The sequence below is a fragment of the Helianthus annuus genome, chromosome 4 (genome assembly GCF_002127325.2).
Source record: "Helianthus annuus cultivar XRQ/B chromosome 4, HanXRQr2.0-SUNRISE, whole genome shotgun sequence".
NCBI lineage: Eukaryota > Viridiplantae > Streptophyta > Magnoliopsida > Asterales > Asteraceae > Helianthus > Helianthus annuus.
The window spans coordinates 60,254,563-60,326,651 of NC_035436.2; the positions used below are offsets into that span (position 1 = coordinate 60,254,563).

Here is a 72,089-nt window from a genome sequence, read left to right on the forward strand (position 1 = left end):
AGTCCTAAATAGCCGGGTTATAGTATTAATAGTAGTTAACTTATGAGGGGATCAAAGAGTTTGGACCCCCGCCATCCAATACCTTTGGGTATTGAAGGAGGTCCTACTAAATTTGACCCAGGTCCCTTGCAGGACCTCTAAACGCTGAACAAGGGCAAGACCCTTACCAAGTCGTTCCCTTAACCCCCGACCAGGTAGCCAACATACCTCCATATAGACCGTGGAGATATGAATGGTGAAAATCTTTTATTTTATATAGACAGTAAAATAATGCCAAGACACCACGGACAAACGATAAGGAAGAATCACCTTCAACATAAGAAACTAGTTATTAAAGTCATTAATACAAAACCAATTAAGAAGTGCAAAAGATTAAAAATAAAAAGTATTATACTAAACACTTGTCTTCACCAAGTGATGTAAGAGACTTAGGCAAACATGGCCTTGATTGTCAAGCACTCTTACGATCAATCTTGGATCCCGAGATGACTCACACACTCTATGATGGACAATGGATGATGGTGTTGTGATGGTGGTGGGTGGTGGATGAAGTGTGAGAGATGTGGTGTGCCAAGGGATGAGTTGCAATAGATCCAAGCACTCCTATTTATAGGCTGAACAGAAGCCTGGGCACAGCCCCGTGTCCGCTGGGCACGACCCTGTTCCCGTCTGATACTATCTCTCTTCATTAATTGTAATTCGCAATTACAATTAATGCGCCTGCAGTACTTTGGCCACGCCCCCGTGTTCACTGGGCACGGCCCCGTGGTGAGCAATAGAAGCTTCTACAGGTTTGTCTTTTATGCTGCTTCTTGGGCACGGCCCCGTGCTCGCTGAGCACGAGGCGTATTCAGCCTTCAGTCTTCTTTGCTTTGCTTGGGAGGATGCTGTCGAGGGGTCGGGCAATCTACTTTTGTTCCTTTTCTTGTATTTATGTTAGATTTAGCCGTCTTTTTGCTTCTTTTGTTAATTTTGAGCTCATTTAATCCTGAAAATACAAAAGGAAGACAAAAATACACTTTTTCCAACATTAGTACTTAAAAAGGGTTAGTTTTATGCCTCATTTGATGTAATTTATATGTTGCATTTTACACACATCAGTGTGGCAACAACCCATTATAGAAAGTGGATACTTGTTGCCATACAGTGAGACCATGATGAGGACATTTCCTCAATAGCTCCTTGAATCTTTCCCAAGTTTCATATAACGATTCCCCGTCCTCTTGTGAGTATGTATTGATTTCAGTCATTAATTTAGCGGTTTTAGAAGGCGGGAAATACTTATATAGAAACTTTTGGGCAAGTTAATCCCAAGTGTTTACCGAACCACTTAGGAGGGCGTTAAGCCAAGCCTTGGCTCGGTCTTTTCGTGAGAATGGGAACATTTGGAGGCGGATGGCGTCGTTTGATGCTCTGTTGATCTGGAAAGTATCACATATTTCCAAAAAGTTGGTAATATGTAGATGTGGATCTTCGTCAGCTAGGCCATGGAAGGTTGCAGAATTTTGGAGCATTTGAATCAAGTGCGGCCGAAATTCGAAGTTGTTGGAATCGACATTCGGTGGATTGATAGCGGCCCCGAGATTACCTACCGTGGGTCGTAGGTAATCCATAAGGGTACGTTGATCCGCCATTGGAAGCTGGTCCCCTGAGGCTTTCTCTTGGCTTTTAGCTTTTAGTTTTTTTCTTATAAAGCACTCGGGTTCGTCTAGAGGTTCTTTTATGTCTTTATTAGAACTGGAGCTCATGCACTGCGTAGAAAGTTCAGGTGTTACGCCTGGGTTCCAAGTACTGTGATAAAACAAAAAGAATGTCGGTCAGAAGTCTCACCACGACCCCGTGGTCGCTGACCATGGCCCGTGGTCGCTGACCATGGCCCGTGGTCGTTGTTGCAGTGATTGTTTTCTGGATCCTAGTTACTGGGGAGTTCAGCATGTCCCCGTGGTCACTTTTCTGAAACTCAGAAAACAAAAATTGCTAGTAAGGTTGATGGGCACGGCCCCGTGTCTGACCAGGCATGGCCTGTGCTGAAGTCTGCAGAAGCTGAAAAATTTAGAAAAAATCCTAAAAAAATAGAAAAATAAGAAAAATGATTAGGTCGTTGATTCCTAACTTTCTTAAAATCCTTGTGTCCCCGGCAACGGCGCGAAAAACTTGGTGTGCGTTAGGTGTGTTATGATTTTATTGATATTTTAAGCCCATTTTACGCATTAGACAAGTTTTAAATTTATAAAACACGATATTATACTAACAGTAAACATACACTTGGGCAAGTGCACCCATCGTGAGCGTAGTATAGTGTTGGTAAGATACCGAGGTCGTCTAAGGACACAAGAGTTTTTAGTACCGGTTTATCCTCAACGTCTAATCAATCTAATTTTTTTGAGGAAAGGGTTTAAACATGAAAAATTAAAACTAAAAATGCAGAAATAAAAATAATATAAAAACAGAGAGACAAGATGAATCACTTGGATCCGACTCGCCTTTAATGTATCCTTTGATGAATTTCGCACTTTTGCACTTTTTAAGAGATTATCTTAGTTATAGTAGTAGGCTCATCTTTTGAAGGTGACGTTACCCTCAACCCATTATAAAAAGTGGATACTTGTTGCCATACTGCGAGACCATGATGAGGACAATTTCTCAATAGCTCCTTGAATCTTTCCCAAGTTTCATATAAGGATTCCCCGTCCTCTTGTGAGTATGTATTGATTTCAGTCATTAAGTTAGCGGTTTTAGAAGGCAGGAAATACTTATTTAGAAACTTTTGGGCAAGTTTATCCCAAGTGTTTACCGAACCACTTGGGAGAGTGTTAAGCCAAGCCTTGGCTCGGTCTTTTAGTGAGAATGGGAACATTCGGAGGCGGATGGCGTCGTTTGATGCTCCGTTGATCCGGAAAGTATCACATATTTCCAAAAAGTTGGTAATATGTAGATGTGGATCTTCATCAGCTAGGCCATGGAAGGTTGCGGAATTTTGGAGCATTTGAATCAAGTGCGGCCGAAGTTCGAAGTTGTTGGCATCGACATTCGGTGCATTGATAGTGGCTCCGAGATTACCTACCGTGGGTCGCAGATAATCCATAAGGGTACGTTGATCCGGCATTGGAAGTTGGTCCCCCGAGGCTTTCTCTTGGCTTTTAGCTTTTAGTCTTTTTCTTAGAAAGCGCTCGGGTTCGTCTAGAGTTTCTTTTATGTCTTTATTGGAACTGGAGCTCATGCACTGCGTAGAAAGTTCAGGTGTTGCGCCTAGGTTCCAAGTACTGCGATAAAACAAAAAGAACGTCAATCAGAAGTCTCACCACGGCCACGTGGTCGCTGACCATGGCCCGCGGTCGTAGTTGCAGCGATTGTTTTCTGGACCCCGGTTACTGGGGAGTTCAGCACGGCCCCGTGGTCACTCTTCTGAAACTCAGAAAACAAAAATTGCCAGTAAGGTTGCTGGGCACGGCCCCGTGTCCGACCAGGCACGGCCTGTGCTGAAGTCTGCAAAAGCTTAAAAATTTAGAAAAAAACCTAAAAAAAATAGAAAACTAAGAAAAATGATTAGGCCGTTGATTCCTAACTTTCTTAAAATCCTTGTGTCCCCGGCAACGACCCCAAAAACTTGGTGTGCGTTAGGTGTGTTATGATTTTATTAATATTTTAAGCCCATTTTACGCATTAGTGAAGTTTTAAATTTATAAAACACGATATTATACTATCAACATATATAATCTATATCTATATCTATACTATATAATAAAATAAACTTATGGGAGACACGTATCATTTAGTGAAGTTTAATGCGTCTGCGGCACACGACTTTAATGAATTCATTGATACCACTAATTTACACGAGTACACTTCGAGAGGGAGGAAGTTCACGTTTGCTGCCCGGAACAAGTTAAGTCGTATCGATCGTATATTTGTTAATTGGAATTATTTTATGGAGTGGCCTGCCACGGAGTATAGAGCGTTGTCGCGGGAGCAATCCGACCATTGTCCGTTGAGCTTGAAGTCTGTTTCCAGGAATTATGGGCCCAAACCTTTTCGTTTTTTTAATTCTTGGTTGGACCGGAAAGATTTTGAAGGTGTGGTTTCGGAGATATTGAATGAGGTCGATCTTGCGGGTGCTCCTGATGTGAGATTGATGGACAAATTCAGGTTGTTGAGGCAAGGAATTGTTAAATGGAAAGATGAATGTTTGGGTAAAGAATATGAGGAGGAGAAAATATTGGACCAAGAGTTAATTCAATTGGATTTGGATATGGAGGTTCGTGACTTAACAGAGGTGGAGATGTGGGTCTTGCAAGAAACCAAGTGTAGACTTCGCGAGTTGGAAAGTTTAAGATAAAAGGATATTCGGCAAAAATCGACGTGTAAGTGGGCGATGGATGGGGACGACAATACTCGGTTTTTTCATGGGGTGATTAATAAAAGAAGGGTTGTGGTGTGCGTTAGGTGTGTTATGATTTTATTGATATTTTAAGCCCATTTTACGCATTAGTCAAGTTTTAAATTTATAAAACACGAGAGCTTTTAGTACCGGTTTATCCTCAACGTCTAATCAATTTAATTTTTTTGAGGAAAGGGTTTAAACATGAAAAATTAAAACTAAAAATGCAGAAATAAAAATAATATAAAAACAGAGAGACAAGATGAATCACTTGGATCTGACTCGCCTTTAATGTATCCTTTGATGAATTTCGCACTTTTGCACTTTTTAAGAGATTATCTTAGTTATAGTAGTAGGCTCCTCTTTTGAAGGTGACGTTACCCTCAACCCAGTGGTTTGAGTCAGCAAGGATACAATCCCAAAAGGGTCGGAATATTGAAAGATAATTAATTAAGTTATTAATGCGAAAAGTGGTAGGCCCCTCTTTTGAAGGTGACGTTACCCTCGGCTAAGTGGTTTGAGTCAGGAGGGATACAATCCCAAGTAGCCGGTTTAATGTATTAATAGTAGTTTACATATAAGGGGATCAAGCCATTCGCACCCCCGCCATCAATACCAGTGGGTATTGAAGGAGGTCCTAGTAAGCTTGACCCAGGTCCTTGCAGGATCTATACACTGAACAAGGCAAGAACCTTACTAAACCATTCCTTTAACCCCTGACCAGGTAGCCAACATATCTCTATATAGACCGTAGAGATATGAATTGTGTAAATCTTTTACTTTATATAGACACTAAAGTAATGCCAAGACACCAAGGACAAATGATAAAGAAGTTTCACCTTCAACATAAGAAACTTGTTATTAAAGTCATTAATACAAAACCAATTAAAAAGTGCGTAAAGATTAAAAATTAAAAGTAATACATTAAGGACTTGTCTTCACCAAGTGATGTAAGAGACTTAGCCAAACATGGCCTTTGATTGACAAGAATTCTTACTATCAATCTTGGATCCCGAGACTACTACACACTCTAAAGGTGGATGATGGATGATGGTGGTGGGTGTTGGTGGTGTAGTGGTGGTGGAGTGGATGACCTTTTCGTCCTTTATGTTTGTATCGGATTACAATGGATGACCTTTAACTGTAATAATTACAATCACAGTCCTTTTTTGTAAAACTCATTACGCCCTATATCCTTTAGCACTAACTAGGTTATATTTTTTTGTTAAGTCTATTCACTTAAGGGTAATTTTGTAATTTTCCCTATTTACTTAAAAAATATATTTAGAAAAAGGAAAAATCAAGAAAATATATTTATATTTATATTTATACATCAACCAGTCACACATTCAGACACTCTCAACTCTCTCTCTCTCTCTCTCTCTAAACCCCTGCAAGTCTGCAACTTAATCTCCTCACCAGTCACCACCACCACCACCCCTGCAATTTACTTTTGAAAAGATGATTTTCAAGACTACCCATTTGCATATATTCATATACCAGAAGAAATTCTCTGTCTTCTTAGCAATATCCCACAAGTTTAACAAGATTTGGATGGCTGAATTTTCCCAAAAAATTCACTTCTACCTGCATACAGAACAATTCATGTTTAACAAAAACATTTAGTAGCTTTTAAATTTCTTGAACTAATTAATTTGTAAAATATAAATAAGTGGATATATATTATTTTATTAGGGAACTGTACATGTTTTTCCAAAGGTCAAATATATAGAACAAACTCTTTTGACCCCAAAAATAAAATTAGATGGGTAAGCATAGTCCAATGGCCGGCGGAATTAATCTCATAAAACATAAATTCTAAGAGATGTCAAATACAACCAGCAAAACATAAATTAATCTGGTCAAGCCAAATTAATTTCATAAACCCTTAATATTCAGATCTTAATCAAGCCAAATTAATCTCATAAACCCATAAATCAAAAATCTACCAAACAGTCACAATTTGTATCCTCCGCCCACTATCAACAGGGAGAGAGAGGTTTTAAGCTTTGTTATGATGACAGAGCAGGCTCCGGCTAGGCAACCGCTGTCGCCGACGATGTCAGATCTGAAGCAGGCTCCGCTCCTTTACAATCAAAATCAGACAACGACGGAGGGTGGTGGTTGTCGTCGTTGTCATATCTGAAGCAGGCTCCGGCTACGGCAGGCAACCGTTGTTGCCATGATGCTTGTGGTTGCCGGAGGTTGGGTGGTGATGGTAGGCGGTAGGAGTGGTGGTGGTCGTGGTGAGGAGATTAAGTTGCAACTTGCAGGGGTTTAGAGAGAGAGTTGAGAGTGTGTGAATGTGTGACTCGTTGATGTATAAATATAAATATATTTTCATGATTTTTCCTTTTTCTAAAGATATTTTTTAAGTAATAGAGAAAATTACAAAATTACCCTTAAGTGAAAAGAATTAATAAAAAATATAACCTAGCTAGTGCTAAAGAACGTAAGGCGTAATGAGTTTTACAAAAAAAACAAAAAAGAAGGACTGTTATTGTAATTATTAAAGTTAAAGGTCATCCATTGTAATCCAATACAAACATAAAGGATGAAAAGTATAATTTACCCAAAAACTTGCTAGAATATCAATCAACCCAAATTAAAGTGACTATCACACTATATGAGCACAATTCTTAAATCAAACCCCACATTAATGAAATTAAAAGGGTCAATGTTAATACTTTTGAATTCTACTAGTGGGGTGCCTGAGCGTTGCAGCGGGGACTGCAACAGTTCGGTTGGTGATTTTAATGGTGTGCACAATGTGGCGGGAACACAACACTTAGGTTAGTGATTTTAGGGGTGTGCATTAGGCGCCTCGGTTAAGTGTGAGTTCAGTTTTGACGCATAGCCATAACAAAACCAAGTTAGTTATAAAACATGACATTCTAATGTACCTAGTTGTATAAAAAATTACTCTTATCTTAGACCTACTAATTGAACAGGTTTCATCTTCTTATTATGGTAGTTCAGCCCCTTTATCCAAACTAATTATTTTGGCTAAGTCGGAAATAATAAATTCGTCAAAAGGTATATTTACTTACTGGTAGAGGATCCTGTACATTAATCTAATATTGTGAGAAGGGTGAGAAATAATGTGGTGATGACAAGTGTCATATATCTAAATTAATTCAAAAGGGTGAATTAGTAATTTTCTATTTCTTTCAATTAATTGATTAAAAGATAACTGTCCTAAATAACCTTCACCCTTTATTATAGGAATTCGAATTTAAGAATTAATCTACGAATTTGTGTCATCTCGTTCACTGGTTATTAATTCTGTAGTGTTATATAATTCTGTAGTGCAACCACCATTCAGAACTGTATAGTGTTATATATTTTTATATAGTGTTATATATGTTACATGGTGTTATATGGTGTTATATAATGGTTTTTAGTGTTATATAATTCTGTAGTGTTATAAAATTATGTAGTGCAACCACCAAAAAACACTATATAACACCATCAATTATTAATTCTGTAGTGCAACCACCATTCAGAACTGTGTAGTGTTATATATTTTTATATAGTGTTATATAGTGTTACATTATATTATATGGTGTTATATAGTGTTCTTTGGTTTATATAGTGTTATATGATGGATGCACAATGTTATATAGTATTATATTTTTCTGGTAGCATGTCTATGATGGATGTATAGTGTTATATAGTGTTATATGATGGATGTATAGTGCTATACATTTCTTGTAGCAGTTACATATTTCTGTATTTTAAGAATTTGGGATTGATAGAATTTAGCAGTTAAATTTGAATCGCTAGAATTTAGGAGTGAATCACTAGAATTTAGGAGAGGTTACCTAATTTGAAACATATACAAAGACACTATTACCCCTACAATTTTCAAATCAGTCCATATAATTAAAACACAATTTATAATTTGGTCCCTATTGATCTCAACCATTAGATCAAAGATCTAATGGTTTAATACACTTCTTACATTTCTCACACTTTAGACACTTTGTACACTATCCCTACCCTTTACTTACTATGTGAATAGTTATGAAATAATCAAAATTATCTTGAACTCGGACTCGACTTATAAAAAAACGTACATAAAGGAAATTTTCAGTTGTGTATTGATAGAAAATTTGTGATAAGAAATATATTATTGAAATATAAAAAGTAGTTAAAGTAATAAGAATATGAATTGATGAAGTATCATAAGAAAACAAAGCGTAAAATAGTAGTCATGTTCTTTCAATAATATAATCCTACAATAGAAATAAATAATACATACATCTATACTGAAGATAATATCAGAAGATGGAGATGTATAAACGAATTAAAAGATGAGTAGAAGTTCATTTACACTCAAGATATTCTGTTGTTGTACGTTACTACTCGGTCTCGGTCCTCAAAGTGTAAATCGGCTAACCGAAAGCGGGGCCAAAAAAAGCCCAACGACACATTTTACGGCCGGTCGGGAAAGTTGTCTATTCTGCTGTTACTACTCGGTCTCAGTTCTCAAAGTGTAAATCGGCTAACCGAAAGTGGGGCCGACAAAAGCCCAACTACACATTTTAGGGCCAGTCGGGAAAGTGATCTATGACACCGTCTTCTAGTATCTCGGGCAACAACGGTGGTAATTTCTGTAACTACGACAACGAACTTATTTAGAAAGAAGACAGCAAAGGTGGTGTACGATGGTGATTAACATCGAACAGAATGGCAATGGGGAAGCCATGAAATTGAGATGTGATATATATACTTAAGAGTTGTTCATCATGGCTATTCAATGCTAACACAAGGATGTTTAATTTTCATATAATTGTCATAGATCTGACTGGTTATTAGACTTATCAGTTCCTTCCATATTTTGAATCTTGAGATGCCATAAATGCTAATTAGAACAATGAAAAGGTGGTAATTGGTTAACGAATCAAAGCATTCAAAAGCTTATTATTTAATTAATTTTCATATTAAATTTACGTATTAAGTTATCATTTAATTAATTTTTGCATGTAGAAAGACTTACTGTCTTAATTGTTAAACCTAGTGATTTATGTTCATTAAGTTGGGTAACGATTCATTAATTTATCATGGTGCATAAAGACAAATTTACCCCTCAAACCTAATTAATATATGCATTTTGTGTTGTATGCTAAACATTTCGACTTGTACCTATTAATTTTTAAGAAGTCTTTGTGGTAAAAAGACAAAGTTACCCCCCAAATATAAATATAATTAATACATGCATTGTGTGTTGTATCCTAAGTATTTCTACTCGTACCTCTTAAATTTTAAGAAGTCTTTAAAGAAATGCAATATATAGTATAGATAGATAAATGAATTATGGATGGCCTTAAATATGTTGGTCCCTTTGGTATTGGAAGTGGGTTCCAAAAAGAAACAACCATCATCTCTTTTAACCCCGTCACCTTTCACTTTCTTTCTTCCTCTAGCATCCTTTCTGTCTCTAAAATGAAGAAAGTGGAAGTGTATCCATCATCAAATAAAGAGATCTCTTTCAAAACATCATTAAAATCTCATGTACACCCATGCAATGACTTCAACTCCCATTTATGACAATGACTTGCAAAATCCGCATTGTTTAACACCTAGTTCACCACTAATTGTGGCACAATAGAATCCATTCATGTTATTTGTTCCCCACTTAGTTAATGAATTTTCCTATCTTAGGGTTTTTTTTACATTATTATAAATAAATTAGTATTAAACCATTGCATGCGCTAAATGGTTAAAAAAAGTAGCTTCCTTGAATTTTTTAGAAATAAAATCAAAATCTTTGTGTAAACCCATCCCATGCGTCATCAGCTTCTGAACCGTGGAGAAAATTGATTTTGAAGATGTATACCACTTTAACGAAGTGAACATAAGTGTTTAGATGACTTTTAAATTATCAGGCGCAACTCGGTTTTGAATGAAACTTACATCAAAACGTAGATAAAAATAAGTAAGTCGCAATAACACATTCGAAATTATAGATTGACGTCGAATATGTTATAATTGTAACAATGTGTGCATAAGTGCTTTATATGATTTGTACATTATCACGTGTAACTTTTTTTTAAACAAAACAACAAAACATAGATAAAAATACGCACGTTATAACGGTATATTTAGAACTCTATAAATCATCATATTTTGAAAGTTATAAAAGTTACAAATGAAAAAAAATGAAAGCTTATGAGTAGGACATGTGTGAACGTATAGTTAAAAAATTAGGAAAAAATAGCATTTGAAAAAGTATAGAGTTTAAAGTGGAGGAGGATGTATTATAAGTTCTTAAGGGGCAATTATGTGGTTACTTAGTATGCTTAAAAACTTGTACATTCACATTGTGTGTATATGCGCGCACGTGTATATATACATAGTGTGAGTTAATGTACAATAGGCTCATAACCTACAAAGGACACAAAGGCACTGAGACATATCATGTGTTATGGGGCATGAGGTAAGTTCTCTTGCGTTATAAGTATATGCGCAAATATTACATAGCTACACAAAAAGTTACGTCTACTAAAAATCATTACACAACTATTTATCACCAGTTATGCACACATATTTATAATTACACGACCAATGTATGTATATAACTATTTGTATGTATATGATTGGCTATTCCAGTTTTATTTAAGTGGACATTGTTGACATGGCAACATTTCAAAATCTCAAGATTGAAATTCTTGATCAGTGACATATAACCCTTTGTACCACAAAAAAACTCTTTTTACTGTATCCTTCACGCACAGAAACACATACATCTATATGTGTGTTTATTATAGAATTTAGTGTAACTTTTACGCACAGAAACACATACATGTATATGTGTGTTTATTATAGAATACTAAGTTACTTGTTACATACAAATGTCTATATAATGTACATAAAAATCATTATATACTAGATTCTTTATATGTTTTTTTAGTTATTTAACGTTTACTTACACATGTATAAGTTATGTAAACTATGTGTAGGAAATATACTACACATGACACATATGTAGGCTTTGTAAATAATTAAATGAGTTTTGTTTATATATTTTCTTATAATGTGAAAAGAGATGAAGAAATATTGAATTGCATTTCAATCATTTTCTTGTTTTTTTTTACAAAATGAGAAATAGAATTATTTACTTTTTTTTTCTCTTCTCATAGACTATACACACACGATACTTATAACTTTAAATTTTGTATGATGGTCTTCTTTAAACCGGTAAAACAATCATTACAATGATTGGTCCAATTATTACACGTTTATCTGATAAAAGATCCCTAAATTCTTTTGTCACACCCCGACCGCGTAAAACAACAATTCGCGGCGGAATCGTCGGGGAGTGTTGTAACAGAATCATTGTTTCATAACACATAGAAATTGAAGTTTTTGTTTTATTAAGTTACAAGAGGTTACAGTGTTTTAAAAACAATGAAACATAACATAATTAACTAGTCTTGCATCTTTTAATGTCACTAAGGCCCTCTTCCAATCCTATGTTTGCATCATAATCATCTAACAACAGCACCTGAAACACATGTGAAAATAGGTACGTCAGCATAAAAATGCCTGTGAGATACATAGATTTTATTGATTTAGAATTCATGACTTGTAAGTTTAAAGAAAATGTTTATCAAAAGTTAGTCGTGCACCTTGTAAAATGTTTTCTTTTATAAATCATACAAATAATGATAAGAAATCAGATGATATAAAAGAAGGATGCGCAGATAAATAAATGACCAAGTAAAATGAGTTTATATAAAATATGTTTTTGTAAAACAATGTTTCATGAAGACGTGATACAAGTGTAAAATGTATTATGTCTATCTTATAATGGTTTAAGTAACGCTACGATATGTAATACCATAAAAGCACTTATATATATAGGAAGTACCAGCGGCGTATCCACCATGCTTTTATCATATTACACACGCCTCGTTACTTAAATCACTTACCCATACAAACCACCAAAAATGTCTTGTTTAAACCAATTGTCAAATGTTTATGTATAAACCATGTCTATTGTCAAATGTAAATCATGTAATGTGAACACAAATGTCACGTACGGTAAGTAAAAAGTGACTACTTAAACCATATGTAAAATGCACAAAACAATGCGTCTGAGTAAATCAAAAGTTATGTCTTGTAAAATAAATGCATGCTATACTGATACAAACATTTATGCGGTATTGTGAAAATGCATGCATTCAAGCCTTGAGACTGTGGCGACAAACCCTTAAACGAAGTTAAAGGTTTATCTAAATTATGTGTATCGAATTCGGTCATTCCTTCCATCCAAACAAACCTAGGATTTCAGGAACGGGAGTTGTCAATTCCTATGATACCACTACCTACTAACGAACGGCGTGATCAATGTTAATTAATGTATTTTTGTCCCATTTAAACAAAACAAATGTCATACCAAAATGTAAGCATGTTTTATGAAAATAATGTACTAAGTATGCAACAAATGAACATACATAGCATGAAATGTAATATAAAACAATGCACTAAGTATGCCCTAAATGGACATACATAGCGTGAAATGTAATGTAAAACAATGTAATAAGTATGCACTAAATGGACATACATAGCATAAAATGTAATGTAAAACAATGCACTAAGTATGCACTAAATGGACATACATAGCGTGAAATGTAAGGTAAAATCATGTACTACGTATACTAATGAAGATAACAAGCATATAATATAAAAACATGAAAACACGAAAGTAACAAGTAGGCACATGTGTTTCACCCCAAAATGTTTGAAAAACAGTAAAAGAAGGGACTATGTACTCACTTGAGGGTGCTTAGAAGTCTTGAATAACAACCAAGCAAAGCTAGAGGGATCACGGAATCAAACGGCTCCTAATATAGGTAACTATGTTAATAAACCGGACCTAAATCGGGGGATCGGATAAAATGAGGTTTCGTAAACCAAACGAGTGTAGGGACTCATGCAGTATGGTTTAACAAAGCCTACATTCTAAAACGAAACGAAACCTAACCTAAGTGCTTACGACTCATTACGACTCGTTAAGGTAGCTTACGCCACTTTAACGCGTCGTTCGCGTAAAACGCGTTCGGACCGCCTAACTAGTCCTATGACAAGTAATATAATTTACCTATCATACAACTACTTAAACGAAGTGACCATAAGGTATAACCTTGGAAGGTTATTCCCTATACAACTATGGTCACAATACATGTTTGGTCGGATCCTAATGATCGACCAAACGGGTCGGGTTCGAAAGTCTAAGCGGTTGTTTAGACCGCTTACCTTACGACCCTATATAAGCACTAAATCTAAAGTGACGAGCTAAACATGTTAAAACATGTTTAATGAAGTTTGAAAACAAGTTTGGTATCAAAACAAGGGGTCTTGATACCCAAGAATAGTTGGTTGCAAAATACGCATAAACGCGTATTTTGACCGAAACTATGACTCGTCACTATGCCTAAATAAACTGGTGATCAGTAGGTATAGTCACAAGGGACTATAACCTTGGAATGGTACTATATAATCCAAGGGTCTTAACTATTACGTAGAAGCCCATTAAGGATTTAAGGTAGTACCTTTGGATATCCTACTGTGAATCCCTCATATGAGGATATGGAAGATTCTACGAGGATTTGGATAACAAAAATAAAAACACAAAAGAAACACATAACACATAATCACATAACCACAAAATTGTTCAACTTGACTTTCAATTTGTTATGATTTTGTTAATTTGTTTTGTTAACTGTGCACATGCATTTAAAGCACACCAGGTATCCAATTCGTGGATTTCATTTGGTACTTTAAACATTATCAAGAATCTAACTATAAGGATAGGAAGATCTTAAAAAGAAAATTCAATTTCGATTACAAGGAATCGTAATATTCGAATTAAGGTACGCAAGGAACCCAATTAAGGATTCCGATTTGAGCAAATAAATATTCACAAGGATCTAATTGTGAAGATAAGAAGATCCCATATGGATTTTGGGATTTGAAAAGCGGGAGGGTTTCAAAACCTTGCACTAGACGTGCTTAAGTCGATACATGAGGTAAAATGCTTATGAAGTTGAGGTGCTAGATATGCCAAGGTGACATATGAAGCAGAATTTGAAGGTTAAATCAATGTATGACAAAAATGTTTTTGTGTAAACTATGCATGGGGTTCTTTTAGAAATGTGTTTAATGTTTTTGAAACCTTACATAATACTTTTGAAATCTTAGATAGGTGTATTAGATAAGTATATTTATAAAATGTTTTGAAATCATGCGAGATGGATTTTGAAATTATCTATAAGGTTTTTGAAAACATGAATGATGCTTTTGAAATCATGCACTTGATATATTAGTAAATATACTATGTTAAAAATGTTTTCAAGCTATATGGAATATTTTGAAATCATGAAGGTTGTTTTGAAAACTTATATTGTGTATGTTGTTATGAAAACCAGAATGTAATGGGTATGAGATCGAAAAATTACCCTTAGCTATCTAACCAAGGATTTAAAGTGATTATTCAAAATGTCACTTTGTACTTCATTTCTTAGAATGAAACGAGTACTTAAAATTTTCGAGGAAATCATGAGCGATCACTTGAAAGAAAGAATCACAAGAGTAGTTTGTAAAGAACATAGTTCCTTGAGGTAGGTATTATAAGGAAATGCCATACACATATGTAACTACACTTGTATCTCAGAATTGTGAACAACAATTTATTTATAAACAAAACAGATTGTTTCATGGTTCAACAAGAGACACAAAAGCAACAGATACAAACTATTCAAAGTAGCAACATCTTCAAATCAGGCAACTGCTCATTCGTGGGTCAGATTTGTAAACAGCTAGCTCTGGGCATTCCTTCGGAAATGGCCCATCTCGCCACAGTTGTGGCAAGACCCCGGTGAAAAACGAGCTTGAGCAGGATTGTCGCCAGCTTGATTTGGTGCAGCTGCAGCTGGGCAAACTCTTGCTGTATGACCTATAAGTCTACAAATTTGGCATTTGCGGCACTTCACACTAGCATGATGATGAAGGCTACATTGGTTGCACAAGGGTGCAGTTCCGTTGTAAGGCTTCTTGGCTGGTGGTGCTGCCACGTGACTAGGTCCTGCTTGTTTTGGCGCAACCGTTGCGGGATTCTTTGAAGCTTTACGTTTCTTCAGTTTTGGTGAAGGCTTGGCTTCTGTTTCCTTCAGTGGCTCATGAGTGGCTTCCTCCTAGAGACGATACATGGCAGTAGCTAATTTAACAGTCTTCAGGACTACTTTACCTATTCGTTGGGCAAATTTGGCAGTCTGCTCGGATATCTGGGCGTCGTCGCGATGAAGAGACATTCTAGAAGAAATGAAAGGCATAGGAAGAAACAAGTGAAATGTTATCGGATAATTAAAACAGAATGACAACGCATAAAAATTGCGATCATTTGTGTGTTACCTAAGGCAAACAAATGAAACGACGACTAATCAAAGTAATCGGGTCATATTAATGTATCGCGAAGACATGTTTTAGCCTATAAGTGGACACTCACCCCAAGAGTTCCCAGGTAAGAGTGACTGGTCCGATTATGTGGATTTGTACGAACACTCTAGCCTTAGACAGAAAACTCAGAGTACAGGCATCCACCCTTCCGGATTGCATGTGTTCACATTATAAGACCCAACCTTGACGTGATTTTGAAAACTTAGAGGGTTCAAAACCTTATAATAAATCATCCAAGAACAGACGATTAGTTTTCGAAGCGGATTCGAAATTTGTGTTCTGGTTATAGTTGTCACCTAAGGATAAGTGACGGTATTGTTTTAAGATCTAAACACAAAGATCTTGTGTTAGTGTCCTAGGAAGGTTATAGACTAGGTCAAAGTATTACTAATAACCTAATTCCCTATAACCATGAGCTCTGATACCAACTTTTCTGTCACACCCTGACCGCGTAAAACAACAAATCGCGGCGGAATCGTCGGGGAGTGTTGTAATAGAATCATTGTTTCATAACATTTTTATTAACTAGTCTTGCATCTTTTAATGTCACTAAGACCCTCTTCCAATCCTATGTTTGCATCATAATCATCTAACAACAGCACCTGAAACACATGTGAAAATAGGTACGTCAGCATAAAAATGCCTGTGAGATACATAGGTTTTATTGGTTTAGGATTCATGACTTGTAAGTTTAAAGAAAATGTTTATCAAAAGTTAGTCATGAAACTTGTAAAATGTTTTCTTTTATAAATCATACAAATAGTGATAAGAAATCAGATGATATAAAAGAAAGATGCGCAGATAAATAAATGACCAAGTAAAATGAGTTTCTATAAAATATGTTGTTTGTAAAACAATGTTTCATGAAGATATGATTCCTTCCATCCAAACAAACCTAGGACTTCAGGAACGGGAGTTGTCAATTCCTATGGTACCACTACCTACTAACGAACGACGTGATCAATATTAATTAATGTATTTTTGTCCCATTTAAACAAACCAAATGTCATACCAAAATGTAAGCATGTTTTATGAAAATAATGTACTAAGTATGCAACAAATGAACATACATAGCATGAAATGTTGTAATATCCGAAATTTTATCATAATAATAATAGTAATAAGTTGATCGGTCATAACTGATATGTTTTATATAAGTAAATGAATGAATAGTCGGATGAAACAAAATTTTCTTAAATTTGATATGTGTGTATGTACGTATATCTTATATGTTTTATTTACATTAAGTTAATATATATATATGATCCGTATAGATTAATTGTAGTGTATATATGGATATACATATATTCATGTGTCATTATAAGAAGTTTGTGACTTGCGTTGGAGACATAAAAATTAGACATGTTATTAAAGTTTAAAATTGTATAGTTATTCATAATATTAACAATAAAACATGATTAAATTAATAGATTGACCTGGATATCTTGGTATAAGGATTTATAAAATTGAAACGTGCCTTTTATAGTTAAATTTTATGGATAAAAAGTAAGAATACAAGGTCTAATTATCGTGTAATATCTACTTTCATTAACTTGTGAAACTTTTTGAATATACATTGATAGATGGTATGCTTTTAGATCAATTTGGTATACTCTTCGAATCAATAGTCCATGGAAGTTAAGGAAAGATGGATCCATATTAATAGCTAATTGCGTATAATTTAGCAAGTGTATATTTGTACTCATTTCTCTCTTTAGAAATAAATAAAAGGGTCTGATTGTTTTTCATATTGGTAAATTTAAGCATGTATATATACAGAAAGCAAGACTGAAATGGGTGGAGTTAGGTGACGAAAATACCGGTTATTTCCACTCTTTAGTGAATAGTCATATCGCAAGGAATAAGATATGTGGGCTCTGGATTGATGGGGAATGGGTGTCGGATCCAAAAGTAATCAAAAATCAATTTTTGATGGCTTTTCAATCAAAATTCAAAGAACCAGTGGACGTGAGACCGAGAATAGGGGCTGGTGATTTTAAAGTGCTAAGCCTGGCGCAGGCCGAGGGACTCATTGCGCCGTTTACAACAGAGGAAGTCCAGAATGCAGTCTGGAATTGTGGCAGTAACAAGTCACCGGGGCCAGATGGGATCACATTCAAGCTAATTAAAACATATTGGGAAGAGCTGAAAGGTTTAATCATGGAAGTTATGAACCAGTTTTTCATTCATGGCTCGATACATCATACCTGCAGTGCATCGTTTATAGCCCTCATTCCTAAGGTAATTGATCCTATAACTCTTTCTGATTTCAGACCAATTTCACTAGTCGGTGTGGTTAATAAAATAATTTCCAAAGTGTTGGCAAATAGAATGAAAGGTGTGATTAAGAGTGTGGTTTCAAATGTTCAATCAGCCTTTATGTCGGAGAGAAATATAGTTGATGGGCCATTGATAATAAATGAAGTAATCGGTTGGGCAAAAAGAACGGGTAGGAGTTTGTTTGTCCTTAAGGCAGATATAGAAAAAGCCTACGATACACTAAATTGGAAATTCTTAATTACCGTCCTAACACATATGGGTTTTCCGCCGAGATGGAGGACCTGGGTAATGGGTATATTGTTTGCTGGAAGGGGATCGATATTGGTGAACGGTTCGCCAACGGGCGAATTCCAATATAAAAGAGGCTTAAGACAAGGGGATCCACTATCTCCCTTTCTTTTCATTACGGCTATGGAAGCATTGCACGTAATGATGGAGAGGGCTAAACGAAATAATATTTTTACGGGTGTAAAGCTTCCGAAGGATGGCCCTTGTTTAACACACATGTTATATGCAGACGATTCAATTTTTATTGGAGAATGGGTTGAGGAAAATATAAAGAATCTTAAAAGAATTTTACGAATATTCTATCTAATATCGGGGCTGAAGGTAAACCCACGAAAGAGTCAGTTATTCGGGGTGGGTATGACAGAAGGGGATGTGGAAAATATGGCTTCAATTTTTAACTGTAAGGTGGGAAAATTCCCCTTTGTATACCTTGGGTTAAAGGTAGGAGCAAATATGAACAGGCTAGTGAATTGGAAGGAGGTAATTGATATGTTTAACAAAAGACTCACAAATTGGAAGGCGAAAACATTGTCATTTGCTGGGAGGGTAATTCTGGTGAAATCTGTATTTGGTAGTTTACCGAATTATTACCTCTCACTTTATAAGTGCCCATGTGGAGTTATAAAGGTATTAGAAGGTATTCGAAGAAAGTTTCTATGGGGTGGGAGCAACAACATCAACAAAATCAGATGGGTTAATTGGGAACGAGTGGTAGCTTCCAAGGATTTTGGTGGCCTCGGGATCGGGAACATTAGAGATATGAACCTAGCTTTGTTAGCAAAATGGTGGTGGAGATTTAAAATGGAGCCGGATAATCTATGGGTTAAAGTCATCACGTCAATTCATGCGAGCAACAGAAAAGTGGTATCGTTTCCGTTCAAGAAGTCTATGACGGGAGTATGGAAAAATATCGGCGAGATCACAAAGGACTTCTCGAAAAATAGTATTAATATTAATACAAATTTGAGAAGTAAAGTGGGTTTGGGTGACAAAACACTTTTTTGGGTTGATACTTGGTTAGGTAATGACTCACTGAAAGTGCAGTTCCCAAATATATACAAGCTTGCGGAAAAGAAAAAAGTAAAGGTGCAGGAAAATTATAGGATACTGAATGGGGGAAGAATATGGGATTGGGGGTGGTCAAGAGCTCCAACAAATGATGTAGAAAAGCAAGAAATGGAAAATCTTAAAGGGCGACTGCAAAATCAGCTCCCAGCATACGAAAGTGATATCTGGTATTGGAGGAATAACGATCAATATGAATTCAGTGTAAAGGATGTGAAAGCCTCTCTTGGTCAGCGACTGGATCTGAACTCAGCAGCATATGAATTTTACTGGAATAACTGGGTTACTGGCAAGTGTTTGACTTTTGTTTGGCGAGCAATAGAGGAAAAAATAGCGACAGCGGTGGCACTCAGGAATAGGGGTATGAATCTGCCCAATGTAGTCTGCAAAACTTGTGGTGCGGCTGAAGAATCTGCAGTCCACATCTTGCTCAGATGTAATTTTGCAAAAAGAACCTGGGAGATGGTATCAAATTGGATGAAAATTCCGATGGTGAACATGGATGGAACTTTGAAGGATCTACTGAAGGAGATAAGTGAAGTCCGGCGGACAAAGGGGGTGCGAAAAGCGATGAATGCAGTAGCGATACAGACAATGTGGACTTTGTGGAAAATAAGGAATGATAAGGTTTTTAATGGAAGGCAAGGAAAGGTACAGACGGTTTTGGAAGAGATAAAAGAGGCATCTTATCAAGGCGTGAAGTTAAGATCAAAAAATGGTTCGATAACAAAACGGGAATGGTGGGATTTCAATATAAATTTATAATTTTGTTTTTAAGTTGTTTCTTTTTGTTCTGTTTGTAGTCCAGCATCTGGCTGGGTCTATGTTTGTACTGTGGTATTGAGTTTTGAATGAAGTTTCGTTTTGCTTTTCAAAAAAAAAAAATATATATATATTAAATTGAATTTTACTAATCAAATGGATTAGTTGACTTTTTTTTACCCAAATCAATAAACAAAATAAAAAAAGTGATATAAATAATAAATAATATTAGTATATGAAGCTAAATGGATTAACGAGGCTACCCAAATTCCTTATAGAAAACCTAAGAAGTTTACGAAATTTAAGCGAACAAACTTACGAAGTTTGCGGAACTGATTACTCAATATTGACGGCGACCTATGAGTTCTTTCTTTTACCTTTGACCCGCTTCCGCATTCTCTGATTATGATACACCGCCGCGCTGCGGTGACCACCTTGTTACATCTACTCGTCACCGCTGTTCGGGTAATGGAACGACCCCTGTCACCACCACACTCCAGCCATACACCACGGTAACCACCGCCATGCCTTGATTATACTCGTCGCAGCCGTGAAGCGTCACTACCTCTGTGAATATGGTCGTCGTACAACAGTCGTCACCGCCGCAACTATTGTATTAAACTCACCGTTTACCCGCGCACCTCAGCTATCTCGCTCTCCGGCATGTGCTAATAATCAGGTAAGGACACGATACCTGTTCTTGTATTCTTAGTTTTTTTTTAAATTCCCATTGAAAGGAGGCCAAAGTTTTATGTTGTTCTATAAGCTAATATGAAGAAGAAATAATTATAAGTCTGTTCCTTTTTAAATAAGTCTTATCTTCGATTCAATGTTTTTATTCACTATCACATATTTTAATGAATGATTTTTTTTTCTACGTTGACTTACAAACCGACGGTCAAAAAAATCGGATTATTGAGACTATTTTTATCACTTCCTTAAAGGCCAGCAATGTATTGGCTTCAAATTATAAATCATGAACTTATTTTATAATAGTTGCTCTAGTAAATAAATTGTGTTTTATTTGCGAACTTTGGAATAATTATTTTCTTAGGTATTGTTGTTAAGACTCGGATCTTGGTCTTCGGGAATTTATTTTAACGAACGAATCAGTTAAAGTAAATAAGTTTTCATAAAAATTGATTCGGATACAACGGAATTATAGGTCTTTAGTTATTCGAGGACGACTTGATTTTTGTTTGCCTGCTTGCTAAATTAAGGTACGGATTCTGTTTTCTTTTCATCGTAGTATATTTCTGGGTATGCATTCTTTGGTCTTCTCATCATAGTGTTCATCTTTATCGTATCCGTTACTTTGTAGTGTGGATCTTTGTCTCTGTCTCAAAGTTTGATTTTCATGATTAGATACTAGTATTCGTTTGATATGTGATACATTATATGAGTCAGTTTGTACATGTTTGTTTACTGGTGAGTTGTAGCATGCCATACCTCAGACTTGTACTCGTGGTCGCATGTTCATGTCATTATTATTTTCAGTTGCATGTAAGTTATTTACAAGACCTTAGTATATGTACTCTGTCACCGAAGCATCTCTGGCTTGTCGTTTGGGCGTCAACGGCATGGCACTTATCGTGACGGTGCGTAATAAAAGTTCACGGCGTCTCTAGCTTGTGCTTGTGTAGCACCTTGGCCACTGGAGGCATATAGATCGATCTTAGCTCTGAGTTTGAGTTTGTTTGTCTGGAGATGGAATAATGGGTGCACGCCACACTCACCATCTCATAGGTGCATGGACTAGCTAGCTGTGTACCAATCTGTTTGTTTGTAGCTCTGGGTGCTTCTGTGTTACACGATTTGTTCCGTTGATATACATATATCGTGTAAGTTAGTATATGTCTCTTTATGTGAATATGTACAGTATTTGTTCTGATTTGTCTAATATGTCTTGTACGCGTCTGATTATACTTCCGATTATGTATCGGGTTATGCTTTCGATTATGTTCGGTATCTGTTCTGATATGTCTGATATGTGTTGTACGCATCTGGTCATGTTTCCAATCATGTATCGAGTTAATCATGCTTCTGATTATGTTCAATATCCGATTATGTTCTGTATTAGTTATGTGTGTTTTGACTCAGTGTCTCTGTATCAGTTTCGTCTCAGTATCAGTCTCAATTTGGATTTCGATTCCGTGTTATACATATAGTTTGTATCCGTCAGTACCTTTATTAAGTATTTGATTCAATCTTTGTTCTATACTTATCGTTGAATCTGTCTTTGTTTCGTGTCGACTCCCTCTATCGGTTTAATAACTTTCGTAAGAATTAAATTATTCTAGTTTTAAAATATGGTAATGCATATTATTTCGGTTGTTAAATGTAAATCTCCAAAGCTATAAAATAATTATTTTGATTAAATAATAACTTATGGAGTATGATCAATTGATATATTGATCTTCATCCAAACATTTATTTAAAGATAATAACTTCAACAATTCTTTTCTTTTAAAGGTTAGGGGATTTTTAATTGGTATTTATGATGTTTCGGCTTACGTTTTTGCTTTGTTTCTGTATCAGTTTCCCATGTCAGTTTACGAAATTGTCATAAGTACTTCGTTCTGAAATCCAAGTTGAATTATTCTACTTCTTATATATAACTTTTCATCTTTAGAAAATTAGTTATTTTTTTAATTATTCTATTTCTTAAATATAACTTTTCATCTTTAGAAAATTTGTTATTGTTATCAAATAATGGTTTGCTATTAAATATGATAAATTATTTTATTTTGATAAGATTCAGACATTAATTATAAGAAAATAGTTTTGCCAAGTATCTTGTTTTAAAAACAATAGCATTATTAGACGTTGTTCAAAATATCTGATATTATTAGTTTTTGATTTGTTCGAACGTTCCATTGACAAGTGATTGGTCAGAAAATTTTCTTGTTATATAAATACTAGATTATTTAAACGTTGTTTTAAAATAAGTCCGTTTATACAGGATAAAATGCTTTAGTCATCATGGTCAACGACGTATCAGTCTCTACATTGGTTTTTGTGTTAGGTTCGGTATTCGCTATATAATTGAATGACTTTCCGTATTGGATTCCCTTACACTTTCAGATCGGTTATTGTATCTGTGTTTGCGTTTGTTCTTAGTACCCGTATCCGTTATCATTTCAGTTCAGTCTCGGTTTTGTTATGTTATGTTTGGTTTTCCGCTGATATGACTTTACTTGTACTGTTGATTTCTCCGTTACTAAGCAATTTTTGGCTCAGCCGTATTTTTCTTTTTGTGTTTGTCTTTTTGTTTTACAGGTAATCTGGGATAATATGGGATTTCAGTGAGGAGCGTTAGGAAGTTGCTGTCCAAGATTCTTTATTTCAATAATGCACTAAAATATAATTAGGATCTTTTATTTAATGTTATGGATTGGTTTTTAGTTTTGATATCTGTAAGAGTGACACGTCAGCCCTATTCGGGTCGGGGTGTTACAGTTATATTGTAATATCCGAAATTTTATCATAATAATAATAGTAATAAGCTGATCGGTCATAACTGATATGTTTTAAATAAATAAATGAATGAATAGTTGGATGAAACAAAATTTTCTTAAATTTGATATGTGTGTATGTACGTATATCTTATATGTTTTATTTACCTTAAGTTAATATATATATGATCCGTATAGATTAATTGTAGTGTATATATGGATATACATATATTCATGTGTCATTATAAGAAGTTTGTGACTTGCGTTGGAGACATAAAAATTAGACATTTTATTTAAAGTTTAAAATTGTATAGTTATTCGTAATATTAACAATAAAACATGATTAAATTAATAGATTGACCTAGATATCTTGGTATAAGGATTTGTAAAATTGAAACGTGCCTTTTATAGTTAAATTTTATGGATAAAAAGTAAGAATACAAGGTCTAATTATCGTGTAATATCTACTTTCATTAACTTGTGGAACTTTTTGAATATACATTGATAGATGGTATGCTTTTAGATCAATTTGGTATACTCTTCGAATCAATAGTCCATGGAAGTTAAGGAAAGATGGATCCATATTAATAGTTAATTGCGTAATTTAGCAAGTGTATATTTGTACTCATTTCTCTCCTTAGAAATAAATAAAAGGGTCTGATTGTTTTTCATATTGGTAAATTTAAGCATGTATATATATTTCTTTTCGTTATTCCGGGCTCCTTTGCAAGTGATTGAAAGCCTTGAGAGGATTCGCCGGAAGTTTTTTTGGGGAGGATCGGATGAGGTGGATAAGTTAAGTTGGTTGGCGTGGGAAAAAGTGGTGTCTCCGATAAAATACGGTGGGGTCGGATTGGGTTCCCTTAGAGACGCAAATTTGAGCCTTTTAACTAAATGGTGGTGGCGATTCAAAATTAATCAAAATGATCTTTGGCGAAAGGTTATTTGGTCTATTCATGGTAATGGTAGGGGGTGGAATTTTTTACCGATTAAATTATCGATGACTGGGACGTGGAAACAAATAGCTAGCATTCCGAGTTTGCTGGGTACATTAAATCTGGATCCTTATAAGATGATAAAAGGAAACCTTCGTGATGGAACGGGTATTCATTTTTCGCTTGATTGGTGGATATCGGATGATGTTCTGCAGCGAAAGTTCCCTCTGCTGTTTGATTTGGAGAAGAATAAGGCGTGTTTTGTTTCAGCCAGGTTACATTCTGGGCAGCTGATAATCGGGTTTAATTGGGGTTGGCATCGGGCTATATCTGCAGTCAATGAACAGCAGCAGTTTGCTGAACTGCTGATTTTACTCTCGGGGTCAGCAATAACAGCCGGTGCAGACCTATGGGCTACACAGATTGGTGGGTCGGGATTTTTCTCAGTCGGCTCAGTTAAGAAGTGTATTGTTGAGGCGACATGTGCAGTGCCGGAGGAGGTTTATGACTGGTGTAATTGGGTCCCACGCAAGGTGTCCATAGTGGCTTGGCTAGCTTTTCTAGATCGGCTTCCAACCGTTGAGGCGTTGGCTCGGAGGAATATTTTTGTTGATACACCCTTTTGTCGCTTGTGTGATAATAACGTGGAGTCGGTTGAACATTTGTTTACGGGTTGTCCCATTGCAATGGAAGTTTGGCAGGCGGTTTTTTCGTGGTGTCAAGTTCCTAATGTGTTTATTTTCCATGTTTGGAATTTGTTAAGATATCACAAGATTGCGAAAACAAGCGCTCGTGCAAAGAAAGCTTTTTATGCGGTGGTGGTAACGACTTTTTGGAGCCTATGGAAAGCAAGGAATGATCTCATTCATAATCAAACGGCGGTGGTGGTCCGGAATATTTTCGAAGAGGTCAAGATTATGTGCTACTTGTGGATTACAAACCGCGGGAAGATGTTAAATATGAAGTGCGTGGGGAAGATTCGATACGCATAAGATGGGGTAGTTTTGGGGTTTGTTTTGTTTTTTGTTGGGTTCCAATTGTATGTCGGGTTGTGTTTTTTGTTTTTCTGGTTGTTTTTTCGGACAGTTTTGCTAGCATCTTGTTAGCGCTTTGAATAAAAGTTTTGTTGGCCGTTCAAAAAAAAACATGTATATATATTAAATGGAATATTACTAATCAAATGGATTGGTTGACTTTTGTTTACCCAAATCAATAAACAAAATAAAAAAAGTGATATAAATAATAAATAATATTAGTATATGAAGCTAAATGGATTTGAGCCATGATAACGAGGCAACCTAAATTCCTTATAGAAAACCTAAGAAGTTTACGAAATTTAAGCGAACAAACTTACGAAGTTTGCGGAACTGATTACTCAATATTGACGGCGACCTATGAGTTCTTTCTTTTACGTTTGACCCCGCTTCCGCATTCGATCGTTTTCTGATTATGATACACCGCCGCGCTGCGGTGACCACCTTGTTACATCGACTCGTCACCGCTGTTCGGGTAATGGAACGACCCCTGTCACCACCGCACTCCATCCATACACCACGGTAACCACCGCCATGCCTTGATTATACTCGTCGCAGCTGTGAAGTGTCACTACCTCTGTGAATATGGTCGTCATACAACAGTCGTCACCGCCGCAATTATTGTATTAAGCTCACCGTTTACCCGTGCACCTCAGCTATCTCGCTCTCCGGCATGTGCTAATAATCAGGTAAGGACACGATACCTGTTCTTGTATTCTTAGTTTTTTTTTTTTAATTCCCATTGAAAGGAGGCCAAAGTTTTATGTTGTTCTATAAGATAATATGAAGAAGAAATAATTATAAGTCTGTTCCTTTTTAAATAAGTCTTATCTTCGATTCAATGTTTTTATTCACTATCATATATTTTAATGAATGATTTTTTTTCTATGTTGACTTACAAACCGACGGTCAAAAAAATCGGATTGTTGAGACTATTTTTATCACTTACTTAAAGGCCAGCAATGTATTGGCTTCAAATTATAAATCATGAACTTATTTTATAATAGTTGCTCTAGTAAATAAATTGTGTTTTATCTGCGAACTTTGGAATAATTATTTTCTTAGGTATTGTTGTTAAGACTCGGATCTTGGTCTTCGGGAATTTATTTTAACGAACAAATCAGTTAAAGTAAATAAGTTTTCATAAAAATTGATTTGGATACAACGGAATTATAGGTCTTTAGTTATTCGAGGACGACTTGATTTTTGTTTGCCTGCTTGCTAAATTAAGGTACGGATTCTGTTTTCTTTTCATCGTAGTATAATTCTGGGTATGGATTCTTTGGTCTTCTCATTATAGTGTTCATCTTTATCGTATCCGTTACTTTGTAGTGTGGATCTTTGTCTCTGTCTCAAAGTTTGATTTTCATGATTTGATACTAGTACTCGTTTGATATGTGATACATTATATGAGTCAGTTTGTATATGTTTGTTTACTGGTGAGTTGTAGCATGCCATACCTCAGACTTGTACTCGTGGTCGCATGTTCATGTCATTATTATTTTCAGTTGCGTGTAAGTTATTTACAAGACCTTAGTATATGTACTCTGTCACCCAAGCATGTCTGGCTTGTCGTTTGGGCGTCAACGGCATGGCACTTATCGTGACGGTGCGTAATAAAAGTTCACGGCGCCTCTAGCTTGTGTTTGTGTAGCACCTTGGCCACTGGAGGCGTATAGATCGATCTTAGCTCTGAGTTTGAGTTTGTTTGTCTGGAGATGGAATAATGGGTGCACGCCACACTCACCATCTCATAGGTGCATGGACTAGCTGGCTGTGTACCAGTCTGTTTGTTTGTAGCTCTGGGTGCTTCTGAGTTACACGATTTGTTCTGTATATATACATATGTCGTGTAAGTTAGTATATGTCTCTTTATGTGAATATGTTCAGTATTTATTCTTATATGTCTTGTACGCGTCTGATTATACTTCCGATTATGTATCGGGTTATGCTTTCGATTATGTTCGGTATCTGTTCTAATATGTATTGTACGCATCTGGTCATGTTTCCGATCATGTATCGAGTTAATCATGCTTCTGATTATGTTCAATATCCGATTATGTTCTGTATTAGTTATGTGTGTTTTGACTCAGTGTCTCTGTATCAGTTTCGTCTCAGTATCAGTCTCAATTTGGATTTCGATTCCATGTTATACATATAGTTTGTATCCGTCAGTACCTTTATTTAGTATTTGATTCAATCTTTGTTCTATACTTATCGTTGAATCTGTCTTTGTTTCGTGTCGACTCCCTCTATCGGTTTAATAAGTTTCGTAAGGATTAAATTATTCTAGTTTTAAAATATGGTAATGCATATTATTTCGGTTGTTAAATGTAAATCTCCAAAGCTATAAAATAATTATTTTGATTAAATAATAACTTATGGAGTATGATCAGTTGTTATATTGATCTTCATCCAAACATTTATTTAAAGATAATAACTTCAACAATTCTTTTATTTTAAAGGTTAGGGGATTTTTAAATGGTATTTATGATGTTTCGGCTTACGTTTTTGCTTTGTTTCTGTATCAGTTTCCCATGTCAGTTTACGAATTTGTCATAAGTACTTCGTTCTGAAATCCAAGTTGAATTATTCTACTTCTTATATATAACTTTTCATCTTTAGAAAATTAGTTATTTTTTTAATTATTCTATTTCTTAAATATAACTTTTCATCTTTAGAAAATCAGTTACTTTATCAAATAATGGTTTGCTATTAAATATGATAAATTATATTATTTTGATAAGATTCAAACATTAGTTATAAGAAAATAGTTTTGCCAAGTATCTTGTTTTAAAAACAATAGCATTATTAGACGTTGTTCAAAATATCCGATATTATTAGTTTTTGATTTGTTCGAACGTTCCAATGACAAATGATTGGGTCAGAAAATTTTCTTGTTATATGAATACTAGATTATTTAAACGTTGTTTTAAAATAAGTCCGTTTATACATGATAAAATGTTTTAGTCATCATGGTCAACGACGTATCAGTCACTACATTGGTTTTTGTGTTAGGTTCGGTATTCGCTATATAATTGAATGACTTTTCGTATCGGATTCCCTTACACTTTCAGATCGGTTATCGTATCTGTGTTTGCGTTTGTTCTTAGTACCCGTATCCGTTATCATTTCATTTCAGTCTCGGTTTTGTTATGTTATGTTTGGTTTTCCGCTGATATGACTTTTCTTGTACTGTTGATTTCTCCGTTACTGAGCAATTTTTGGCTCAGCCGTATTTTTCTTTTTGTGTTTGTCATTTTGTTTTACAGGTAATCTGGGATAATATGGGATTTCAGTGAGGAGCGTTAGGAAGTTGCTGTCCAAGATTCTTTATTTCAATAATGCACTAAAATATAATTAGGATCTTTTATTTAATGTTATGGATTGGTTTTTAGTTTTGATATCTGTAAGAGTGACACGTCAGCCCTATTCAGGTCGGGGTGTTACAAATGTAATGTAAAACAATGCACTAAGTATGTCCTAAATGGACATATATAGCGTGAAATGTAATGTAAAACAATGTACTAAGTATGCACTAAATGGACATACATAGCATAAAATGTAATGTAAAACAATGCACTAAGTATGCACTAAATGGACATACATAGCGTGAAATGTAATGTAAAATCATGTACTAAGTATACTAATGAACATAACAAGCATATGATATAAAAACATGAAAACACGAAAGTAACAAGTAGGCACATGTGTTTCACCCCAAAATGTTTGAAAAACAGTAAAAGAGGGGACTATGTACTCACTTGAGGGTGCTTAGAAGTCTTAAATATCAACCAAGCAAAGCTAGAGGGATCACGGAATCAAACGGCTCCTAATACAGGTAACTATGTTAAAAAACCGGACCTAAATCGGAGGATCGGATAAAATGAGGTTTCGTAAATCAAACGAGTGTAGGGACTCATGCAATATGGTTTAACAAAGCCTACATTCTAAAATGAAACCTAACCTAAGTGCTTACGATCCATTACGACTCGTTAAGGTAGCTTACGCCATTTTAACGCGTCGTTCGCGTAAAACGCGTTCAGACCGCCTAACTAGTCCTATGACAAGTAATATATGCCATAACATGCCTAATAATGTTGCCTAATCAGTTTAGATGTAAAAATTTAGGTTGCGTATGCTTAAAATGAATTTATGCGTAAAAAGGGCATTTTGGTCATTTTCCTAAGGCATATAATTTACCTATCATACAACTACTTAAACGAAGTGACCATAAGGTATAACCTTGGAAGGTTATTCCCTATACAACTATGGTCACAATACATGTTTGGTCGGATCCTAATGATCGACCAAACGGGTTGGGTTTGAAAGTCTAAGTGGTTGTTTAGACCGCTTACCATACGACCCTATATAAGCACTAAATCTAAAGTGACGAGCTAAACATGTTAAAACATGTTTAACGAAGTTTGAAAACAAGTTTGGTATCAAAACAAATGGTCTTGATACCCAAGAATAGTTTGGTTGCAAAATACGCATAAACGCGTATTTTGACCGAAACTATGACTCGTCACTATGCCTAAATAACGTGGTAATCAGTAGGTATAGTCACAAGGGACTATAACCATCGTGGTTACGCTCACGTTGCAAAACGAACTTCGTGTTGACCATAAACTGGTCAAAGTTGAAAGTCAAACTCAGTTTGACTTTCGTGCTTTAAACGCGTAGAAGAACGAAAGAATACTTACAAAAGGTCCAAGAATGGAGGTTTGATCTGAATATTTCTCAGGTATGAAGTGTATACACCTCAACTTAGAGAAAATTAGATCAAAGTGTGAGTTGGAAGTGAAATGGGAAGGGGTATTTATAGCTTTTGGGTCACTGTTAGGATCGTTCATCGAAAACCGAGCTTCAGTCTTGACCTTACATGTGTGCCCATGGTTTTAGAATACCATGGGTGCCCCAAAATAGCCCCTAGGATGTTCAAAAACCGTTTGCAGGTGTCGGAAACAGCTGGATCAAGCTGGAAATCATTTTTGCAGATCTGGGGATTTTTACGCGGGCCGCGTAAGATTCATACAAGGCTTACGCGCCCCGTGTAAGCTAAGTTTGGCAGAAATGTCAAAACAGGCCCCTGCATGTGAAAAACTTGATTTTGATGCATTTTTGACACGTTTAAGCCCCGTTAGCCCCATTTCAAAGCTCTAAAATGAAGTTAAAGTATAGAGAACATGAAACATGCTCAAAAATATGTCGGATGTCGGTTCGTTTGGCCGTACGATCACGTTATTCGGTTAATAACGACGAAACACGAACGGACGCGAAAAACGATCCAAATTACACGACGAATGGAATTTTATCATGCCAATCACTAAAATAAAATATTTTAATGATTACATAAATTTTTGTATGTCCGGATATATTCAGAATTGTTGATGCATTTTGTTGATGCATTTATTGTCTATCGCCTTCGTCAATCTGAGCCGTAGCGAGATATCGAAGAAATCAAGTCTTTATAAATGTCATATCTAGTTAAAAGGCAAGGTGGCAAACTTGTAATTAATGAGAAATCTCATTAAAATGCCTTGACCTATAAATAGGAGTTTATGTCATGACTTAGTTAGACTTTTTAGTGAAGTGAAGAAAACTCTTGGAAGACTTTCCTCCACATTTGTACTTTTGGAGATCCAAGTTTAGAGAGAGAAAGTCTAGAGAGAGAAAGTCGTTGTAATCGTGATTCGTGTACCGGAATTGTCATATTTCTCAATGGAATCACGTTAGTAGTACGTTATTGTGTGTTCGGTCACGCACGTTCACGGATTCCGCACGTGAAACGTTCGTTTCGCAATCGAACGACGTCAAAACCGGTCCTACAAGTGGTATCAGAGCAAGGAGCTCGATTGCTTGATCAAACACATCGTTTTCGTACCAGATTTCAGCGATTTCAGAGCCAAATCAGATCCGATTTCATCGATTTCTTCATCTTCTACTCATTTCTTACGTTTTTTACTGAAAGACGTCAAATTGAACGGGTTTTCACGGTCCAAATCGTCTGATTTTTGTATATGTTGTGCGTATAGACCTGTTCTACAACCCTACCAAGTTTCAGATCGAAACTCCAAGTCGTTTAGGAGAAATCGCGGTTTTTCGGTCCGAATTTGCGTCACACTATACATATCCGCTCGTTTGGTATTGTTGTGGTCCGCTTATTTGGTTAGAAGTTTGGTTCGCTTATTTGGAATTGATTTGGTTCGCTCATGTGGCATTAGTTCAGGTTCGCTCAAAGGTCTGTGCTTATTGGTCCGCTTATTTGACTTTTTGGTTCGCTTATTTGACATTTGGGTCCGCTCCAAATGTTTGATATTGGTTCGCTGTTTTGTCATCTTCTTCACGAGTTTGTCTGATGATTACAGGTTATCAGTTGTTGTTATGGCTTGCACGTGAAACATTAAACATCGGCCTAATCCCAATTTGTTATTTTGCACCGTCCCACTAATAGATTCATTAAACATAGGCCAATCACAGCCCATGTGTTCATAATTGCACCGCCCATTGTCGGCTGTTTTATAATAGTCTGCTGTTGTTGTTATTAAAGGCCAATCACAGCCCATGTGCAACCCATATATGATGTTCATGTTGCCGCCATTAAAAGTGTGAGGCCCTATCACCAAGTTGTGAGTTAATTGCAATCTTTTAAAATCACCGCCCACTATCTCATGTGCCCAACATTACTGACTCATTGACTTAGTGGCCCAATCTTTGATTAAAAATCCTTTGTTTCGCCGCCCCATTAAACATTGGCCCAATCACGGTTAGCCCATGTGTTGTTGTCATTGCCTGCATGTGATGTGTAATAGTTGTTGTTGACTATTAATGTGCCGCCTAAATTAAACAACATCAGCCAAAACTTTGATTGTACATCATCATTAAAAACTTGGCCCAATCCCAGTTAAATCTTTTGTCACCGCCCCATATTAAAGAATTAGGTTGTTTGTTACTGGGTGATTGTAGGCCCTTTGCACCGCTCCACTATATACCTTTGGCCCAATCACGTGTAAAGGCCCACTAAAAGATTTGTTGTTATTTGTCATTGTTAAATAAGTGTTGTCAGCCGATCGTACAACAAGTTGATTTTTTGTGTGACTCACTCGATCGAATAGCGTTTTTGTCCGATCGCTCAGCATACTATCCGTTCGATCAACTTTCTGTCCGATTCAGTTGATTGATATTTTTACTGATCGTTTATTTGTGTGTTTGCAGGTAATTCAAAGTGATTTGTTGTCACCGGATTTTCATCAATCGGATATTCATCAGATTTTTTGTTTGTGTGAAATTTTTTTTAATTGATTGAAAATCTCTTGCTGTGTATTTCTCATTACCAAGACATGGATTATGAAATTTATATTGCACTGAACAAGTTCAATAATTTTTCAGGTATCAATGGAGAATCAACTGATGAATTGATCCAAAGGTATGTCAAGTTGTATTGGGAGATGGTGAGATTGAAGATAACCAAGACCAATGAGGAATGGGTTAACAAGTTAGCAAATGTTTTACCGGGTGATAGTTGGAGAACGTTTTTGTCAGATTTGAAGAAGATATACTTTAATTTGAATTTGAGCGTGTTTATCGAGAAGATTAAAGAGCGAGAACTTGAACTTCAAAAGAATAGTAATGCAGAAACTGATGAAGCAAAATGCAAATCTGAGGAAATCGTTCGAGAGGTAGAGGAGCAGGTCAAAGAAATTTCAGCTATCAAGGTCGAGACGAAAGCTGAAGCTGTAAAAACGGTCGAGAAGTGCTCAAACTGTGAAAATCTAAAATCTGAAAATGCCAAACTCTTGAGGGATTTAGAGAGTTTGACATCAGAAAACGAAAATCTTAAAAATTCAGAAAATGTTTTGAAAAATCAAATAAAAAATTTAGAAAATGAAAAGGTAAAAATTGAAAAAGATTTTCAAAGTCAAATAAAAATTCTTGAAGATGGGAGGGATGTGTTTAGTAAAAATAACATCGAAAAGCAAAAAATGATCAATTCTCATCTTGAAAAGGTTATTCGACTTGAAAAGGAAAGTGAGCAAGCTCGAAAGAAAATCAGTGAGCTTGAAACAAAATTGAAAGGTTTTGTGACTTCTTCAGAGTATGTGAAAATTCTATGTCCAAAACCGATCAATTCTTTTCCAATAAGTGACTGTGTCACAAACTTTGACAATGTCAAAGTTGAAGATTGTGATGAGAAATCTGATGATGAAATTAATAAAATTGAAAAACAAAAATTGTTTTTAGAATTAAAAGAAAAATTCAAAAATACTGTTTTGCAATCTACTGAAATAGGTGAATGTTCAAAGCAGAAACCTGTTAAGAAGATTGTTGAACAAAAACAAATTGTTAAAAAGTCAAAAAATGTTCAAATCAAAAATAAAAGCTCATCAGATCAATCATCCAATCACAATCAAAAATCACAAAAATTGAAAAATCAAAACTCAAAAATTGTTGGTAATAAGTGGTGCAGGTTTGACCACAGTGCTCAAAAGCCAAATCCAACAATCAAGAAGAGGAAAGAGTATCACCAAGCCAAACAGTGCTTTGATCTGAGCGTTTGGTATGAAGATGGTGATTGGTACGATAACAGAGTGTGCTACAAATGTGGTTATCAAGGACACATTGCTGTTAACTGCCAGAGACAAAGATTTGAGACGAGGAGATGCTATAATTGTCAAATCAAAGGTCACATTGCCAGAGATTGCCCAAGGAGATCAAATGAAAGATTGAGGGTTAATTCTCAGAAATTGGCAAAGAAACCAGTCACTGTCAAGCCCAAGGAATTGAGAGTTTCAGACCAGAAAGTCAAAGAACAGAAGGTTCAAGAACCTAAAGTTCAAGAAAAGAAAGTGAAGCTTTCTCAAGGGCAAAAAGACAAACTGCGAAAGAAGAGGAAGAAGGCCAGAGAATATCTGGAGAAGATTTTGTCCTCGGGTTCACCCGACAGATCGAATAAGAGTGCTGACGATTCAACTCCATCGTCTACAAAGCCAAGCAAGATGAATTCATCAGATGCAAATCTGAGGACAAAAGAGGAGATAAAGAAGAAGGTAACATTTGGTGGCGATGAATCTGTTTCTTCAGAAACAAAGGAGCCACATGTCGGCGATGAATCTGGCTCATCAAAGTCAGACAAGCCACATTCAGGCAATGATTCTGGTTCGTCAAAACCAGAAGAGCTAGTTATTGAGGTAAAAACTGAGAATTCAGGTTTAACAATGGATGATACGAACTTTCCTCCATTGATAAACAAGAATTCAAAATCACCCAAGGACAGTCAGGCTTGGGTGAAACTTTTCAAATGAAAAATCTGACTTGCCGGAGTTCCCAGGTTGGTAAGTGTGGAACATGAATCGGCATATTTCTTGAGAAATTTCACTTTGGTGATTTTTCATCTTTCAAAAGATAAATCAGGGACATTAAGTTGTACTTGATTCATCTTTCCTACAAGTGGTAATTTGAAAAACAAAGTGATGAAAACCCGAGTTTATGAATGACACACAAAACTAATTTTCCGGAAAAACCATTTTGATTAAAACAAACTTAAGTGTTTTGAAATCATAATGGGAAAATAGTTTGTTGTGAGGGGGAGTTCTGATTGTTTACGCCAAGTGGATGGAGAATTGAAGTGATTCTCATCAAGTTGTCAAGTTTGTACAGTTTGTTTCAAATTTTCCCAGAAAATCAAAATTGAAACATATTTTGATTTTAGGGGGAGAAAAATTTAAAAAAAAATTAGAAAATTTGAAAATGTCAAAAAACATTAAAAATTTAAAATGAATTTTGTTGTGAAAAAGAGGAAATGATTGTAAATCAGTGGACTATCACATCACGCTAAAGAAATGTAATGTCAAATGTAATAAACGGTCTCACTGATGATGTGACGATAGGTTTTTGTACATTTAGTAGATTTATTCGGGATATAAACCTAAAATTTCAAACTTGTGAAATTCGTGGGGAACACTACTTGGATATATAGGTAACCCCTGAAATCTCGTTTGAAAGGTCTCGTATTCTGATATACTAGGTGTTTATACTCTATGATGTCTGGTGTATTATTCCGGGACTTCTGCTGAACGGTAGTTCTGACCTAGTCCTTGGCTAATACTTTCCGCAAAATGCTTGAAACATAGCATAAAGCCCTCAGCTGATTAGACAATAAAATTGATAATCATCTGTTGTAGCTGAAAAGATCCTCTAAAGGGGACACACTGCTAAGTCGAAGCTGATATCTCTCTGCTGAACGGAAGTTCTGACCTGAGATCCCTCAGTTCTCGCATTTAACCCCTAATTTATGTACATATATCATTGTAGTATTCTTGCCTGTAAGACTGAATATTGGGATTCTGGATACGGGAGTATATTCAAGAGGTGGGACACATGAATCGAACTAAGTTCATAAAACACTTAAATAGTATCCTGAATAGATTGAAAATTGTATGAAAATTTAAGAGGACAACTATATCGTCAATCAACGTGAATCGTTTAGAACTTAAAATGTCTAAAAGCTTAACGGTGCGTGTGATGTGTCTAAAAAAACTGATATGATCCTCTTACACAAACTCACAAAAATATGTTTGTACATATTTCATTTCTGCATTTAATTTCTGTGTTTGCATTTATGTTTCTTATTTTGAAAAATTCAAAAAGATTTTCGACAACTGATGTTGAAGAGCTGATTTTCAAAATCTCAAAGGCTAAACTTGATGAACAGACAGGTTGGTTAATTGATTTGAAATGTTTAAGATGATACATTAATTTGAATCAGAAATTGGAATGTTTCAAATGTGTGATCAAATGTAAATTTGTTAATGAATCTCAAATGTTTAGTTGATTCATTAAGTTGAATCACAACTTTATTGGTTTGTAATAGAGAGGTTGAGATGTGCAGGATTCTGATATGTTGCTACGGAAAGCCAGGCGTCGATCCCAAAAGCACGGAAGCTTGATGAAAGGGGGAGCCTGAAGAGACTGAAGAAAGAGAGCAACGGAAGCTGAAGACAGAACCACCGGGATTCTGTTCAAGCAAGAAGAATCAAGAGAGAGAGAAAGACAAGTCGCTACGAGTTTCACTACGGATTGACTGCGGCAATATCCAAGGGGGAGATTGTTGATGCATTTATTGTCTATCGCCTTCGTCAATCCGAGCCGTAGCGAGATATCGAAGAAATCAAGTCTTTATAAATGTCATATCTAGTTAAAAGGCAAGGTGGCAAACTTGTAATTAATGAGAAATCTCATTAAAATGCCTTGACCTATAAATAGGAGTTTATGTCATGAGTTAGTTAGACTTTTTAGTGAAGTGAAGAAAACTCTTGGAAGACTTTCCTCCACATTTGTACTTTTGGAGATCCAAGTTTAGAGAGAGAAAGTCTAGAGAGAGAAAGTCGTTGTAATCGTGATTCGTTTACCGGAATTGTCATATTTCTCAATGGAATCACGTTAGTAGTACGTTATTGTGTGTTCGGTCACGCACGTTCACGGATTCCGCACGTGAAACGTTCGTTTCGCAATCGAACGGCGTCAAAACCGGTCCTACAAGAATGTAAGATATGCGCGAAAATGCAAACTTATGCACTTTTTGACGCTTTTAGTCCTTGAATGGCCAAAAAGTTTATTTTAGCATACCGAACACCTCAAAGCCTATTTCTAAGCTATGTAAAGGATATTTATGGTATGTTTAACTTATGATCATGTTCCAAAATGTCCGTTACAGTACAATTCGGCATACTTTTGCAGTTTGTCAAAATTAGTCCCTATAAGCGAATAAACTTGATTTTGCCATACCAAAGCCTTCAAAACTTATTTCTAAGTTATGTAAAGGTTATTTAAGGTATGTTAAGCCCATGTCACTTTTCCGGAGTGTTTGTTGCGTTAAACTGATTACGTTTATGCATGAGTTCGCGTATAACTTCCCAGAAAGCGATTTGGAGCTCGAAATCGAACAGGTATTGATATGTGCAAATGATACACATATTTATACAAATCCCAAGTATGAAATACAATATTTCATTGATTTGGTATTTGTTTGATGGCCATGGAGGCACAGATGTCACATCTTTCATCATTTATTTGTTATTATTTTCGAGTAAACTGCGAATATCGTCCTTGCGGTGTTTTTTCGCATGACCGTAGTTATGGTTTCTGAAACTTATCATTTTCATCCATTTCATTAACCCATTCATATTTTAGCGTCAAATAAGGAGAATTTATGTATTTTTAACACATTCTATTATTTTATTCATTTTTACACCCTTATTTATAAACCTCCTCTAATTTAAAAAATATATATTAAAATTTAAGGGGCCCATCATTCCACCACCACCATCTCCTTCATACTTCAACCAAACACCACCACCACCCATCACCTAAAACCCCCGCTACTATCACTATAGTTTGGCACCACCAAGCATTGGGAAGACCCTATTGGCTCGATTCGTGACCGCTGAAGCCGGTGTACCACCACCGTCGACCAACATCTTGAAACAATCCCAAATATCGAGGTGGAGTTCTGACTTGGGTTTGATTAACTTTGACACACCTCCCACCGCGACCACCATTTAGCACGTTTTACCCATCCAAAGGCTTGGGTCTGAACCATCCCACCGCACCATTTGTCCGACGTTCCAAAGTTTTCAGATTTGAGAACAAGAAACACCCACTACGTTTTGCCTATTTCAGCCATCTTAACTTGAAACCAACCTTCATTCCTTATTCTTATTTCCTGCGAGATGTGGTTCAGTTTTAGATTCGGCAACAGGATTTCTGACCACCTAAGCTCATTTTTTTGACCTAATCAAGCGGCAACTCTACGTGGTGGTCTTGGGTGTAAGTGCAGGCACTAAGTGGTGGTCATGAGTGTTAGTCTTCGTCGATTTCACACACACACACACATAGTGTAAGTATTGGAAGAAAACACATAGTTATTGAGAAAACTTAAAAAACTCTAATCTTCCAACATTTTTTGATATTGAAAAAAAAAAATCACACATATAATATATATGTTTTTAAAAGTTTTGAGAAAAAAAAACAAAAAAAAGCCGAGTGGGAATATATATATATATATAATATATATATATATATATATATATATATATATATAGGGTAGGGATATGGTAAAAAGTGTCTAAAATGTAAGAAGGGTAAAAAGTGTTTTAAACCATTGGATATCTGATCTAATGGTTGAGACCAATAGGTCATAAAAATGTAAATTGTGTTTTAATTAGAGGGACCTTATGTAAAATTGAAGGGCAATAATGTCTTTTTCAATGTTTCAAATATGGTAACCGTATCCTACACAACCAAAAACACCTATATTCACTCATTTTTCCTTAAAAATCGGAATTAATAATCAATATCTAAATCGGAAGCCTCTGTGTTTTATATAAGATTCAAGGCGTGGTGTTTTACGTTTAGAAGAACTGTAATCAGATTCATGGCGTGGTGTTTTAAAACATCTGGATAAATTGACTATGATTCAAGTCATGGTGTTTTAAAACACCATGACCAGATGTTTAAAACACCACGCCATGAACAATGTGATGTTTAAAACACCACGCCATGAACAATGTTTCCAGATAAAACACCATGACTTGAATCATAGTCAATGTCTCCAGATGTTTAAAGCACCACGCCATGAACAATGTCTCCAGATGTTTAAAACACCACGCCATGAACAATGTCTCCAGATAAAACACCATGACTTGAATCATAGTCAATGTCTCCAGATTTTTAAAACACCACGCCATGAACAATATATGATTAAAAGATGTTGCGATTAAAAGATGATGAAGAATATAAAACAATCAGATGTATAATGTTTCCTAAAATTTCTCCTAATTCAAAATTCGATTCAAACCCTAAAAAAACTCATCGCCAGTTTGTTTTTTTTTTTTTGGCAGTTATTCTTGGAAATCAATTAAATGATAAAAATGTCAAATTACTAATATACCCTTTTGAATTAATTAGGAAAAAGGACACTTGTCATTCCCAAATTATTTTTCACACTTCTCACAAAAGTCCCACTTTTTACAGGATTCTCTACCTATATATATATATATATATATATATATATAGGGAGAAGATCATGCGAGAACCACCTCTTATTGCGAGAACCGCGAGAACCAATGTGAACACAACCAAAAATGCCTAAAAATAGCTAAAAATCACACAATTTTTTTTAATATTTTTTATATAAAAATCGCTACTTTTCGAAGCCAAAAAAAATTTAAAAAAAAAATTAAAAAAAAAATTGGCCACTAAAAGTAGCGATTTGAGCATAAAAATATTAAAAAAAATTAGATTTTTTTTATTTTTTTAGATTTTTTTTTAGATTTTTTTAGGTTTTTTGGGAGTTTAGTTTTTAGCATTTTAGCTTGGGGGGGGGTTGGGTTTTTTTAGGTTTTTTTTAGGTTTTTTTAGCTATTTTAGGTTGTGTTCACATTGGTTCTCGCGGTTCTCGCAATAAATGGAGTTCTCGCATGAGCCCCTCCCTATATATATATATATATATATATATATATATATATATATATATATATATATATAGGGGAAGGTTCAAATGAAAACCACTAGTTATTGTGAAAACTCGAAAACTAATTAAAAAAAGCCAAAAAAACATACAAAAAATTTTTTTTTTTAATTTTTTTTTGCAATCAAAATTTCGCAGGTTTTTTAATATAAAAAAAATTTTCAAAAAAAAAAAAAAAAATTTGTGTAGTGCACATGTGTAATACTGCACATATGTATGTGTACTACACATGTGTATTATTACACATGTGCACTACACAAAAATTTTTTTTTTTTCTGAAAAAAAGTTTTTTATATATATAAAAACTAGCGATTTTTATAAAAAAAAAATTGAAAAAAAAAATTTTGTGTGTTTTTAGGCTTTTTTTAGTTAGTTTTCGAGTTTTCACAATAAAAGTGGTTTTTATTTGAACCATCCCATATATATATATATATATATATATATATATATATATATATATATATATATATATATGTATATGTATGTATGCTCACCATGGATGAATTAAAAGGGGATGGTCTACCACGCTAATCATGTCACACACCCAAACCAATATCCTCACACCCCACAGCCTAACTAATTGAAAAAACAAAAAAAAAACTTCGATAAACTAGACCACTTTTGTGATTTATTGATGTTGATATATGTGGAAAGAAAATCTTGTTCGGAACATAATGGATTGCCTAATCGGTGGAATAGGAAAAGGAGATGACTAATATTCTTTGAACACTTCATATGTTTGCCCTTATATGGAACTAAAATTTTCTACGAAAGAGAAAAGGAAAGTGAGAGGAAGAGAAAAGAGAAAACAATCTAAAACTCATTTAATAATAATAATAATAATAATAATAATAATAATAATAATAATAATAATAATAATAATAATAATAATAACAATAATAAGAGTAAATTACAATTTTGACCCATGTAGTTATATCACTTTTACCATTTTAGCCCAAAAAGTAATTTTTTAACATCTGAACCCTCAACGTCTTTTTTTCTAACACTTTTAACCCCTAAAAGCAAATGGATGGGGTTAGTGTTAGGGACCAAAAAGGTTAGAAAAAAAAACGTTGAGGGCTCAGATGTTAAAAAATTCCTTTTTAGGCTAAAAAGGTAAAAGTGATATAGCCAAAGGGGCGAAAATTGGAATTTACTCTAATAATATTATATATATATATATATATAGGTAAAGAGTATGGTACAAATCTCACTATCGTACATTATGTACGCTACAACAGCAGCCATACACGTGTCCTGATTCAATTTTAATAAATAAGGGTATATCAGACATTCTATTCTAACATTTAAGACTGCTAATCATTGAATCCCGTCAATTATGGAGTTCGTTTCCTAACCGTTCCATTTAAGTATTCTTCGTTTTCAATTCGATTGTAGGGTTTTTGATTGATTCCACACAGAACGGCCATTTCAGAAAATGCTTGATTCGTCATTTATTTGAGTTTTGTGTTTTTTTTTTTATTTGAAGTTTTTTTTTTATTATTAGATTTGTAATCAGGGTAGAAGATAAGTGTTTATTGGAATTAATTGTTGTGTTACTATATCGCATGTGTCTTTTTATATATCGCATGTGATGTGTTAAAATAATCCAACTAGTAAAAGAATGGATCTGTTGTATAATTTCGCATGTTAAATATAGTCATTTCGCACACAATGAAGTTTGATATATAATTTCGCAAGATTAATTCGAGACTTCGCAAACCTTAAAGATTTTATCAATTGTAGCTTTTGATTTCGCAATCTTTATGAGTAATTATTTTTATTTTTGCACAGTGTGTTTCAATTATTGAAATCAAATAATTCAGTTCAATAATTGATTTCAATAATTCATATCAATAATTTTTTTTATTATATATTCTATGTTTTCATCACTATTGCAAACATCCAATTAAAAATGGCAGATCTACCAACATCCTCTTCTTCTTCTTCTGAACCAAGTATCAAGCAGGTTTTGAGGAAAAGGATTCAACAACAGATTCAAGAGGATCAAACTTGTCAAGAGATGTTGGAGGCCAACATTTCTTGTGTAACGGAAAACATGAAGAGAAGACAAGAAATTCTGAACTTGTTATCCCAGATGCAAGTGAGTAGTCTTAAAGAAATTGCAGTTATGTTTATGGTGGATTTGGGTGAGAGGGATGAGAAACAGTTGAAAGAGTTGGCCGGTGCAATAACTGTATTAAGATGCTCAATGAATATGAAAATAGAGTTTCTTTCATCTTTTGAATGAACTGTTTTGTTTTTTTTTTTTTTTTTTTTTTTTGGTGTATGTTCCAATAGATTTGCATGTTTTTTTTATGTAATGGACTTGTATTTCGCAAATTTTAAGAATTCAATGTGAAACATGCGATTTTCAAACAAAACACATGCGAAATAAAAACACAATTGCCAATTAAGAAACACCAATATATGCGAAATTAATAAGAGAACTAAAGCAGTTGAAACAGTTGAAACAGTTAAAATATGTAACATAAATACATCATCAAATGAAGTTTAGTTTTCCCTGTCAAAATATGTACTCATCCTTTCTGGGATTATCTTATCCAGATCTTTCATATACCTCTCTTTGTCTGGCCTTTTGTCGAAAGCATTGGCCATTTTAATGCATGTTGTGTTCTGATAGAATGATTTTACTGAGATATCTTGTCCTTGGGAGATGAAGTTGTGCTTTCTGTCTGTTGTTTACTTCATCTTCATTCACAAATCCTGTCACCCATGGTTTTTGGTCTCCTTTGTACGTTTCCATGTGACGCATTGTAAACACTCCACAGTCTACGCCGTTATTCTTCGTCCTCCAATCCATCTCTTTTCTTTCTATCACTGAGGTTGCAAGTTCTTCTATAGCCGGTGTTGGTTTTAAAGCATTTTGTAGGTATAAAACCAATACCCTTCTCTGTAACATTGTAACATTGTGTTAGTAGCTTTTACATAAAATATAACATGTATATGTATAGGTTTTTGTATTACCAGTGTGTCCGGAAGCCCCTTGTATCTTTCCTTAAACTCTTGTTTTGCAGCTGAATTGCCAATCAGCTCAATTTTGCCGGTTTTTAAGTTGAAGCACAAGACATAGAAGTGGTCACCTTGAAGTACCGGAATAAACACCAGGTCAACCGATTCAAGTTTTTTTTACCTCATATCTATTTAACATGTCTTCAAAATTCGAAGCAAATATTTTTAGTCGTTGGTTGTCTGTGTATTTCTCCTCGTCGTAACAGATATTCGGCTGTATGTTATGTAACCAGAGTCAAATCCATGCAAACAATGGTTTTTTTTCACATGCGAATAGTGTATGTACCAAATGCGAAATTACAACAGTAGGAGAAATGCAAACATTTGATTATTTTCACATGCGAATAGTATATACAACACATGCGAAAATACAACAGTATGAAAATGTTTCAAAAGCAAAAATTCTGCCATAATACATGCGATTTAGATATAACTAGTTTGCGAAATCATTTAATATGCATTTACTTTTTAGAATTTCAAATGACAAAATGTATATGAAAACATACCATCATTGTGGAATACAAGAAGAGTCTGTGTGGTGGTGATTTTCTATCCCTTTTCTTCTCTTCAAGGTTTAGAATATCTACAAATGTATCTATTCCGTTCGATGCTACGTATTGTTCCCTGTAGAAGCTTTCAAACACAGCTTTGAATGTTGCAACCTCAGTTTTTGATCGGTAAAACTCTTCTCTGCCAGTCATAAAATAAATAGTTAGTTTTTGTTTTATGTATATTTTTATTAGATGTTTGTTTGTTGATATATGTTTTTCTACTTACTGCAAGCCTGCAAAGGTAGCAAATGTGAAGCGGATCACACTCAATTCTTGGGTCAAGAGTGCTTCATGCATGTTTACCACTCTATTGCAGTAAGGGGAACAAAATTTGTCTCCAAGCTCTGCACATCTTTTCTCACCTCTTATTTTTGCTTGTTCTATTGTCTTATAAAGCAGTTCGTTTAACCCTTTTGGTATAACTTGTTTTGGAACTTGCTTTGGCTTTGTGGTTTTTCTCCCCTTAGTTTGTTTTTTTCCTTTATCTTCTTCCAATGTTGGTCCTATGCTCAAAACCAACTCAACTGAATGCAATTCTTCAGCAGTTACCTGAGGGCATTCAAGTTCCATTTCCTTTTCAACTTCAACGTCCGTATCGAGTTGTTGAGGGTCTTTTTCTGGCACTTCTTCATGGACTTTTTGTGTAGATTCTGCCAAGTTCACTGTCTCTTCGACAACAGTTTCATTTTCACCAGTTTCTGCATGCCAGAGTAATTTAAAATATTCAATAATTTATGATGTTTAATTTTTCTCCTAAAGTAAAGGGTTTTATTACCATTGCCAGTTGTTTGGTAAGCATATACACCCGGTTCCACAGTTTGAATGTTTGCGATAAGGGTGTCTGTGACTCCTCCATCATCTGGTTGCAGTATACCTATAGATACAAAATATTTAACTTAGTACAGTAGAATCAAAATCGCAGGGTTATACATGACATATTTGTGCGAAATCAAACTTTGAAGTTTTTTAACAAATCCCATGTGTTTTTGTAGGGTTTCACATGTGCATAAATGTAGTGAATTTTTACATTATATCGCATGTGTTAATATTGAGTTCGCATGTTTTACCTTCTGATGCCATTTGTACCAAAACTGTTGATATTACTTTTTGAGCTTCTTCATCCTCTCTACCTTCTTCGTGTGTAGTAACTTCATGATGAACTTCACAAGCTGGGTTTTCAGGTTCTTGATGAACAGGAGAGGCTGCAGTTTCATGCTCTTGAACTGGATCAGGTGGCACACAAATGGGATTATTCTGAAGCGTCTGATCCCACTCCTTACAAGCCTTCATAACCTCCGGATCCCAAAAACACTTAGTTTTTGCTTCTGACACTAAGTTGTTCATCTCTTAAACATCTTTAACCATTTTAAGGTATTTTTTGACATTTGCTTTCATCTTTTTCAACAGATTCTGTAATATTTTTCAAGTTAAGATACTATCAATCTAGAAGTTAAATATAATTGATTAAGTTAAATAAGTTAAATTAACATTTTTTTACGCTTACCTTTTTGTTTGCTCTCGAAGCCTCTAGTTGTTGTTCGTGGGCTGTGTCGTAGAATACCGATGGTGAAAGTTGAGCAGGAGTGTTGCAATAATCCATCATTTTCTGTGTCTGCGTTCCAACTTCAAAGTCAATGTTCATCTGAGACATTTCATGAATTTCAAAACTGAAATCCATGAAATCATCAATGATCTCGTCATCTTTTGGCTCGGCCCCGGGTTCTTCGTTTTGTACTGCGCGTGCAGTCCTTCTTTTGTAACTTATCATTGTGTCAACCGGTGGTCGTAGTGTATAATCATCCTCCGGAGGACCCTCTTCTTCTTCATTTTTTTTCTTCATTTTCTTCTTCATTTTCTTCTTCTTCACTCTCACTTGATATCCATAGAGGTCCGTTATCCGAAATATGATCTTCGACTTTATCAATCTCCGAAGATGTTATATAACGAATAACCGGCATCTCCACGGCTTTCTCAAACAAGTTAAGCTTTTTGTTGTACTCATGCGTGTATAGAAGCTGTATAAATCGCAAGATCATTTAATTATATAAAAGAACAAACTAGTATTTTAAATATGTTATTAAATGTAGTAATGTATACCGTAAGAAAGGCAACAGGTCCCACGAACTGTATCTTATAGTTCTTCCAGCCCGCTCGTGTCCGGCGCAATGTTTCGAGTCGATATGAGCACCAATCTAGATTTTTTATTTCCTCAACATCTTCTACACCGAGCAAACATCTATCATTTGCAAGTGTTGCCTTTGTAATTTCTGCAAAGAAGGTCATCCAGTATACAAGGAAATTTAATTTAAGCAGACTCCCTCCGTCTCTTTGATTTTCCATTGTATTTGCAATTAAGCCATGGGTAATTCTCGCGTTTTGCCCCCACTGGCGGATGAATGTATCCCGGATTTCAATTTTCTCTTGCTTTTTGACTTTTCTCTTATCGGCTATTATTTCAACTTTCTTTGGACCTTTTGGTATTCCAAATACCTCGTAAACTGTGTCCGATGTTATTTTTATTTGGTGTTTTCCAACGTTTAGCTTATCAAACTTCTCATCAAAGTTTCTCGCTAGCCAATATGCCAATCTTGTCGAAATATGGTTGATGTTGATATCCAGAATAGCTCCAAACCCCATATCCCTCACATCATCAATCTGTTTTTTTGAAAATCTTCTAACAGTATCCATATATGAGTTAGGTTGGCATCTCAGCAGTATTGCTTCATTGCTGTATTTGAAGAACTCTCTATGTTCTGTTTTAGGTTGTTGCACCTTTTTTGAATGTTTTTTTGTGTGTATCTTTGATTGCCTCTTATCTTCTTTCTTCTCATGTTTTTTTCTTTTTTGGGGTGGCTTAACAAAGTCATCATCTTCTGAACTTTCTTCAATCACCAATCTCTTTCTATTCTTGTTAATTTTTATCAGAGTTGATATTGGTCCTTCAAAGTCATCATCAGATTCTATTTCTACAAAATCGCATGCTATAGTTAAAAACACTTACAAAATCGCATTTATCAGTTAATCATGTACAACAAGTCATCAATTCGCATGTGTTATTTAACAATTCGCATATATGAGTTATGATTTCGCATTTGTTACATAAGCATTACCTAAACTATCAATCATTATAAATCATAAACAATAACAACTAACTTATGATATAAAATCGCAAGTGCATTTATATCAATTCGCAAGTTTAATCTAACCTAAAACAAATAACCTTCGACATACTATTTTTTTATCGTATGAAATCGCAAATGTCATAAAAACCACCACAAAACCCTATATGATATCGCACATCTATCAGTATCATTAAGAAAAACTGCATAAAAAATGCAAAACCTAATAAATAAACATACCAGTAATAAACCCTAGCAAAATTGAAGTTGTTATCAATATGTAATGTTATAAAACTATATGTTTCAGTTAAAACGTTAATAAACAAACAAAATCGCATTTGATTTTAAAGCTCTTGTATATTCCACTATTAAATCGCAAATGTAAATACATACCTGGATTCATCTTCTTCGCTTGTGGTCTGTCGTTGTTTGCTTTGCTTCTTTTCTCAATATTCATGGAATTGTAGTTGAAATCGCAATGGAGAGTAGCAGGGAACGTTTTGGAGAAGGAGAATGCAATGTTTTGATTTTGGGTTTACGGTATGATTTTGAGTTATTGTGTGCTGATTATCAGGGGTTTTGTTCTTGCTATAGACGATTTTAACCTTGGCGGTTTCTTTTATTAATTTTAATTTGATTAATTTAATTGTTAAACACGCGCTTTTAATGAGATGATCGGACGGTTGTTCTTGTAGCGTACATAATGTACGATTAGTGTATTTGTATGTTAACCGGCCTCTATATATATATATACATATATATACATATATATATATATAGAGAGAGAGAGAGAAAAAGTATATCGTACATTACGGCTTAACGTACTTCACGTACAACAACGTGCGTGATTTGTTCTATAACATGCGTGATTAATGTTTTCAATATGCGTGATTTTGGATTTTTGAGTTATAACGTGCGTGATTTTAAAATGAACTTGCGTAATTACCTGTCGTGCGTGATGTACGATAAGCCGTAATGTACGTTAACCTTCCTCTCTCTCTCTCTCTCTCTCTCTCTCTCTCTCTATATATATATATATATAGGGGACCGCTAAAATGAAAACCACCTCCAGTTGTAAGAACCGAGAGAACCACTTTCTAGCCACTAGATCTACAAAATGGATGGATGAGATTAAAAGTAGTTAAAATTAATATTAAATGTTTTTTTTATTTTATTATGTTTTTAATATTTTAATGCAAAAGGGCAATCTAGTAAATTACTCTTTTTTGTCTTTTTGTCTTTATTATTTTTTATTACTTTTTATTACTTTTTTTGTATTATTATAATAATTGTTTTTTTAAACAATTTTTTTTATTAAAACTCATTTTAAATTCAGATTTTTTAACAAAAATAATTTTTTTTTCGCGCCGTTTTTTTTGGCGCGCCGTTTTTGCACGCCGTTTTTCGCCCCGTTTACGCCCAATTTTTTTACGCCCCTTTTTTTACGCGCCGTTTTTTACGTTCCGTATTTTACGACCTTTTTTTTCAAAAAAAAATTACGGTTTACGGGATAAAATTCTTTACCTCAAATTTTTACGTTTTACGTTTTTACGTTTTACGTTGACCCGAAACCAAGCCGAGCCTTACGTTTTTACGTTTTTACGTTTTACGTTTTACGTTTTTACGTTTTACGTTTTACGTTTCACGTTTTACGTTTTACGTTTTAAGTTTTACGTTTTACGTTTTAAGTTTTACGTTTTTACGTTTTACGTTTTACGTTTTTACGTTTTTACGTTTTACGTTATACGTTGACCCCAAACCAAGCCGAGCCTTCCGTTGACTAGCGTTGACCCGAAACCAAGCCGAGTCTTCTGTTGACTAGCGTTGATCTGAAGCCTGCAACAGTTTCTCTTTCTCTTTCGTACTGAAGTTATTCCTGAATAGTTTATCTTGGATGTCAAACTGAATAATAGTGGCACCATAACTCAACTTGAGTTTCATGATTTCAATTAACTTTGGTCCTAGACTCACTGCATATCACAAAAATAACAGTAGTATAAGATACATAAGTAAAATAAACATTTTATCTTGGCTGCCAAACTGAATAATAGTGGCACCCGAACCGACCGTGCCGCGAACTTGAATTTGAACTTAAAGGAGTAAACCGAGCCAAAACAGATTCCCTACGGCCACCGCCGTCCGTTACGACATCGTCATCATCATAATCATCGAAAAAACGGGCATCACCATCGGTCTCCATCAACACTACCAGTTAAGGTCTATATAAAAACACGAGTTCGCCTAAAAAGAACACTCACCGGAGATTTTTGAAGACGTGAAAACAGCAACCGTTGTTCACCGGCCGAGTACCACCGTCTCCGAGCTGCCGAAAAACACCTCCACTCAGCCCCGATTCCGGCCGAGCACCACCGTCTCCGAGCTGCCGAAAAACACCGTTGTTCGCATCCTCTGATCTCTCTCTCTCCTTTTCTGCTCAATCTCTCTCGATCTCCCTCGATATCTGCGCTTAAGCCGCCGTATGCCACCACCATCTTCCAAAAGATGGTGGTGGCCGGCCGATAATAGAGGAGGAGGAGGGGTTGTGATGTTTGTCGGTGAAGGGGTGTGGGTGTGTCTGCTACAATTGAGGAGGGGTTGTGATGTTTGGTGGTGGCCGGCTAATAATAGAGGAGGAGGGGTTGTGTGTCTGCAGGTAATAGAGGAGGAGGAAGGGGTTCATTGGGGAAGATGATTGTAGAGGAAAAAGAGTAGGAGGTAAAGTGAGATGAGAGATGAGAGAAGTGAGAGGTCTGCTACAATAAATGGAGAGAGAGAAAAGATTAGACATTTGAAGCAAATGACCAAATTGCCCTTTATTTTGATTGGTTGAGTGTGGTTCTCGCGGTTCTTACAACTGAGGATGGTTTTTATTTTAGCGGCTCGCTATATATATATGTTTTAACATATGTTTACTACCATATTTTTTTATGAATAAAATATATAATAATAAAACCATGAAAATTTTCTTCATTTTTTTCTAGCAAAGAACATAAAAGCATCTTATACTTATTTTTTCATTTCTTTTTAATAAGTTAATAAAGTACTTTTTTCTCCTTTTTTCTGCTTTTAGTATTTTTTTTTTTTAATTTAAAACCCAAAGAAAACAAGTCAAACAAAGTTATTTTGGATTTAAATAATCTCGATTTTCACCAATTAGCTAATAACACTCCTAACTTTCGATTTGCATCACACAACTCCTAACTTTCAATTTATTTTCCTCTGACAATCTCAAACTAACTGAACACTAACCCAGTTAGTTTTATGCTGATATTGCACCTTGTTTAGTGACGTGGCACCTGACGTGACATCTGATGTGGCACTTAACTAGTGACATGGCAGTTGGTGTGGCATTTCTGATGACCTGACATCTGATGTGGCACTTGTGTAGTGAAGTTACATTTAACGTCAACTAACTGGGTTAGGATTTAGTTAGTTTAGGAGTGTCAGGGGAAAATAAGTTGAAAATTGGGAGTGGTGTGATATAAATCAAAAGTTGAGAGTTTTATCGCCAATAGATGAAATTTGAGTTATATAAATTCAAAATCCCTATATAGAATAGAGGGAAAGGATCAAATAGAAAGTTCATTTTGGCTAGGAAGGTTAGGAAGTGTTGGTGCATATTTGTGACAACAGCTTGGATTTGGTCTTTGGATATCTTGTAATTAGTTAAACGATAAACAGTTAGCGGGTTTAGCTTTGTAATAGTTAGTTGTTATGTTTGGGCTAACTAAACCCAAGGAATTGGGTGATGGGGGCGAATTGGGCCTGTCCAATTCGCAGCCCAAGAGTCTTGACCTAGCCCACTTGTAAACCTTGTGTTATATAAACAAGGTTAGACATTAGGGTTAAGGTTAATCAGCCAAAACAGAGTTTGAGAGGCATTAGAATTTCGTGAGAGCAGATTAGGGCTTGGACGAAATTTGAGTGTGTTTAGGGTTTGATTGATTGTAATTCATCTTGATTGATAATCAATAGAAACCCGGTTTGAAAGTGAATTTCTGTTTCCTACACGTTTTCTGCTACAATCTGATCTAGAGGATTCCGCACTCTAGGTTAGATAGACGATTCTGTGATGATCCATAAGACTCAAGGGGACCTACAATTGGTATCAGAGCATTAGGCTCTTGATTGCTCGGTTCAGAATTGTTTGCTGCAGAAACAGGGAGTAAAAATTCGAAATTTTTGAAACCTGAAAATTAGGGTTTTTTAAAATTTTCGAAATTTTGGTGTGTTTTGATTCTGATTTTTGATTTTTGTTGGCTGTTTTGATCTTCTGGTTTGTTTGTTTGGTGGTTTGCAGGTTTTCTGGAAAGATTTGGCTGATTCTGGAAAAGTTTGTGGCTGATAGACTTGAAGATTCGAAGACTGTTCTTCGTGTTTATTCAATCAGTTCTTCATAATTTTCGGTTTTAAGTTGCTGATTTGGTGCTTTGATTTTGCAGGAAGTTGTTAGAAAATCCAGAAAATCATCAAAAATTTCGAATAGATTGACTTTCCATAGTTACTGGGCGAAATTGGCTGTTTCTGGCGAATTTTGTCTGATCTCCGAAATTAATCAGCAAAGTTACGGGCGAAATTAAATCCAAAGGCGACTTTGGTAACCGTGAAAACTTTCCACAGCGAAATTATCACGGTTTTTCGGCGAATTTACTGGTCGTCGTACAAGCGAAATTGACCAGCGAATTTGGCGAAATCTGAAGCGAAATTGAGCGAACTGACCTGACACAGCGAACTACACCAGCGAACTTGACTTGTCGGCGAATTTGACCTGCACATTAAAGCTAGCGAATTTAAACATTAACCTAGCGAAATTAAGCATAAACCTGCGAAATTAAGAGAAAATTTAAGTGGTGGAATTTCAGTTGGCAAGCGTCGGAAATTTTTCGGTGTTTTGCAAATAGAATTTGATCCGTAGCTCGTTTGACAGAACCGTTTGGACCGTTGAACTCGTGTGATTTTTAGGACAAAAAAAAAAGATACGCTTCTAACGGTGTAATTTGGTAACCACTATTTTCGGACAACTTTTGTACGGTTTTCCCAGTCTGTTCACGTTAAAATGTCAAACATGTCTACTTTGAACGAGTTGCTGAAGATGGAGCATGAGGTTGGTACTACCAACAAACCACCTAAGATGATGAAGGTGGAAAACTATCTGACATGGAAGGATCGTTTTCAGTCCTTCATTGAATATCAGGATACGCGCATGTGGATATGCATCGAAGATGGTTACGTGAATCCAACACACGACTTTGAGGGCAGACCACGTCGAACAGAATATGTGAACATGCAAGATAATGATAAAAAGATGTATGAGGCTGAAAAGAGAGCCTTGGCTGCAATCAAAATGTCGTTACCTGATAGCATCAAACATACTTTCAAAAAGTACACTAACTCAAAGGATATGTGGGATGCTTTGGAGAAAAGATACGCTGGTAATGCTGATGTCAAGAAGAACAAGATTGATCTACTGAAGAAGCAGTTTGCTGTTTTCAAGTACATGAAGCATGAGTCACTTGAAGACGTCATCACACGTTACTACCATCTGATGTCAGAAATGGACAACTATGAGATCGATTGCTATTCTGATGTAGAGAAGAATGACAAGCTGCTAGATGCTTTGCCTACTAAGTGGGATATCTACACTTTAATGATCAAGGGTGAAGCAGATTATGAAACAAAAGAGCTTGAAGAGGTTGTAGGAAAGTTGAGAGCTTATGAGCTCAGCATGAAGAAGAAAGATACTGGATATGATCAGGTTCAAGATCCGGCAGTGTACAATGGGCTTACATCTTCTTCATCTCACAACGCTTCTAGCGACTCTGCTACTGCGTTTTTATCATGTGAGAATGAGCAGGTTATGGTGAATCAGGATGGTGATGTGTGTTTTGTTGCTGCTTCAGGAGGATCATCAGGAGTTAAGAAATCGTCAGCTTCTAAGCAGAGTACTACTGCTAAGTCAATGCCAATGAGTGTGAAGTCTGCTGAAGAGCATCTGGCTCTGCTTGCTTCGTTTGTTGCTTCCTATGAAAACTATATTCAGGGAAAGATTTCTGATCCTGCTACTTTAGATGAAGACTATGATCAGATTGACCCTGATGATCTTGAAGAGATGGATTTGCAATGGCAAATGGCCATGATTTCTAGGCGTGTGAAGAGGTTTATGAATAGAACTGGGAGGAAATTTGTTGGAAGGAGCGTTGGTTTCGACAAGACCAAAGTGAGGTGCTTTAATTGTCAAAGTTATGGGCACTTTGCTAGGGAATGTCAGAAACAAAAGCAAGATAATTCGAGCCAGAGTTCAAACAACAGAAATGCATCAAACAACTCTAGCTCAAAGGCGTTGATCTCTACTGCAAGAGAGGGTTCATATGATTGGAGCATTCACTTAGAAACTGATGGGGATGTCTCTCAAGCATTCATGGCAGAGATTACTCCAATCGATGATGGTGAAGCTAAAGTAGATGATGCACAAGTGAAAGTGGATGCTGAGGTAAAGGTAGAGAATAGAGCTGAAGAAAAGAAAGTTGATCAGACAACAGGTGCTGAAGATGAAAAACAAAAGTCAGAATATGAAAGAGAATCTGAGGAAAAGGATGCTAAGTATAAACAATTGGAAGCTCAGCTTGCTGCTCTAATGGCCAACCTTGACAAACAAACAGGAGAGGTAAAATCTAATTCTGTGTGTTTAAAATGTCGTGAACTGCAGGGTGAGGTTGACAGACTGTCTGCACAAAACAAAAGTTTGGTAAGCGAAATGTCTAACATTAAAGAATCAAACTTTTTTGCTAAAAGAAACGAAACGTCATACTTGAAGAAAATAAAAGGTTATGAAAGTGAACTTGATGCCGTAACCTGCAAATTAAATGAAAAACTTCAAGTCATTGACTTAGCTCATGACATGATGGCTGAAAAAACAAAAGAGATTTCTGATAAAAACAAAGAGTTGTCAGATGCTCAACTCAAAATTGTTGAACTTGAAAAGAAATTGGGTCAATTCAGGGATTCTGCTTTTGTTATGAAACACATGATGGGTGGGTTAAAGAAGAGTAATGACAAGACTAGTGTGGGATTCCAAGGCTATAATGAAGTCCCACCTCCTCTTAGTCATGATTATTCATTCCTACCTGATGAAGATGAGCTAACCAAATTCATGTCAACAGCACCGAGTAGTTCCACAGCAGGTCGAGGAGAGGAGTCTGAGAGAGATGAGGCCAAGAAGGATAATAACAGCAAACCTGTTTTGAAATCGAAAACCTCACAACCTAGGAATAAAAACTCAACTTCTGTTAAAAAGATTAGTTTTGTTCAAGGAAGTGACATGAAAAACGAAACAGCTGTTATTGAAAATGAATCGAACATAGAGTTTGCTAAAAATAAAAACAAAGAAACTTCTGAAATTAAGCAAACTGAACCAAATCCTTCTGTGCCATCATCATCAAAGCCTGAATCTAGTTCAAAGGCTTCAGATAAGAAGTCTTCGAAAAGGATGTCGTGCTTCAAATGTCATACCAAAGGACATGTAGCTAGCTGCTGTCCTAACAAAACAAATGAAGCACAGGTGAATGAGAGGAAGAGAGAGAAGTCACCAGAGAAAAATGGTGATAAGCAGGAGAGAGAGTCCAACTCTCCTAAGAAATCTGCTCCTAAGCAACCAGAGCCAGTTGTTGTTGGTGAGGATAAGGCTGAAAAAGGAACTCCACAAGTTCCTCGTTTTCAAAGAAATCAACCTAGATTTCAGCCTAGATCTCCACCAGGCAGATTTGAGAGACCTAGAAGCAGTTCACCAAGAATGAACAATCAAAATACAAATAATTTCAGAAGTCAAGGTCAATATCAAAATCGATACCAAAATAATGGTAGTCGAAATTTTTATAACAATGGCTTTAGAAATTATAACTATAATGCTTCTTGGAATCAAAATCCAAATTTTCAAAGGTCAAATAGTCCAAACACACATAGGAACCCTCAGGACCAAAGACCTAGTGGAAGTCAAAATCAATTTCCAACAGGTCTAAGATCCAAGACTCCAGTTAGGAGTAATGGATATTGGATGGACGTTCCGGTGGTTGGTGAATTTGGACGACCCAAGACCATTAAGGCTTGGGTCCCCCAATCTAACTAATTTCTTGGTTGGTGTGTGCAGGAGCTGCTAAGGAGGATTATCAACTTGTGGTATGTTGATAGTGGCTGCTCCAGGCACATGACGGGGGATGCGAGGTTGTTGACTGAATTTGAAGAATATGATGGAGGACAAGTGAATTTTGCGGGTGCAAAAGGTGGTAGAATTACAGGCCGAGGAAAGGTGACCAATGGGAAGATCACACTGGACAAAGTGAACTATGTTGAGCAGCTTAAACACAATCTTATGAGCGTGTCACAAGTCTGCGACAAGGGTCACTCGGTCCATTTTACCAAGAATGAAGCATTAGTGTTGAAACCAGGTTTGAAGATACCGGACGATTGGATAGTGATGCGAGCGCCAAGGAGAAATGACACTTATGTCATGGACATGGGTGCAAAGGATCCAACTGCAGTGGTGGCATGTTTACTATCAAAAGCATCTGAAGCTGAATCGATGTTGTGGCACAGACGCATGGCCCATATTCACTATCGCAAAATGAACTATCTTGTTAAAAATGAGCTAGTGAGAGGGGTTCCATTGCGGAGGTTTCAAGTGGAAGACAAATGTCTTCCATGTCAAAAGGGAAAACAACACAAGAAACCTCACAAATCAAAAACAGTAAATTCCATAGATGCCCCTTACGAATTACTTCACATGGATTTATTCGGTCCAGTGAACGTGAGGAGCATAGGTGGAAAGTACTATTGTTTAGTTGTCACTGATGATTACTCACGTTATTCATGGGTTTTCTTTTTAGGTACAAAAGATGAGACAGCAGAGATGTTGATAGATCTTTTTACAAAATTGGAAAACGTCCATGATGCAAAGATCAAGAGGATAAGGAGTGATAATGGCACGGAGTTCAAGAATCGTATTCTGGATCTCTACTGTCTTCGCAAGGGAATTGAACATCAATATTCTGCTCCTTATACGCCTCAACAGAATGGAGTTGCTGAGAGGAAAAACAGGACGTTGATTGAAGCCGCTAGGACAATGCTTTCAGATTCTAAGCTACCAGTTCTTTTCTGGGGAGAAGCTGTGAATACAGCTTGCTATGTCCTAAACAAAGTTTTGACTGTTAAACGTTTTAACAAAACTTGTCATGAATTAATGTTTAACAAGAAACCAAACTTAGAAGGCTTTGAACCATTTGGATTACCCTGCACCATTGTGCGAAATAAAGATAAACAAAAATTCGGTGAGGTGGCTGACGAGGGCTACTTTCTAGGTTACGTACCTGGCGCACCGAATAAAAGGGTTTTTAATCTAAAAACTGGTAAAATTGAGGTTGTGTTTAATGTTGAAATCACTTCATACAAACCTCAACAGTCAACGAGTGGACCAGCTATATTATATGATTATGAAAGTGTCTTTAAATCATTTAATATTCCTGAGTTTTCCAATGCAGATGAGTCTCAGCTGATTCAAACAGTGATTGGTGATGATGAAGGCGAGTTCATGCCTAGATCAAATGTTGATACAACAGATGCTCCGGGACCTTCTCAAGATGCTGCTGATACTGATTCAAGTGACGATGAACCCGAACCCAAGCAGGGGGAGGATTTCATTAATCCGTTTGCGGATCAGCATATTCAGGGGGAGGTTGGCTCAAACCTGGGTGACAATTTGGAAGTAGATGCTGTTGCTACTACACGAGCAAATAGAGATCATCCAGTTGACATGATACTGGGAGATCCTGCTGCAGGTGTTCAAACGAGAAGAAGCATAGCAGCGAATACAGGTTTATTTGTGTCGATTGAGAAAACTGGGATAGTGAATGAGTGCTTGTATAGTTGCTTTATTTCCCAAGAGGAGCCGAAGAACATTCATATGGCTCTTAAAGACAATTCATGGGTTGAAGCTATGCAAGAGGAATTGGCCCAGTTTGCGAAGTTGAAGGTTTGGGAGTTGGTTGATCTTCCTAAAGGTGAAAGAGAGATTGGCACCAAATGGGTATTTAGGTGCAAGAAGGATGAAAGAGGTATAGTCACGCGAAACAAGGCTCGATTGGTGGTCAAAGGTTTCAATCAGCAAGAAGGGATAGATTACAATGAGGTGTTTGCACCAGTGGCGAGGTTGGAGGCAATTCGTTTGTTTCTAGCTTTTGCGTCTTTCAAGGGCTTCAAAGTTTACCAACTAGACGTGAAGAGTGCGTTTCTTTACGGGAAAGTCCAAGAAGTGGTGTATGTCTCACAACCAGATGGGTTCGTTGATCCAGATTATCCAGATCGAGTGTACAAACTTGATAAGGCTTTGTATGGGTTACATCAAGCTCCCAGGGCGTGGTACGAGACACTGTCTACACATCTGATAAAGAATGGTTTTGAAAGAGGTCAGATTGACAGTACACTGTTCATCAAGAGGAAGAAGGAAGATTTTCTGCTGATACAGGTGTACGTGGATGACATCATCTTTGGGTCATCTGATGAAAGCATGTGTAAAGAGTTCGAGCAGGTGATGAAGAGCAAGTTCGAAATGAGTGCTATGGGTGAGCTGTCCTACTTTCTGGGATTACAAGTTGAACAGAAGGCGGATGGGATGTTTATTCATCAAACAAAGTATGTGTATGACATTTTGAGTCGGTTCAAAATGAATGATTGCACTACTTCCAACACACCCATATGTGAAAATCACAATCTTGGCCCAGATCATGAAAGTACTGAAGATGTTGATCCTACTCAATACAGGGCAATGATTGGTTCTCTAATGTACTTGACTGCTTCAAGACCCGACATCATGTTTGCTGTATGCTTGTGTGCCAGATATCAGGCGAATCCTAAAGAGTCACACATGAAAGCAGTGAAGCGAATTATTCGTTACTTGAAGGGGAAACCTAAACTTGGGTTGTGGTATCCAGCTGATAGTGATTTGACGTTTGTTGCTTACACTGACTCAGACTTTGGAGGATGCAAGTCGAACAGAAAGTCTACAACAGGTGGTTGTCAGTTCTTAGGAGGCAGGATCGTGTCTTGGCAATGCAAGAAGCAATCCTGTGTGTCTACCTCTACGTGTGAAGCTGAATATATTGCTGCTGGAAGCTGCTGCTCTCAGGTTCTCTGGATTCAACAGCAGATGCGCGATTACGGTTTGGATTTCACTCGTACTCCTATTATGATAGACAATAATGCCACTATTTCAATAACTAATAATCCCGTGAACCACAGTCGCACAAAACATATTGACATACGTCATCATTTTATACGGGATTGTGCTGAAAAGCGACTGATTGAACTTCATCGAGTCGACACAGAGGATAACCTGGCAGATCTTTATACTAAAGCATTTGACAGGGCTCGCTTTGAACACTTAGTCGAACTCAACGGGATGAGGAATCCTGAATAACTGGTTTTTCATAAGAATTTTTGTAAATAGTTTACTGCTTTTCATAAAAATCAAAAACATAAAAAAATAGAAAATCAAAAATGAGATTTCACTGTGTGGAAAAGGAGAAATGATAGTACATCAGCAAGTTAGACTGTCACACTGAACTTGAACCTAAATTGCTTAAGTGTGATAGCAGCTTCATCATATGATGTACCAGTAGGCAAAAGCATGAAATAATCAACTTACCAATGTGATATAAACTTAAATGAACTGAATATGAGTGGGGAACACATTAGTGGTGTATGGTTTAATGACCTTAATTCTTGCGTTGATAGATTGCCAAAATCTGAAGTTTTGGGTCTTTATACTGTTGTTTTATCTAGGGATATCTTGGCTGTATGTCTGTTAGAACTAAAATTGTACATGACCCCAGGAAAGATAGTCACTTGGAATTAGCTCATTTCTATTTGAATGTCTGTATATTTCCCGATACACACAATTTTGATCTGATTCTGAAATCTTCTCTGAAAAAAGTCGTGTACCTCCTCTGCTGCATCCAGATATATGCTGACCTGGAGGTGCTAGGCAACGACAGCTTCTGCTGCATCCAGATACATGCTGACCTAGCTGTTCGTTGTCGCGCTATAGATCTAATACACCAGAAAGAGGCCCTCAAGTGCCCAAAAGAAACCCAATAAACCTATATCAAACTGAGAAAATCTCATTTGATTTGTATATTATACCATCTCTACTGAAGATCTATTCTGTTCTCTTCTCAACCTATTCCCAGTTAAGATTTCAGAACTCAGGATTGGACTTGTGAAATATGTGGTAGGGAAGATACTTGCATGATAGAGTGTGCTGTTTATATTTCCAGGATTTGATTAATATTTATTTGGGTGTTCGTTGTTAAGCAATTAAAACATGATAAAACAGATTTTATGCAGATCTAGACACAGTCATGATATCTTGAAGGATGATATCAGTATACTCACCTACTACGATGAATCTTTGTGCATACCTTGATCGTGGGGGTATATCCTGAAGTGGGACACGCTCGTATTTCATAAAATAAAATTACCTTAACGTATCAGATGGTAATGGTACTTGAAATGTTCATGCATTTTGTTTAAGTGGACAAACATACTGGTAATCGTCTTGAACTGCTTTTCACGAAAAATTAAATAAAGAATTATCTAATTGTGTGAAACAGTTGATTGTGCTGATATGATCTTCTTACCAGTGATTCTCACAAAAATAGAGTGTTTATTGTTTTCGTTATTTACTTGCTTTCAGAAAATATAAAAAAAAATCCAAAAATAGTGTCATTTTCTGTTTAAAATTCTTAACGTACGGAAAACTGTTATTCTTGGAGGAATTGTTACTGATAGGGGGAGACGGTGTTAGAAAGTGAGTTCAAAATTTTAAAATCAGGCAGGTTCTTGTGTGTTGGACAAAAAGTTTTGCGTGTTGGTGATAAGTTGAAAAAGCTTAATTTGTAATACAGTTTAACTAATCTCTTGAAAAATAATAATTTATTTAACTTATGTTGAAAAATTCTTATGGTTTCTCGAGATGTTTGTTTTATAGTATACAGATTGAAGCAGTTTGTTGCTGAGAAGTTGCTGTGAAGTGTGAAGATGAGAGTTTGATTGGATGCATGGTAGAACCTCCTTTCTATATTGCAGACAAGTTTGAAGAGTTTGAAGATTGCTTTGCAAATGCTGAACTGGAGTTTACTCAAACGCTAACGTGTTGAAGATTTGGTGATTGGATGCATCAGCTTAGGGGGAGTCATCTGTTGCTGACAGAAGCTATTGAAGCTGAAGCTATCCAAAGACCAAAGACAGTGCAAGACTACTTGAAGATTGCAAGAAGACCGAAGACAAAGTTTTGACTCAAGACAAAGTTTTTATGAAGCTATTGTCAAGGGGGAGTTTGTTGGTGCATATTTGTGACAACAGCTTGGATTTGGTCTTTGGATATCTTGTAATTAGTTAAACGATAAACAGTTAGCGGGTTTAGCTTTGTAATAGTTAGTTGTTATGTTTGGGCTAACTAAACCCAAGGAATTGGGTGATGGGGGCGAATTGGGCCTGTCCAATTCGCAGCCCAAGAGTCTTGACCTAGCCCACTTGTAAACCTTGTGTTATATAAACAAGGTTAGACATTAGGGTTAAGGTTAATCAGCCAAAACAGAGTTTGAAAGGCATTAGAATTTCGTGAGAGCAGATTAGGGCTTGGACGAAATTTGAGTGTGTTTAGGGTTTGATTGATTGTAATTCATCTTGATTGATAATCAATAGAAACCCGGTTTGAAAGTGAATTTCTGTTTCCTACACGTTTTCTGCTACAATCTGATCTAGAGGATTCCGCACTCTAGGTTAGATAGACGATTCTGTGACGATCCATAAGACTCAAGGGACCTACAGGAAGCAATAGGATTATGACACATGGCAAAATTTAAAATAAAGATGAAGGGTGTTTTAGTCAATCAAATCCTTTCTTCTTCCTTCTTCTCCCCAGTAACTACAAAATCCACCATTTTCAAAACCCACCATCTTCAACCATTTCTTCACTTTCTATCTTAATAATCTCTACATTATAGTGCGATTTTCATCACCAATCAATTATTCAAACACCGATCAACGTGTTCTTCAGTTTTTTTTTTTTGAAGAAAATCCAGTTTAATTTCATTCAAAATCTCGTTTTTCCCGTGATTTTGAAGATAATCACTCGATCCGTTCGATTCGATCGCTCATAAGTGTTTCTATTATTCAAATTTCGTCAATCGTTGAAGAAATCGGCTTCGATCCATGTAAGAAATTCTTTAATTTCATTTTTACGATCTGGGTTTTTGATTTAGTCATTGCGTTTTACGATCTTGGCGGGGGTCTGGGGGTGGCAGCCCCTGGTAGCAGAGTCCAAGGGGCGGCAACCCCTGGCGGGGTCCAAGGGGCAGAGCCCATGGCTGGGGTTCAGCTTGGAATTTTTTTTCGATTAAATTGCTTTAATAAAAATGCATGAGAAAAATTAATTTTCTGGAAATTTGCCTCTGGAAAACTGCATTCGTAGTTCAGACAATTCACAGACAAATTCTCTGGAAAACTGTAAATTTTCTGTAAGTTTTATGCCATTGCGTTTTTAGAACTGCATTCCTGGTTCAGACAATTCACAGACAACTATTGTCCTGGTTCAATGTGTTTTAGAGAGAACACTTTCTTTGGTGTTTTTATGCCATTGCGTTTTAGAACTAAGACATTTTATGCGATTTCTGGTAATTGCGTTTTAGAAAAACACATTTTTGAAGTGTTTTTAGTTATTGCGTTTTAGGTAAAAACACATTTTTAGGTGTTTTCAGTCCATTGCGTTTTACAGAAAACACTTTCTTTTGTTTTTTTAGGCCATTCCGTTTTAGAAAGGAGACATTTTTAAGTGTTTTCTAGCCATTGGGTTTTATAAATAAGACATTTCTTTGTGTTTTTGTTGCATTGCGTTTTAGGTAAAACACATTTTTATGTGTTTTCAGTCAATTGCGTTTTAGAAAACAGACATTTTAAGTGTTTTCTGTCCATTGCGTTTTATAAATAAGACATGTGTTTATGTTTTTGGTGCATTGCGTTTTAGGTAAAACACATTTTTATTTGTTTTTGGTCCATTGCGTTTTAGAAACTACACTTTCTTTTGAGTTTTTAGGCTATTGTGTTTTAGAATTAAGACATTTCTTTATGTTTTCTGGCCATTGCGTTTTACAAATAAGACATTTCTTTTTGTTTTTGGTGCATTGCGTTTTAGAAAAATGTCGTTTTTAGGTTTTTTTTTTCCGTTGCGTTTTACGCAGCTGGGTTTTTTTCCATTGCGTTTTACGCAACTGGGTTTTCAAAATTTTTTTCAAAAATATAGCAATAGTATACTCGTTTTAAAGATAAAAAAACGCTTGTTTTTTGGGTGCAATTTTTATAAAAAAAATAATGTCGTATGAAAGAGTTATTAACGTTTAAAAAATGGGGGGGAATTGGAGGAGAGAGAAATTATTGCCTTAAATTGACTAGAATACCTCTAAACAAACTCATGCGCCTCTTTTCTTCCCTTCAATTTCCCTAATTTAATCTTAGTCCTTTAATTAACTAAATGGATGGTCAAGATCACTTCCCAACCTTCTTAGCCAAATAAACTTTCTATTGTATCTCCACCCATAGAATAGATGTATGAATTAGCGACTTCCTATACAAAATCATTTTTATGTGGTGAATTACAATCAGATACATACATGGGAGAGAAAAAACTTAAAAAATGACTCTTAAACTAGTACGAAAGTTATTATATTTATATTTATATTTATATTATATTATATTATATTATATTATATTATATTATATTATATTATATTATATTATATTATATTATATTATATTATATTATATTATATTATATTATATTATATTATATTATATTATATTATATTATATTATATTATATTATATTATATTATATTATATTATATTATATTATATTATATTATATTATATTATATTATATTATATTATATTATATTATATTATATTATATTATATTATATTTTATATTATATTATATTATTGAAAGATTAGTTAACAGTTGCCTTCATTTTTATTTTTTATTTTCTTTCAGCTTTCAATTAAAAGTTGTTTTTGACTTTCTTTTATTTTTCTTGAATTTTAATAATTCTAAATTTTATCTGTTGGTCGATAATAATTAAAACTTTAAAAATTCTCTCTAATGATCCTAACTTGTAAGAATTTGACCCATTGATCCTTTTATAACATATAAGAATTTGGCCTCCTCAATAGATTTAAGTGCACCTGCAGCCTTCTTAATTAAATTAAGTGCACCTACAGTTTGAAAAGGATCGATGAGGGCCAAATTCTTACAAGTTAGGATCGTTAGAGGAAATTTTTTGAGTTGGGATTATTATAAGCCAATATGTGAAATTTAAGATTATTAAAATCCAATAACCCTTATATTTCTTATATATATATAACTAGATTCATGAATAGTTGCCTTCATTTTTATTTTATTTTTCATTTTTAGCTTTTAATTAAAAGTGGTTTTTTTGACTTTCTTTTATTTTTTATTTCAAAAAGAAACTTTAAAAGTTGTCTTTTTTTTTACTTTCTTTTATAGTTTTATCTTTCTTTCTTATCACTTTTGTTCGTAATTTTTTTAATTAGAGCTACATACGTGATTTCGTTCATTTTTTCCTTAATATTCCTATATAAATTTTATTTAAAACGAAGTTGTATTCGAAATAATGGTACAGTGACAAACTGAGTCGGCACCGACCAACAACATTAGTACCAGTATCAGTATTTGTTTTTATGGTTTTCGATCGATATAGAGACAAGTTTATTGTTTAAGTTACATTATACATTTTTTTAATAAAACCATTGTAAATATTACTATATCGACTCGGTTTGTCACCATACCTTTACGTTTCTACCATGAACTTTAATAGCGTTATCATTAGACATGAAGTTTGATAGTTCTTTTTCTATAGCTAATATATGTTTCCACCCCTGAACTTAAATAAATGTGTCATACAACCGTTAAAGTTTATTTTGTTTTTCGCTTATATTTAATAGGATTATTGGATTTTAATAATCCAAAGTTTCACCTGTTGGCCGATAATAATCCCAACTTTAAAAATTTCCTTTAACAATCCCAAACTTGTAAGAATTTGGCCTCTATTGATCCTTTTATAAGATACAAGAATTTGGTCTTCTCAAAAGATTCAAGTGCACCTGCAACCTTCTTATTGAATCAAGTGCACCCACAATTTGAAAAGGATCGATGTGGGCCAAATTATTACAAGTTGGGATCGTTGGAGATAATTTTTAGAGTTGTGATTATTATCGGCCAACAGATGAAACTTATGATTATTAAAATCCAATAACACATTTTAATATATGAAAAATTTTGTATTAATCATTACGACGTGCATATTTTTATTTACGTCCTGATATAAATTTAACTCGAAATCGTGTTCTGAATTGCGCTTTAATTTTTATTTATTTATTGTAAAGTGACGGTGTTTTCCTTTTCCCCCAATATACCGTTAGGACGTGCTTATTTTATCTATCTCATAAAATTTTTATTCCAAAGGGTCAAATATAGTTGATTTTTTATTAAATATAAATATAAATAAAACATTTAAATTACTTTTTTCTTAAACAAATTATGTATCGAACATCTCTCAAACTAAAATATAAACCATATGCTATATCAAAATAACGTATACAATACAAATTAATGTTTATGTATTTCTTTGTTTCTGTTCTTAAACTAGTTATGTATCGAACGTATCTTAATATATGAATAAAATAATAAAACATATACTGTGGGGGGGGGGGGGATATTGCACGGTTTTCCCAACCGCTGGAGTGATCCCACTCCACAAGCTAGCTCAGCCCCATAGCTGCCTGGCGGTGAATACCCCATCCCGAGCTGAGTCCGTTTCCTTCTGGGAAGAAGGTGGCCGATTGTCCCCGTGTCTGGACTCGAACCCGGGTCTCTATGAAGAGTAGAGGTGAGGCTGGCCAACTGGGACACCCCAGTTGGTTAAATATACCGTATACAAATTAATGTTCATGTATTTCTTTGTTTCTGTTCTTAAACTAGTTACGTATCGAACGTCTCTAGGGCTGTAAACGAACCGAACGAACATGAACAAGGCCATGTTCGTGTTTGTTCGTTAAGGAAATTAACATGTTCGTGAACTGTTCACGAACGCATACCGAAGATAAGTTTATGTTCGTGTTCGTTAAGCAAATTCAGTTGTTCACGAACAGTTCGTGAACATTGGTCTCGAACACAAACGAACGCAAGCAAATAAAAACAAACACAAACGAACATTTAACTTGAAAATAAAAAAAAAACAATGTTATCCTTAAAAATTGAATATAAGTAGTTAAATACAACCATCAAATGATAAATCAAAACACAAGAAGTCTACTAGACCACCAAATGATGAATCAAGTTTAACTAATTTAGACACAATTATCCCAAAAAATGTCTTAGAATGTCCAAATTTTAGCTACTTAGAAAAAATAGGGTTTCATGTTTTCAATATGTTTAGCTAACAGGTTTATTATTTATTATTTTTTTGATATAATCAAACAAACACGAACGAACGTAAACGAACACATTACCGAACGTAGTCGAACGAAAGAGACATGTGTTCGTGTTCGTTCGCTAAGCTAACCAAACGAAATTTTTTGTTCTTGTACGTTCGTTAAGCTAATCGAACGAACATAAACGAACTTCCCGCCGAACGGTTCATGAACTGTTCGCTGAACATTCGGTTCATTTACAGCCCCACGTCTCTCAATATATGAATATAAATAATAAAACATATACTATATCTTTAAAAGTAATATAACTTAATTCCTGACCCCCTATTAAGTCTTTCGACTATATTAGCACAAACTGAGTTGAAACCCTGTGTATTATACGAGTTGATTAAATATATTTTAGGGTTGAAATCCCATATATTACACGGGTTGATTAAATGTATTTTTACCTAATCTATATCTATATACTATATATAAGCATTTCCCATGTCTAAAATTGTAATTTCCGCCACATTTTTAAGACGTCAGCTGAAACGTCATTGCTTATTTCCCTAATTTTCTTCCTTCCCTCCCAAATTTGCCCTTCTTCAATGAAGTTTCAATGATTGTTCGATGTATCATTCAGTTTCTTGGAACAATTCAGCCCTTCTATATTAAATGTCATCATGAATCAATGCAATTCAACCGTTTTTGCTTCAATTGTCCCATCCGTTTCTAGCAATCAGCATTTAACATCCATATTCCGTTTCTTTCTTCATCTGGCGCATCATCTTCCTCCCTTAACCCTACGACGCAAACCGGAAGCAAGTGAGACATCAACCGCCACCCATTAAATCCAATCCATTTAATCTTCTGCTTCTTTATATTGGTATGGCCACGATGATATCAGACGAAGGGAGATGATAGAAGCCGGTACCCTGGCCGCCTCCGGCCAATGGCGGACAGGGTACCGGCGACTGCGAGTTATTCAGGTAAGATGTTTCAAGTTACATGTTGGATTATCCATTTTTAATGCTCTAGATGTCTTGTGTTTTGGCTAATTGTGGCTGATATTTCTATATGTTGATGATGGTAGGTCGGCGGCGTTTGACATGGGGAAGCATATTGTTGTATCGATTTGCATACTGGAAGATAAATAAAGATATTAGCAGACACCGAACCAATGTTGTATCAACCAATTTATATTTGTTTACTTTCTAAAATTGGGTTGCATATGAAAACTATCATTGTTTTCATTCAGAATGTGATTGGTGAATGACAACATAATGTATTGTCGTTCTTGCATTCCATCATGTTTTTTCTTGTATGGTGAGCTATAATAATGAAAATTCAGTTCCATTTCCTTCTCCAATCATCAGCCACCTTATGACTCTTCTCATATTTTCAGTGAAAACTTAAAAAATAGAATAAAGTTTTATGATCTCTCTTAATTTTTGGGGTGTGAGGATGTAGCTCTTGATTTTTGTTTTAAATCTTATTTTACATTTTTGCAGATGATGAGGCCTATTACTTTAATTAGTTCCTAGATTCAAGTGGAGGTTACTGAATGTGTGGTTGGTTGAACAAATTTGTTGTGGAATCAAATTAGGTACTTCTTTCATTTGGCAACAAAAATATGGGCATATGTCAAATATTCCGATGGGAGCCTATGTATCACTCTTGTTTGAGAAATAAGGAGGAACTAACCCAAAAGATTATGCAAAAGACACTGCTAGAGCTGAAAAGATTGGGCAGTTTTTTTCTAGAGCTTGCTAAAAATAATGCCATGTTTATTTTATGAAAGTAATATAGAAGTTGAATATAGAAGGTGCTTAAAAACACCCCTCTGAGTTAGTGTGCTGGGTAATGGGTCAAAACAAACAGTTTTTTTTTTTTTTTAAATTTGGATAAAACCATTCTGGGTCAAGCCAACAGTATAATTACTCTTTCTCAGCATTGAAGGCATCAACTCATTTATCTAGAGGTTTATTACCTGGCCACGGCACATATTCGAAAACTTTAGTTAAATTTTGCTTTCAAGTTTTTACACACCTAACCTGAATTACAATGTTGCAGTGACTCGGTTGATGAGTTATAGCGGCTGAAAAGAAGGCTAACTTAAATAATGAGCAACTGTAATGCAGCTGATGCTTTGTGTCTTCATTTTTATACAGGTAAAATGTAGCTGATGCTGATGTTTTGTGTCTTCATTTACCCCCCTTTTAGTTTTTAACCTAAACGGGTTTGCTGAAACTGACCCGTCCTGCAGTTTGTGTAACCACAGTTAAAAACAAAATGAAGGCTAACTTAAAATGTAGCTGATGCTTTGTGTCTTCATTTTTATACAACTAAAAGGGGGTAATATGATTAAAGGAAGGCTAACTATTTTTTATACAGGCTAACTTAAATAATGAGCAGCAGATGCTGTTCATATGCTTTTGGTATTCCTTTTGATGTCTTGAATATTTTATTTATTTCTTGTCACATTGCTGAATTGTAAGCTGAATTTGTTTTATAGTACTATGTTCATCTTGGAGTGATATCTGGTGATTTAGCAAGATTTGAGTAGTGGAAGATTTAGTAAAGACTTATCGAGATATCTGGTGATTCTACCAAATCTTAGGTAATTGTTTTTTAAAATTATATTGTTCTTTAAAATTCTAACTACATAGAGAGAGGAGTATAGGATGGACCAAGAGAGTGGAAGGGGTAGTTTACTATTAATGTTTTTTCATTACAGTTACCTCTAGTATTATTACTTTTTAACTCAAAAGTTGTATATACATTATTATTTTCTAAATAAAGCCATATCATAAACCAAAGGGGTGGTGATTGTGACCCATTCGCAAAGGCAAAGCTTTTAAGACCAAGCGTAGTCGTAGCAAAACGGGGCGTTTTTTGCCCGAAAACGCAAAACAACGCCCGAGTCGCGCCCCCCGGGCGTTTTTCTTGGATTTTAAAGTGTGTTTACATAAGGTTAAGATGTTTGTGTTAAAAGGGTATAATAGTAAAAATGTAGGTAGATATTGTTTAGTAGTCAGTTTACCCGCCCCGGTACGCCTAACCTGCATTTAATAACACGTAACCAACACTTTGCGCATAACCGACACCTAAACACATGAAACGACACCGAAATGCGCGTAACAGGCATTAAACACATGTATCTGGCACTGCTTACTCGTGTAAAGCCGGTTTTGTGTCGAGTGCTGCTTCAGTGCTTACCAGGCTGGGTTACGCACGTGTCCCAGCCCGGATACACGTAACTAGAGTAAAAAACGCGTAATAGACGATTATGGCTATTTACTCTTGGATTTATGATGTAATTTTTTGTTTATTTTACTGCAGATGACCACCCACTGGGTTGAATGGATCGTGTTCAGATCAACCCACGAAATCTCGGTTTGTGTTCGGGTTCAAATGTATGATACGATTTTCGGGTTAGGGTCGAGTTTGGGTTCGTGTAAATTTTCGGGTTCGGATAGGGTTGAACCCACCAATCTGCGAACACGACCCGAATCCACCGCATTTAATCTCACTTGATATATGTATTTATCTGTTAGCAATCTGTTTTTTTAGAAAAATCTCGATATATGTGTTTGTTTGTTAGCAATCTGTTTTTTTAGAAAAAAACGTGATTTTCTTTACGTATTTGCAGATTTTCTTTCCTGCAATGACCAAAATCATTTCAACTTCAGGTCCTCGGTCACATTTCATCTTTAGCAGTGTGACATCTTTTGTTTACACTGACAACATCAACACCAATTTATAAACTAATAGACGGGTATAATGATGTACATTATCAATGTTGTGATTGTCATTCATAACCTAACATAAAGCAGAACAATTTATAAACTAATAGACGAGTATAATGATGTAAATTATCGAATCCGCCGCAACGCGCGGGTTTCCCACTAGTAATAAATAAAAAACTCATATATTGTATGAGTTAAATAGACATGTGTATTACACATTTACACGACTTGAATAAATATAATATGATAAGTTAATACACACAGTTGTCAAGATACATTTTTGGAAAAAAAATAAACTTTAATGTACAATTATAACATTTTACTTTGTTTATTTATTTATTTATTATTATATAATTGTATAATTTACAGCATTCTTGTGCAATGTTACTTGTACATCGTGCTTTCTTTATTTTACTTGCATCTTTTGTTTGTATGGTACAAGTTGGAAGCTTAAAGCTTCTTTGGAGGCTTTATCTTATATTTTTTTATATATGAATGTTAATAGAAAAATGTAGTTTCTTTTAGTTTTTTTAATGGTTTTATATACGAGTTTTTCCGATTTTGATGGTTATTTATGGTTATGTGGCATTGCTAATAGACATGGTTTCAAGTCCCCCGCCGCAACGCGGGGGATAGCTTTTCTAGTTAGGTTATAAATTTATGTACTACAAAAGTTATAACATTTTTTTTTGTTTCTTTTAATTTATTAATAGGTTAGAAACGTGTGTGTTACATACGGTTGGATCAGTAACATATTAAATAGTTATCTTCCTATACTAATAAATGAAAATATTTTTTTGGGCACGTGTCACTTTCTAGTGTTATCTCACCTTATTTCCTATTTATTTTTTATATTAAATAATAATAATAATTTTAAACAAAATTTAGATAAGAATAAATATTTGTTTTTTCTATAAATAATTTTAAACAAAAATTTAGACAAGGATAAACATTTGTTTATTTATATAATCATAAAGTTATATCCCCACTATTATTATGAGTAGATAAATATATTTTCTAATATTAGGCGTACTGTTATAATTGGTTTAAACCCTTCATTTATCGTACATCGTATTAACATTTAGAAAAAACACCATTTTAAAAATAACAATTCTATACTACACTTAAATAGAATTTAATTCTAGATTTTACGTTATAATTCATAAAAAATGATGAAATGTATAAAACATGGGAATTGATCTTCACCTTTTTGTACCGTAAACTCTCTTGAATAAAAATTTGAGACGAGTGTTTTATGAATGAAATAAACAAATAAGCATAAAGGTGCATAAAACTAACTAAAATAATTGTATCTCATAATTCGAATGTATCCTAAAAACGGGATTCAACCCCATGTAATACAAATGTTTTTTTACCTAATAATAAATAAAAAAAATAAAGTAAAATGTTGTAATAAGTAAATAGTACATTAAAGTTCATTTCTAAATATAAATCTTGATGATTGTATGCGTTAACATATGACATTACATTTATGCAGCTCATGTAATACACGGTGTTCAAACCTAGTTATTAATAAACGAAAAAAATAAAAAGAAATAGTTAAGAAATAAAAGATAAAAAAAAATAAAATAAAGTAAAAAATAAAGTAACTATATATCAATCATATTATAGGAGATAAATATAAATATCTATACATATAATAAAAGAAATTTTAATAAGGACACATGTCAGCCTCTTAGAGCATACGTAGTGGGGCGGTATGGCACCCCATAGCGCCGCCATGGCGCCGCACACACCAAAATGCGGGGCGCTATGCCCAAAAAAATTTGAAAGCGCGATATTATTAACGGCGGTATAAATGGGGGATTTGATTTTTTGACCGTTGTAAACGGTCATTTTACTAAAAAAAAATCAATTATTTTTTCAAACTTTCCTTTAAATCAATACCTCCTCTCCTATTTTTTTTACCACACACACTCAAACACTCTTTATCTCTTCCATTTTTTTAGAAATCCTTAAATTTTATACAATGCATCCATTCAACCGTGGCTTCATTCCTCCCCGATCAAGTGCGGACCCAAACCAAAGTGGTAATCCTACTCGCCCCGTGTCGCCGGTTCCCACTAGACCCAACCCTTTCGGCTCCGGTTTTCTCTATTACAATCAACAAAGTCCCGGGTTCATGAATTTTTTGAACCAACCGCTATCATGGGACCCTAATCTCTACGGGTAGAACCCGAATCAAAACACCGATGGGATGGGGTCGTCTCAAGCGTTTGGATCGGCTCAAGCTTTCGGCTCCCCACTACACGAACCCGATGTTGTTCCGGAAACACAACCCGAGGTAGCGGAGACGCAAAAAGGAAAAGCAAAAGCAAAACGGCCACATAAAAAGAAAGTGGAAACCACCACCCGAGCGAAAAAAAAATGTGATAACGTGGGAGCCCGAAGAGGAGTATGCGTTAACCCGCGCTTTCATCGATGTTTCGGAGGACCCGGTTATATGTATGTTTTTTTTTCTCTGTTTTTTTTTCATTTTTTATTTATTTTCTGTTTCTATTTATTTTCTGTTTTTTAATTTATTTTCTGTTTTTTTCTGTTTTTAATTTATTTTCTGTTTTTAATTTATTTTCTGTTTTTTTTATTTTCTGTTATTTATTTATTTTCTGTTTTTATTTTTTTAAATTTTAGACTAACATTATATTTTTTTTTAGCAAACAATCAAAGTAAAACCGTTTTTTGGAACCGAATACGAGAACTTTTTTTCGATCTCATGGGTAGAGGAGACGAATACCGCCTACCGGACTCTATATCGGGGAAGTGGACCGATATAAACAAGAAATGCACAAACTTTCAAACCGTGTACCAACGCTTGTTTTCCGGATGGAAAAGTGGAAGTAACGATGAAGACATTACGCAAGCGGCATTGGTCGAGTATACGGAGGCTAA

General features: G+C 35.3%; 3 protein-coding genes, 1 long non-coding RNA gene and 2 other non-coding genes across 7 annotated transcripts in view; 5 read left to right on the top strand and 1 right to left on the bottom strand.

Annotated features, from left to right (window-relative positions):
* The first annotated feature begins 1,149 nt into the window (after positions 1 to 1,149).
* LOC118491897 lies at positions 1,150 to 1,256 on the top strand. Its single transcript, XR_004892342.1, has one exon. It is a non-coding gene; the product is annotated as a small nucleolar RNA R71 (small nucleolar RNA).
* A 1,365-nt stretch (positions 1,257 to 2,621) lies between these two features.
* Positions 2,622 to 2,729, top strand: LOC118491801. Its single transcript, XR_004892246.1, has one exon. It is a non-coding gene; the product is annotated as a small nucleolar RNA R71 (small nucleolar RNA).
* Positions 2,730 to 24,691: 21,962 nt separating this feature from the next.
* LOC110932975 lies at positions 24,692 to 41,721 on the top strand. Its single transcript, XM_022176222.1, has 4 exons — positions 24,692 to 25,534; positions 32,879 to 32,939; positions 33,053 to 33,399; positions 41,698 to 41,721. Exons 1-4 carry the CDS (start codon positions 24,692 to 24,694, stop codon positions 41,719 to 41,721), a joined length of 1,275 nt encoding a protein of 424 aa, XP_022031914.1.
* Positions 41,722 to 43,001: 1,280 nt separating this feature from the next.
* LOC110935803 lies at positions 43,002 to 49,635 on the bottom strand. Of its 2 annotated transcripts, none has more exons than XM_022178157.2 (10): positions 49,152 to 49,635; positions 47,287 to 48,863; positions 45,872 to 46,740; positions 45,279 to 45,789; positions 44,842 to 45,184; positions 44,550 to 44,648; positions 44,001 to 44,472; positions 43,730 to 43,913; positions 43,179 to 43,437; positions 43,002 to 43,104 (listed from the first exon to the last, which is right to left on the bottom strand). In XM_022178157.2, the coding sequence occupies exons 5-9, from the start codon at positions 45,116 to 45,118 to the stop codon at positions 43,330 to 43,332; spliced, it is 1,140 nt and encodes a 379-aa protein (XP_022033849.1). In that variant the 5' UTR covers positions 45,119 to 45,184; positions 45,279 to 45,789; positions 45,872 to 46,740; positions 47,287 to 48,863; positions 49,152 to 49,635; the 3' UTR covers positions 43,002 to 43,104; positions 43,179 to 43,329. The 2 variants fall into 2 exon arrangements, with proteins under 2 accessions (XP_022033849.1, XP_035844811.1); XM_035988918.1 differs by having other exon boundaries at positions 48,961 to 49,635.
* A 16,389-nt stretch (positions 49,636 to 66,024) lies between these two features.
* Positions 66,025 to 69,014, top strand: LOC110935804. The gene is made up of 5 exons (XR_002589448.2): positions 66,025 to 66,419; positions 66,524 to 67,036; positions 67,504 to 67,601; positions 67,946 to 68,050; positions 68,773 to 69,014. It is a non-coding gene; the product is annotated as an uncharacterized LOC110935804 (long non-coding RNA).
* Positions 69,015 to 71,397: 2,383 nt separating this feature from the next.
* Positions 71,398 to 72,089, top strand: part of LOC110932976 — a 1,194-nt gene continuing 502 nt past the window's right edge. Inside the window, exons 1-2 of the mRNA XM_035989329.1 lie at positions 71,398 to 71,569; positions 71,855 to 72,089. The exon at positions 71,855 to 72,089 is cut by the window's right edge and continues 502 nt beyond it. Coding sequence (XP_035845222.1) covers positions 71,398 to 71,569; positions 71,855 to 72,089 — 407 coding nt within the window. The remainder of the gene's footprint in view (positions 71,570 to 71,854) is intronic.

Excerpts from the sequence above, each read along its gene's own strand:
- LOC110935803 (XM_022178157.2), bottom strand. The coding sequence starts at position 45,118 with ATGAACAACTTAGTGTCAGAAGCAAAAACTAAGTGTTTTTGGGATCCG. Across the intron at positions 44,473-44,549 it reads TTACCAAACAACTGGCAATG|AAACTGGTGAAAATGAAACT; the intron begins GTAATAAAACCC and ends TCTGGCATGCAG. Across the intron at positions 43,438-43,729 it reads TCTTGTATTCCACAATGATG|CCGAATATCTGTTACGACGA; the intron begins GTATGTTTTCAT and ends CATAACATACAG.
- LOC110932975 (XM_022176222.1), top strand. The coding sequence starts at position 24,692 with ATGACTGGGACGTGGAAACAAATAGCTAGCATTCCGAGTTTGCTGGGT. Across the intron at positions 25,535-32,878 it reads TCCGGAATATTTTCGAAGAG|GTAATTCAAAGTGATTTGTT; the intron begins GTCAAGATTATG and ends GTGTGTTTGCAG. Across the intron at positions 33,400-41,697 it reads TCGAGACGAAAGCTGAAGCT|ATTTGTAATCAGGGTAGAAG; the intron begins GTAAAAACGGTC and ends TTTTATTATTAG.